Genomic DNA, 62664 nt, shown 5'->3' with positions numbered 1-62664 from the left:
TATCTATGCCCTATTAACTCTGAAAAGACCCCTGCCCCCTTTTCGCGCCCGCTTCCGGTCGGCCCCATCAGGACTCCACCTTGAGCACAATACTGAGGTCCTGTACCGGCTCCTCGTTGAGATGCAGGCGCCCTTCCCGGACTGCGGCCTCATAGTAGGCCAGGGGCTGGGCTCGGAATTCGGTGCTGAAGACGTGGAGCAAGCTGTGGCCCACCCAGCGGCCCTTGCAGTAGGTCCGGAAGTCAAAGTAATAAGGCCGTACTTTGCGCAGGCCGCCTTCGAAGTAGTAGCTCGTCTCTGCAAAATGCTCATCGCTGAAGCTCACCCCTGCCCGCCGCTTCTTCGGGGGTGGCACGACGCGCTCCCTGGTGGCGTCCCGTCGCTTCTTACGCTTGCCCGGACCCGAAGGGGCAACCGGGGCCTGCTCCTCGCTCACTGGGGTCTGCTTCCCGACCTCCTGGGGCAGCTCCACTCCCGCGTCCACAGGCTTCGGACTCCCGGAGGTCCGCTCACCCCTTGCGTCGCCACCTGCGTCTCCGTTTTGTTGAACCGGAGCCCTCAGCCCACTCGCTGCCTCAGCCCCAATTGAGAATGTTTCCGCCATCGGACCCCAACAACTACCCCAAGTCCTGGCAGAGGTGAGGCGCCCGAGGTTGAGGTACCCTTGTAGAAGAACTGGGAGCCACCGGCAGCCGCCCGGCCACATGACAAGCCGGCCCCAGGTGCTGGGTCGCGATGTGAGGATGTCACCGGGCACGAGCCAATCAGCGAGGCCCAGTGTCGAGGCGGGGACTGAAAAGAGAGGGAGGGACGGAGGGAGTTGAATGACTGGGGTTGAACGTGTTGAGTTGCCGGTTGAGAAGCAGTGAGAGTGAATATAGGAGTCAGTTCAGTGGGGAGGCTGTGAGAGTGACTCATCAAAAGTGTAGATTCCATGTAGATAACGCCCAAAGTCCTTTGGATCTGGAAAATGAAAGGAGTTTTATTCAAAACAAATCAGAATGAGGATTGCTGAACTCAATATACTAAGAAGGGCGGTGTTATATACTTTAAAGGGTGAATATTATACTGACTTATAACTCAATAAAAATGTTATATGTGTATCTAAACATGCACAGCCCAGAAGAAATGTCTTCACATATACCCTTCCTGAGAAGGATGAGAAAGCTCCCATTTGTCTTTCATATGCTCCTGTCCGGTTAAAACGGCAAGTGGATCAGAAGTATTTGTCAGCGTTCTTAAATGCAAAATACAAAACCAACTCTGGTTAACTTAATCAGAGAGGCAATTGCTGAAAGGGTATTAGTGCCTCATAAAATAAAGAGGGCTGGAGAACAGGTTCAGAAACAGCCAAATCAAGAGAAGACAGGCCTCTGTGAACCAGCTACATGACAAGAGGGTGAATTGTATGGAATGTGAATTCTATTTCAATAAAGTTTTTTTTTTTAAAAGAATGTTTTTCCTAATGTGTCTGAAGCACAGACAAGGAATGAGATATTGGAAGATATTCTAGAGAGGAAGTCCTTGTGGGATTGTATAAAGCCTTGCTCCTCAAAATGCAGTCTCTGGATTAGCAACATGGGAAACACCTGGAAACTTGCTAGAACTGCAGAATCTTGTTCCTTCTTTCCTCCTGAACTACTGAATGAGAATCTTTTTTTTTAACAATATCTTCAGATGTTTTGTCTGTATATTAACATTCGAGAAGCACTGGTACAGACCATGTAGAGTAGACATTTGTCATTTTTTGGGCATATCCAGCATCTTCTTAACACTCTTCTTTTGTGTGAGGGATTTCCCACATTATAAGATGTGGAAACCAGAAACTGGACTTCTCAGATTCCCTTACAGCTTGGGTGTTCATCACCTGGGCTCCATTGATCAGTCAGGGCCATGAGTTCAGAGGCACACAGTAGAGAAAGCAGGCACAGTGTAGAGCCCGTGTGTGACAAGATAGCATTGGAAACATCTGATTCGGAGAGCTAACAGTAGGGGAGATTCTTGTGTCCAGTGGTCAATCAGCAATGCCAGCTGCAGTATCTATGTATATACAGCAAGAACAGTGTCTAAACCTCACCAAGGGACTCAGGAAATCCCCCAATGCCTTTGAACATAGAGGGAGAGGGAGAAGCAGACTCCCTGCTGCGCAGAGAGTTGGACATGGGGCTCAATCCCAGGACCCTGAGATCATGATCTGAGCCGAAGGCAGATGCTTAATTGAATGTGCCTCCCATGCATCCAAGACACCCTCATTTTTGTTCAAGATATTTGAGAAGCTACATTTGTAATCAAGAGTTTGGTGAGCAGATTATCAGAGAAAAGGGCTTGAGTTTAAAGGTCATAGAGTAGCTTGATGAAACACCTGTAAACCTATGACAGTGACCCTTTCTATGAATCAGATGCTGCCAGATTCATGTCTCCAGTTCCAGTGTCAGTTGGAGAACTCTGGGGAATCTCTCATTCATAAACTTGTCCCCCAACTACCTACTTATTTCCTATGAATAAACCCTGAAAAAATCTTGCCTATTATTTGCTCCTTTGCTTTCTAATCTTCTTGCTTTCCACTTCTTTCTGTTTGCATATGCTAAGGATGGTGAAGGATGGTTATAAATATGAACAGCAGAGTTCCTCAGAGTTCCCTTTTATATGGTGGTAGTTACTTACCATAACTACGCTGATTGGCTTTGGATACATCTAAAGGCTATAGCCTCAATCAAGTTCTGTCTACTGATGGTTGGCTAATGCCTTTGGTCACATGTTTCCTTGGGAGAGAGTAACTGGCCTGGAAACTGGAGGTGGAGAGTAGGGGAGGAAGGGTTGCATCTTAGGGAAATGTTAAGCTCTGAAAGATAAAAAAAAGACATCTCCATCTTCTTCTATTTTTTTCCCCCCCAGCGTGGCGCCCAAAGCAGGGCTCAAACTCACAATCCTGAGATCAAGTTATATGCTTAAATGACAGGGCCACCCAGGCACCCCAAAAGTCATCTTCTTTAAAAAATCTGACATACTCCCTTACCATTCTCTCCTTTATGTACACTGGCCACACTTCTGTCATATCTTCTATAACTCTTTGCTGTTATTTGTAAAATTGCCTACCCCTATGGTGCACCTTCCTACATTTAGCTGTGAAGACTCTGGGACCCATACAAACTCTTACCGGTCTTGAATTACCGCTTAACACAAGTCTTAGAACAGGAGGTGCTCGGTGTCTATTGACTAAATGAATAAAAGAAAGCCTAAATTGGCTAATGGGACCTGGGTCTCCTGTAAGACTAAGGAAAGTAATCTCCTCCTTCCCCATTCGAGCCGCCGGAGTGCTCTAATTTGGGGAGTAAAGGGATGAAATTTTCAGAAACAAAACACCAACGCAGAGGATTCCCGAGGTGAATTTGCTCAGGTAACCAAGAAAACTCAAAGACCTGGGCAACTGGGCTTCCCTCTCCGAGAAGAGGATGGCCCGAAGGCTCGGTCTCCGGGGGTCGGAACGCTCAGGTAAGACGCTAGTGGAACCTGTCTCAGAGAAGGTGGGGGCCGAGGCATGTGACTCCACTGTATCCCCGCGACAAGTCCCGCCTACCTGTTTTTCTCACTCTGTTCCTCACTTCCTTACCCGGTCGAGCTCCTGTGAGCCAATCCACGCACAGAACATCGCCAGGTTGGGCGGTGGTTGGAGGATTCCTGGGGTCCGTCACTCGGAGACTCCGCCCCCCTATTTCTTCCTACCCTTCAGCGCCGGAACTCAGCCGAGCGTTTGTGAGCTGGTGGGCACGCGTTTGCGGTAGGTGAAGAGGGTCAAGGTGCCCAGCGTTTTAGATCCTCGGCCCCAGGCCCATCCCAGGATACCACGGAGGGACCTCGGGGTCTGACTTCTCCCCTCCAGCCAGTTTGTGAGCCCGGAATGACTGAGCCCCGGGTCTGAACGCCAGGATTCCCTGCGCTGTACTGGACTTCCTAAGGAAGAGGGGGAAAGGACCCGGGCTCCGGTGCGAGGAAAGTTTTGGTTTGGGTGGGTTCAAACGAATTCGGGGTGGGGATGGGGGTTTATCGTGGACCCTGGCACGCTGTGACTTATTTGTCCCCTCTTCTAGGCGCCTGCTTTGCCTGAACTGTCACTCCTGGAATTATTCAGACCTTCCCTCAGGCAGCCTTCCTAATCTAAAAGGTCCCTCCTGAAAAGAAGGTGTCAACCATTTTGTTAAGACTAGATAATTTTGAAAGCCCCAGGCGGTGTGGTATTGGGTAAGAACGTGGATTTTGGAGTGGCACAGGTCTGGTTTCCAGTCAAGGAATCACCATATATCAGCAAGGGACCCTTGACTAGTTACCCTTCTGATCCTCAGTTCCTTCATTGTAAACTGATGGAAATGTCTCTTCCAGTGTTTCTGCCTATTAAAATAAGAACTTATAAAATAAGAATAAGGTATATAGTCCAGCTTTTCTACATGTAATGAGCAGATGGAGTTTTGCTTATGACATTTCTTACAGTTTTCACCAAGAAGCATTTGTATTATCCTCGTGTATTTGGAACTCTGCAAGGCCTTTAGTCTGTGTCCTATTGAAAACAGAATTTAATTGGCTTAGGACAGGATGGAGATCTTTGGAAAGAAGTGCAGCATGGTTGTCTCCACTGGGAATGTCTTAGAAGAAGTGTGTGTGTGTGTGTGTGTGTGTGTGTGTGATGAAATATATAATATAAAATTGCCATTTTAGCCATTTTTAGATGTGCAGTTCAGTGACACATTTGGTTGTGCAACCATCTAGATCATCCATCTCTAGAACTTCCCAAACTAAACTCTGTACCCATGAAAAAGTAACTCCCATGCCCTCCTCTGCCAAACCCCTGGCAACCACCATTCTATTTTACAACTCTATGAATTTGACTGTAGGTACTTCATTTAAGTGGAATCATTCATTATTTGTCCTTTTGTGTCTGGCTTGTAGGCATTTCATTTTTAAAAAGAAACTTTTTTTTTTTTTAAAGATTTTATTTATTTAAAGATTTTATTTATTTATTTGACAGAGAACACAAGTAGGCAGAGAGGCAGGCAGAAAGAGAGGAGGAAGCAGGCTCCCTGCTGAGCAGAGAGCCCGATGCAGGACTCGATCCCAGGACCCTGAGATCATGACCTGAGCCGAAGGCAGCAGCTTAACCTACTGAGCCACCCAGGCGCCCAAAAAGAAACTTTTTTATGAAAACAACTTGAGTGCAGAGCCAGAAGAGGAATTCGATTACCCTTTTGTCATCTTTATATTTGCAACATAGGAATCTAATAAAAGACATTTTAAGTTTAGAGAAACTTCTTAGAAGTCTATAACCTTCTTTCGCTGGGTGAACAAATATCTGAGTACTGCATACTTATAATATATCCTTAAAGCCAGTCCTTCATGTTTTTCAGCTCAGATTCCAAATGAAAATGTTTGAGAGCATTGACTCTACAGCCACAAGATCTGGCCCTGATCTTTGGGCTGAAATCTGTTCCTGTCTACCAAATCCTGACCAAGAAGATGGTGCCAGCAATGCTTTCTCAGACTCCTTTATGGATTCTTACCCTGCGGGCACAGGCCAAAGGGACACGCCAGAGTTTGCTGTTCAGCCGGCTACAAAGCCTTGGGCTCCCTTGCAGGATTCAGAAGTGTATTTAGCAACTCTAGGTAAGTTAGATGGCTTTTTTTTTTTTTAATCAGAAGTCGGTGGTTTTAAGGAAGCATGTTGGCATGTGGAAGTTCAGTTTCATCACCTGGTTTCTATTCTTTTTAAAAAGATTTTTAGTTTATTTATTTGAGAGAGAGTGAGAGAGTACAAGACCCGCAGGTGGGTGAGGGGGAGAAGAAGGCTCCCCGCGGAGCAGAGAGCCCATGGTGGGGAACTTGGGGCTTGGCTCAGATCTCTGAGATCATGACCTGACCTTAACCTAACCATGATCTGACTCTTAACCTAACCGACTGAGCCATCCAGGCGCCCCTCTATTATTATTTTTTTTTCCTCACCACATGTATTTGTTAGATGTAATTCTAAGGGGGTGTTTTGGGTTGGCTGTTGGGAAGGAGCACCCTTTACTTTTTTTTTTTTTTAAGATTTTATTTTTTAAGTAATCTCTATACCCAACGTGGGCCTTGAACATACAACCCTGAGATCAAGAGTTGCATGCTCTACTGACTAAGCTAGTCAGGCACCCCAGGGGCACCCTTTTCCTTGTATATCCCTTTAAACAGTCTTTTTACCTCCTGCCTCTGTTTCATCTGAATTCTGCTTCATTTCTTGGCATCCTATGGAACCCTCTTGCCCATTATCGGTTGCCCATATATTCAGATAACTCAGAAGTGTCAAACATTATTCCATCCTGAAAGAAAAGGTCCCCAAAGCTGTGCATGGATTTCTGATGAAACTCTTAGATTGAAAAACTACTGTATGAAAAAACTATAATATTAAATGAATTGATTGTTGGAGTGGGAGCATGTTGACATAAAATCATTCTACCTCTTGTTAGTCATTTAATTCTTCTTTAGTCATTTAATTTTTTAAATATTTCCTCAAATAGCTGTCTTGTGTTAGTATTTAAGTGTTAGTATTTAGAGAGACTCCGAATATAGGAAAGAGAGTCAGATTGTCCCATGCGAGGGGAAAGAAATATATCAGTTTAGGGAAGTGATTGCTTTAGAATTGTGGTATCCTTTTATTATTAAAACCCATGAGGCTCATCTATGTGTCACAAAACCAAACCTGGGAATAATCATTTGAGGAAGGAAATGCAATTTAGGAAGAAGCTTTTGAGGAAGGGCAGAAAGAATCAGAATAGAGTTTTACATGATCTCTAAGAAATACCTTGGAAAAACAAAAGGAGTTCTGTTAATGATGTACTGGAGGAAAAAGATGTGGAAAAAACAAGTGGAATGATGGATAATAAGAAACATCCAGGTGTAATGAGAAATTTTTCTGGAAGCCACCAAAGTTAGGATAGTAATACTTGCAGTTGTGGCCAAGGAGGCTGACAATTCTGTTCTGTGGCAGTCAGAACATCTGCTTAATGATAATAAGGAGAAGCAGCAGCAACAGTCTAAGAAAGCTGGAGAACCAGATCCTATGGCTTGTTGGTACTCTGTGCCCAGGGGTTGTAAGAAACTTTCATGGATTTGGATTTGGTGATGATTTGATTGGTGAAGACTGGTTCGGAAGGTTAAAACTCCACAGATCTTAGGGCACCTAGGTTGCTCAGTGGGTTAAAGCCTCTGCCTTCTGCTTTGGTCATGATCCCAGGGTCCTAGGATCGAGCCCTGCATCGGGCTCTTTGCTCAGCAGGGAGCCTGCTCCCCCCCACCCCACCTGTCAAATAAATAAACATCTTTAAAACAAAAAACAAAAAAAAACCCCACAGATCTTTTCTAAAATCAGTTAAGAAGATGATTAAGGGGCAACTGGCTGCCTAATCCGTAGATCCTGGCTCTTGATCTCAGGGTTGTAAATTTGAGCTCCACATTGAGGTAGATTACTTTAAGATGTTAAAAATTTTTTTTTAAAAAAGATGATTAAAATTTCATTCTCTGGGGGCACCTGGGTGGCTCAGTCGGTTAAGCATCTACCTTCAGCTCAGGTCACGATCTGTTCCTGAGGTCCTGGGATCAAGCCCCATGTCCTCCCTCTCCCTCTGCCACTCCCACGCTTGTGCTCTCTCCCTTTCAAATAAAATCTTTAAGAAAAATTTTCATTCTAAGGGTGTCTGGGTGACTCAGTTGTTAAGCCTCTACCTTCGGCTCAGGTTATAATCCCAGAATCCTGGGATTGAGCCCTGCATCAGGCTCCCTGCTCTGCGGGAGGCCTGATTCTCCCTTTTCCACTCCCCCTGCTTGTGTTCCCTCTCCCACTGTGTCTCTGTCAAATAAATAAAATCTTAAAAAAAAAAAGTTTTCATTCTCTGAAGGATAAGAGCCATTTCTTTGCCTGTGGCAGAATCTGGGAGACAGTAGCAGGCAGGCTGGGAGTATGCAGGGGTGCCTCTTTCTGCCTGTACAATTTAGATCACACCTAATTAGGGACTGAGCACACTCAGAGAGGGGAAGACTTTTTCTTTTTTTTCTTTGACAGACAAAGATCACAAGTAGGCAGAGAAGCAGGCAGAGAGAGAGGAAGAAGCAGGCTCCCTGCTGAGTGGAGAGCCCGATTCGGGGCTTGATCCCAGGACAGAGGCTTTAACCCACTGAGCCACCCAGGCGCCCCATGGGGGGGAGAGGGGAGACTTTTTCAAGCCCCAAAGAGTACCTTCCACCTTTAGAACCAAGGCAAGACAATAAAATGATTGTTTTTATTCCCAGATAGACCTGAAACAAAAAGAATATGGGGCGCCTCAGTGGATTAGTTTGAGCATTCCACTGGTGATTTTTGTCAAGGTCATGACCCCAGGGTCATGAGATTGAGCCCCTGGTTGGGCTCTGCACCTGGCAGGGAATCTGCTTGAGGTTCTCTCTTTACCTTTCCTTCTGCTACCCACCCCCCCATGCCTATGTATGCTCTTTCTCAAGTAAATAAATCTTTAAAAAAAGAAAAAAAAAAGACTCCACTATGAGCAGCAATTAAAAACTTAGCCAGCTCAATGTAAGATCCATGTAATTCTTTTCACATCCTTAAGAAGGCAAAAACTCCAATATTTAACATTTATCAAGTACAGATTTTTTTGCATGCGTGAGCTCCTAGTGGTAACTTGCAGCAACTAAAGGTGCTTTTTGTTTTGATATGTGGGTGCTAGCTGATGTGGCTTGTTTAGCAATGAAAACAGAATTGCAAATCATAAAGTTTCAATTGGGTCTGGGCTTGATATTCCCCCTGGCCTTCCAAAAGGCCATCATTTACCCATTCATTATCATTGAAGGCAAGACTACATTAAAGGAGAAGGCAAATGGTGATCCCCTTCCTTCTATTCTTTTTTTTTTTTTTTTAAGATTTTATTTATTTATTTGACAGAGAGATCACAAGTAGGCAGAGGCAAGCAGAGAGAGAGAGAGGAGGAAGCAGGCTCCCTGCTGAGCAGAGAGCCCGATTCGGGGCTCGATCCCAGGACCCTGGGATCATGACCTGAGCTGAAGGCAGAGGCTTAACCCTCTGAGCCACCCAGGCGTCCCCCTTCTATTCTTTAATTGTTCCTAAATTACACTTAAAATGCAAAGGCGAGTAATTAAACATCTATCATCAGGAAGCCATGTAGACCACTCTCACTGGGATTACAAGATGTTTGTTTTTATTAGGTTCCAACATCCAGGCCATAAGTTGAGTAACTTTTAGAAATGTTGGGAGATTGCCTTCTTTAATCAAGAATTTAATCACTGATAGAGATCTTAAAGGTCTTTTCTTATTGAGTTCTCATCAAGTCAATTTTAGTGTGTAATGAACCATTGGATCTTTCATCATTTTCTCTAATTCTTTCTCATGAGATTTGGAAACTACTTCTTGTCATTATAAGAGAAAGAAAAACCATTAACTCCTCAGAGAGACTATTTTCAAGGAGTTGACACATGTCAAGCCAAGGAAAACAAGTAATGCCTTGGAGAGATACCTGCTGGCTTCTGCGATTTCAAAGAAAACGTGCCATTGATTTATTTATGAGAGCCTATGGCCTTTTTCCTTTCTGGGTTTAAAAATGTATTTGATACAATACAGAATTAAGACATGGTAAAGGAAAAAGAAAAATGTATATTTCCCTTTACCTATCCTTAAAAAAAAATGGGCTCTTTTGCAGGGAGTGTGGATGTACTCATTAGTGAGAGAAATTTTAAGTTGTCACCTTGCATTTTATTTTATTTTTTTAAGATTTTATTTATTCATTAGAGAGAGAGACAGAGCACAAGCAAGGGGAGAGGTAGAGGCAGAGGGAGAGGGAGAAGCAGACTCCCTGCTGAGCTGGGAGCCTGACTTGGGGCTTGTTCCCAAGACCTGGAGATCACTACCTGAGCTGAAGGCAGACACTTAACCGTCTGAACCACCCAGATGCCCCTGTCACCTTGCCTTTCAGATTTAGTTTTATTTTGTATTCACTTTCCTTGTTAAGCTGCTTCTCCTCTTCTCTTTAGAGAAGAAGCTGAAAAGAATCAAAGGTTTAAATCAGGAAGTGACTTCCAAGGACATGCTTCGAACCTTGGCCCAAGCCAAGAAGGAATGCTGGGATCGGTTCCTGCAGGAGAAGTTAGCATCAGAATTCTTTGTGGATGGACTTGATTCTGATGAGAGGTAATTGGTTCTCAGTCCAGTTCCAGGTGACAGCATTGCATTGGGGACATTTCTGTTTCTCTAAACAATTCGGGGAGAGTGACATTTGAGTCCAGATACTGGTTGATATCAATATCGGCTTTTCTAAACTCAAAATCATCCTTTTGACGGATGCTCTATTTGCTTAGTCCAGTAGCAGGTGTTGATAATTATTTTTGCAAAAGAGTAAGTACTCCACCTATATCTAGATCAGAGATTGAACAGAATTGAGGAGAAAGCACGGTCTTCATTCCTAAGTACACAGCATGCTTAAGAAAGTTGTAATGATCAACAACTGCAACTGTGTCTTACCTGACTCACCATCGACTTAGAGAGTTCCTGTCATATCGCAGGCATTCAAATTAGTGTAGACTAAATGAATTAATTTCTTTTTATTATTATTATTATTATTATTTTTTAAGATTTTATTTATTTATTTGTCAGAGAGAGAGCGAGCGAGAGCGAGCACAGGCAGACAGAGTGGAAGGCAGAGTCAGAGGGAGAAGCAGGCTCCCTACGGAGCAAGGAGCCCGATGTGGGACTCGATCCCAGGACGCTGGGATCATGACCTGAACCGAAGGCAGCTGCTTAACCAACTGAGCCACCCAGGCATCCCTTTTTTTTATTATTTTTTAAAGATTTTATTTATTTATTTGTCAGAGAGAAAGCGAGCGAGAGTGAGCACAGGCAGACAGAGTGGAAGGCAGAGTCAGAGGGAGAAGCAGGCTCCCTGTGGAGCAAGGAGCCTGACGGGGGACTCGATCCCAGGACGCTGGGATCATGACCTGAGCTGAAGGCAGCTGCTTAACCAACTGAGCCACCCAGGCGTCCCTAAATGAATTAATTTCTTAAGCATCTACTGTGTGAAGGCACTACTCATGACGTTATGGGGCTGAGGGTGCTGGGGTGGCAGGGAGATGTAAGGAAGTTTTAGTATCCCTCCCCCATTTTTTTTTTTTTTTGGTCCCCACAACCATTTGGGGAGAGACAACAAATTTTTATAAAGACATACTTAACAAAATAAGGCAGCATAAGAAAAGAGCCGGGTGAGTGGAAGTGACAGAACATGCTTTGGGAGTTGAGAGACACTTGAGCTCCCTGTGGGCTCTGGTGTTTGTGCCAGAGAAGAAGGTAGGACTTGAGGAGTATCTGCAGATGGGCTGAATGCAGAGAGGAGGAGAGGGCTTTCTGTCGCAAAGAGAGGAACGGTGCTCGACACCTGAGAAAGAGGCTCTGCCACTTCCTGGTTGTATGTTCTTGAGAAAGTAACCTGGGTGTGCCTCAGTTTCCTGCTCTGTAAAGCGGGAATAGTAGCTCTTCCCTCATGCTGTTGGGAGTGTTAAAGGAGTAACAGTGTCTCAAGTGCTTAGAACAGACCCGGGCACCTGGTAAGTACAATGTAAATGTTAGCCATGAGTGTTAGTCCTACTGGACTTTTAAAGTTCAGTAAGAAATTATTCAGAATAAAAAATTGGTGAGGGAAGTAAAAGCCTGAATGTTAACAAAAGGTCTTAGGGAAACATCACCTAAGTTTGCAGCACATCGTTAACATTGACTTAACATTAAGTCCCATGATGTCAGATAAAACAGCTGCTGAAGTGGGGGACTGTAGGTGAATAAAACTTGATAGTTACATCTTACTTTTCAACATACAGAGCATTTTCACTTACATTGTCTTAAATACTGCATCATTGTGCCCCCAGATTCTTCAGAAATTAATGTGGCATCTAAGGTCAGCCCAACTACTACCTTCTGAGGGTTCAGAAAATCATACACATTTTGCTCTTTTCTGTCTCTGAAGACTCAATCCAGTTGAGCCTTAAACTCCACCAACACAAGAGACTTGAAGATGCACACATTCCCAACCCATCGATCATTTGGTATTCTCTTCTCTCTCTCCTTGAATGTTTGCCTCCTTTCCAGTTTTGAGAAGAAAAGACAAAATTTGCTCCTGCACAATTCTCAAGTAGGAATTCTTTTGAAAGCAGATCAGCACCAAGGCTCGAGTTAATGTTTCTGTGTGTCTGTCAATACCTTACAATGATGCGAAGATGTTCCCTTTTCTGTAGAAGCAACTGAAACAATTCTGTGAAAAGCATGGGAGAGGAAGATGAAATGCTCCTGGAGTGCCCTGGGCCCCTGAGCTGTAGGCACCCTTTCCCCTGAGCCGTTGTCTGTGGGAACACTTCTTTCTATGAGTGTTAGAACAAGCGCATCAGAAACAGTAGATAGGCATTTATTTGCAGATTTCGAAGTTTCTTTTTTAAACAGAGGCCATCTTATAGTGGAACCTTGTGATTCTTCACATATGTGAAGGCCACAGGTAGGTGACTCTCCTCATGGCAATGCCTTTGAGAAATCCTCCTATCACACGATTCTGCCATTTTAGTCATCTGAAACCTGCTGGTGATGGCTTGACCTCTTGGCTTAAGACTTTGGGCTGCTGAAGAGCATAGAATAAGGTTTCCGTTATTTGTCATTTATAGTTTACTATGTTTATCTCGTAAGCATTAGAGTGGAGGGTCTTGGGTACTTAAGGAATGCGAGAGGGGACCCTTCCCCCCTCCTCACAGATCCAAACCCAAAGAGAGCCCTCTGCACAGTGGCTATTTCTCTGTGGGAGAAATTGCCACGCAGATGTTTCCATCTTGGGGACTTGCTATAGGATGAAGTAAACAAACAAAAAACCCCCACAAAAATGATGCTTTGTGCAGCTAACTGCTTTAAGTATAATGGACTCAGAGTGCCTCAGGTATGGGAGATTTCAAGATGCTCGCTAATAATTTGGCATTTATTTAAATGTTTCCTCCCTTGGACAATTCCCTCTCTGGTTTTAAGGGAAAAAAGACAGGACCGAGGCATAAGCTCCTCTCCAGCTATTCTTGCCAGGCCTTCAGAGGCTGTGCATTTGAAGGGGGCCTGGTGCTGCTTATAGCCAGTGCCCACTAGGGGGTAAATTATGCCGCTGAGCTGCCAGGATGCACAGCTGTCAGAGGGGTATCGTCATCCTCCCCCACCCCCCACCCTGCGCCGTCCCCTCTTAGCAGTGAAAAACAACTGTAGAAAGAAATTGTTGGTGGGCGGGAAGGCAGCATTTGAGTAACTGAGATAATCATTAAGTAATTAATCAGCCGGGTCTGACGCAGCCGCCCTATCCTCCTGCTCTCTCCTAGCACCTTGGAACATTTCAAGAGGTGGCTCCAGCCAGATAAAGTAGCCATCAGTACAGAGGAGGTCCAGTATCTGATTCCTCCGGAGTCCCAGGTTGAGAAGCCAGCGGCTGGGGACAAGCCAGCAGCAGCGGAACAATAAATTACACACACACACACTGAGCAGCTGTCTTGGGTCCAGAGGGAACAGCAGAGAGCTCAGTGGAGCAGCAAGGAGAAATCTAGGGAGGGGGGAAGCCCACCCTCCCACTCAACAAAGCAAACAGCTGTGGGCCCCCAAGGACTTGGGGCTGGCATGTGTGACTGTCGGATAAAGTGACCGCCCCAGTGCATGCTGGATCAACATACTGCTTTCCTCTGGGTCTCACAGCTTGCCTGAGCTCTGTCGATGCAGGTGAGAAGTCCGCTAAGACTTTAGCGAAGCAGCAAGTATGAAAGTATTTGGAGAAACCAATACCCTTGGGTTTAATATATAAGCTAAGTAAGCCATATTTTTTCTTCCCTCTTCTGGATGTTCCTGCCTGCATTCTGAGCATTCCCTTGGTTAACTGTCAGGGGTGAGTGGGGCCAAGGAGAATCAAGTCTGCCTCCTTGGGAACCACAGCCCACATGGGGCTTCTCGAAGTTTGTAATAAATACAGGGACTTGAGGAAAAGAGCCTGCGCTTTTCACTTTTCTCGGGTCTGGTTTGTTCTTTGTGGAGAAAATGGGCAAAAGTGTGAAAACTTAGGTGTTCGTGTGTACATGTCTATTTTTGATTTCATGCATGGTTTCTCCCCTAACTTCCTCTTGCACTTAAAAAGGGCCAGGCTTCAAATTAGACTTATAAATATGTTGTTGGTATTTGACACCACTCCTGAATAGTTCCAAGCTCACTTGTGGCAGTTTTCCTGACTGAGCCTGTGTTTCCCTCCTTTATAGTGGTCTTGTTTAGCCTGTGTTGTCTGTATAAAACTTTCCGCATGAGAATAGTCGTGTGTGTGGTGCTCTTCACCTGCTTCCCCCACCTAGAGAGATGCTCCCAGGCAGTGGGGAGGTAAAGACAAGTGAACGATGATGTAAGAGAGCAGATTACCTTTGCCATTCTTCTATTTTTAACATGCATCCTCCGACAAGGCAGACCTTGGTGCTCTGAGGGTGGGATTCTGTGGCCAGGATTCTGTGGCTGTGGCTCCATGGAGCTTCTTCCTGGGTGATAGGTTTCAAGTCCCTAATGACAAGCAGGGCAACCCCCAAATCTGCAGAGAACATGTGCCCATATCTAAATCAAGTATTTGCTTTGAAAGGACAGGAATCAACCAGGTAGTTTGACAAACTTGCTGAATTATATAAATTTGGGGAGATATATTCTTTTTTTTTTAATTGATTGTCTTAGTTTTATTCCTCCTTTTTATTTTTTTAAAATTTTTACTTTTTATTTATTTATTTGACACAGAGAGAGAGATCACAGGTAGGCAGAGAGGCAGACAGAGAGAAGGGGTGGGGAAGCAGGCTCCCTGCTGAGCAGAGAGCCCGATGCGGGGCTCGATCCCAGGACGCTGAGATCATGACCTGAGCTGAAGGCAGAGGCTTAACCCACTGAGCCACCCAGGTGCCCCCCTCCTGCTTTTTAATAGTAGGATTCCTTTGACATAGAGAGTGACCCTTTGTGTTCCCCAGACACTTTGAGGAAGCCAGACACTGACAGTCACCTGGCCCTGGACTTGCAGGTTGCCATCCCTGCCCGGGGTTCAGGTGCTAGACCACACTCTTCCTACAGGGCCATCTGATGGCTTTCAGGTGGATGGATAGATTTTTTTGTTTAAAGACTGAGTTTTCTTCTCCCTGCATGATAAACAAAAATCACTCTCTTCTCAGTAATTTTTTTAAGAGAAAAAGAGGTAAGGTCTCAAAACACTTTCTAAAGAGCAGCCCATCATCAGTCAGAGAATGTATCCATACCAGAAAATAGTGTTTCTGTAATTCAGGCGAGATTCTAGTTTTGCCTTTTCCCTACCTCCCATTTTCTACCTAGGAAACACATATTAGTATGAGAAGGTGGAGAATTGAGTTAGAGGAACCGAAAAGGAACTTTGGGACTGGAAGGGTTTTAGTCCCATGTGAAAACCTGGGTGGGGTATGGGACACAGTTTCCAGAGCTTCGGCTCCCTGCTCACCTATCTTTTTAGTAGAGGCAGACTGCCACAGAAGGGAGTCCAGTGAGTTGCAATTCTGATTTCTGATTGGCTTAGAAGTGACAACCTAAGTGATCACTTTTTTGGGGGATGGGGGAGCAGGCTCCATGCCGAGCTTGGGGCTTGAACCCACGGTCCTGAGATCAAGACCTGAGCTGAAATTAAGAGTCAGATGCTTAACCAGCTGAGCCACCAGGTGCCCGGTGATGGTTCTCAAAAAAAGTGAAGCACCATTTACCAAAAAAAAATTTGATATTAGCTCCCAAACTGACTTACTATAATACAGACTTAACTTAGCTATTGAAATGGTACTAAACTTGAATTCGAGTCTTGAGTGCTATCTTTACTGCCTTGTGGTTTACCGTGTGATATAAATAAGTCAAATGACCTCTTTATGTTGCATTTCCCTTTTAGAAATTCGACTAACCATAGGAAAAATAGTATTGGCCAGAAATGCTGATTCGTTTCCTTTGACCCCGGCAATTCCAAAGGAGCTCCAGTTAGCACTTTCCCAAATCAGTAAAATTTGAGTTGAGAGGGCTTTTCTTATTACCCCAAGTGAAACAGAGCAAACAGAGCAATATGTAATGCTAACCCTTAGAGCCAAGTAAGGACAATTACCAGTAGGGCAAAGCAGAAATGATTTCGTATACCCAAAGAAGTCTGGGTTAGAGCCAGGGAGATAAGCTAAGTGACGGGTGACCACCACTGTTCTCTCTTGGCACATGGTGCTCATCACCCAGGGTTTGGTAAGATCGGTGCTGGAATAGCACAGACTTGTGTCCAGTCCTGTTCCAGAAATAGGCTCTGGATGTAGGCACAGAAAGTAAACAAACAACCCACCAGCTGTTGCCAAGCTGTGTCCCTCCCAGGCAGGCCTGCCCACCAGGACTATCACTGGAGGAAACACCCTGAAGCCACTCCCTGGCCCTGCCTTGGAGTCACTCCCCAAGGTTGAGAAAAGCTGCAGCCACAGGAAGCAGACATTTTCCTGAAAATTCCAAGACACTCCAATCAGCTTTGGCCCTACTTGAGTTAGAAGATTCAAGATGGGACACTGCAATGGCAGTCTTCGGTGTGTGGGAGAGCTGTGTACTTGAACCCAGAAGTGGGTTACTGAAGGCATAGTAGATTCATTTGCCTAGGCCATATTTGTTGAGCCCCTGCACGGTGCGTCATGTTGAACAGAGCAAAACCACACCTTCCCACGTGGAATGGTGGAGGGAGTGAGATGGCCTAGCTGATTAGCACTGTAATCGCTTGGGCTGCAGAATCAAGGCATTAGCATAGCTGCTTTAGAGCATGTGCGGGGAGCTATGAGAGCCCTAGGCCAGTCAGGGTGGGAGGTGGGAGAGAGGCTGTTCTAGGGAAGCTGCGTCCAGAAAAAATGGGTAGTGGTCGGACTGTGAGAATGGAGGGAGAGGAGCATGGGGGCATAGTCAAGTCCCAGAAGAGGAAAACGGCATGTACATAGGCCTAAAGGCAGAAGAAGGAATAGAGACTGGAAAGTAGTTCGGTATAGTTGGGGTCATAAAGGACAAAGGAGGAATCATCAAAAGGTGAGGTTGGAAACTAAGAAACAAGGTCAGGTGTGAAGGGCTTTGTAAGCCATGTTAAGGAGCTTGGATTTTATTGGGCCAGAAGGAGCTATTGGGTTCATTTTTTTTTTTTTTAAGATTTTATTACTTGAGGGACGAGGGAGCAGAGGGAGAGGGACAACCAGATTCCACGCCAAGCGCAGAGCCCGATGCGGGACTTGATCCCGCGACCCCGAAATAAGGACCAGAGCCGAAATCAAGAGTGGGACGCTTAACCCACTGAGCCATCCAGGTGCCCAACTAATGGGTCATTTTAAGAGGAGCAGTAACAGGATCGGATTTGGATCTGGAAAGACGGTTAGGGCTGCCATGGACACCACATGATTAAGTTGATTAGGGAAGCACAGATTCACATTTGGCAATGGTATATCCAAATGAATAATGCAATTAGGTGGCTTGTAGTTTTCCCTTATTTATATTTTCTAGCTTAATTTCTTTGAAGTTACTGTTTCACCGTTACAGAACAAATAGAATCCTGTTTGGCAGATTGCAAAGGCTGACATGTCAATCTCATCCCATCCTTTCATCCTACAGTACAGACACTCCTCACTTGGGACACTGGGTCAGTGTTCCCTCCCACTCTGTCTACTTGTGCTGTCTCTCTGTCTACTTGTGTGTCTCTCTATCTGTGTCAAATAAATAAATAAAATCTTAAAACAAAAAACAGCATGGACGAAAGAGGTGGCTAACTACACATGAGTAAGAGGAAATCAACAAAAAATTTAACAAGTTAAAAGGCTACACGTGGGCTCACATGTCAGTTTCGAATAGCTGGAGACTATTCCAGACACGGGAGAGTTGTACTCACAGTAAGCTTTCTTCCATAGGCCTTCCTCTGAGGTTCTGAGGAAGAGTGGGAGCAGGGCAGGAAATGGGGGAGGGCTTTCCTCCTCCAAGGTGGTGGTGCCAGCACGCAGGACTTGGTAAGGCAGCTGCTGAGGGAAGGCAAAAAGCCTCAGCTGCTTCTGCAATCCTCTTATAAACCAAAGCCTTAAGCCCCTGGGGAAGGGGCAACGGAGTCTTGCTTCGGGGGAGCGATAAAAGCAAAACTCACCTGCTTCTGGGTGAGGAGTCAAAACCTTTTTGCCCTTCTTTAACTCAGCCAAATATCCATTGCTTCAGTGAGTAAGAACGGAAGCAAAATCCCTCTATCCCAACGGGAAAGCAGGAAACAATCATGGGCTGAAGATTCAAGCAAGGGTCTGGTCTCCGGGGTGGGTGGGGGAGGGCAAGAAACTTGGGCCACCCCAAACCAACCACAGATAGAAGGCAGAATTTGGCTTTCAGAGGGAGTGGGGAGAAAGCCTCACTCTTGCCCTCGGGATGTTGTCTAAGACTAAAGCAGAACCTGGATAACAGACACACACATCCTCAGCCCACCCCCACTGCGTGTCCTGCCCCTTCAGGAGCCTACCAGCACATGGCAAGCAACAGCGGTCCATTGCTGATGGAGGGGCAGGCATGTGGGGATGGCTGAGAAGCTGAGGGCAGAGCAGGAGCCCAGAAAAACCCTCTGAAACCCCAGTCCCTGCTCTAAGCAGCCCACTACCGAGGAATTCAAAGACTGACATACGGAGGTAATGGTGGGAACGACAAACCCCAAACCCTACCTGATTCCTAACTCGACTGATTGAACCCCACAGACCAACCGAAGAGGCATGCCCACTTCCAGCCATAAATACCATTTACCTCAGTCTCTGCTCTTTACACAGGATGGGTATTCAGTACAAATTTATGAAACATACATGCATGAAAAGGCAAGAAAGAAAAAAAAACCAAAACCATCGTCAAAAGATAAATCAACAGAACCAGACTCCCAGATGACAGATTTTGGAACTATTGGGTAGGGACCTTAAAATAATAATGACTAATATGTTAATGGGTCTAGTCAGAAAGGGTGGGCAACTTGCAGGAACATATGGAGAGTCTCGGCAGAGACATGGAAACTATTAAGAAAGTTAGATGGAAATGCTAGCAATAAAAAACTTGGTATTAGAGATGAATTCCTTCAACAAGATATTCCATAGGCAGGCACAGCTGAGGAAAAAAGCAATGAACTTGAGAAAGGTCAATAGAAATCATCCAAGCAGAAACACAAAGACAAAAAGGAGTAGGAGTAAGAAAAGAAAAAAGAAAACCAAGCCTCCGAGATTGGTGGGAAAATACCAAACAGTCTAATATATGTGCCATTTGAGTCCCAGAAAGTGAAGAAGGAGCTCATGGGGCAGAACTATTTGAAGAGATAATGGTTACAACATGAATAAGGATGTGGCACCGAAGGCACAGAGAGATGGATGTGGGAAGCATGAAGGGAAGAGCCACCGGAACTTGGCATCCGAGTGGAAGGAAGCGTGAGGGAATAAGAAGGGGGAGCATGGGGTGGCTGGGTGGCTCAGTGGGTTAAGCCTCTGCCTTCGGCTCAGGTCATGATCCGAGGGTCCTGGGATCGAGCCCCACATCGGGCTCTCTGCTCAGCGGGGAGGCTGCTCCCCCCCCCCATCTCTCTGTCTGCCTCTCTGCCTACTTGTGATCTCTGTCAAATAATTAAATAAAATCTTAAAAAAAAAAAAAAGAAGGGGGAGCATGGCACTTGGGTTTGGTAGTGGCAGGTGGTTAGCAAGTGGTGGTGCAGGGATGGCCAGCCTGGCTTAGCCCTCTGCAGAGCCTGTGCTCCGTGGGTGGGCAGACTGGAGCGACACTGGGTGGACCTCTGCTCCTTTATGCCCCACCCAGCCCTGGGAGGCTGTGCTAAGGCTCGGTGCACTGGCTGCCTTAAGTCAACTTGTGGCTAAGAGGTATACCCCTTTCCCCACCCACCTATCCCAAGTGCTTCATGTCACAGATTGTTCTGAGGTAAAGGTCTTCTCTTCCAAGGCGGGCTTTCCTCTCTTCATGCTGACCTGATCCACTTAAAAAAAAAAAAAAATCAGTTCTTTTGCAGAGAAGCAAGGAGGGAGGACGCAGTGGTGGGTGAGAGGGATGGGAGTGCACAGGAAAAGGAGATGGGCTCTGCAGAGTTTACGAGAATTTTATTATTACCATCCCCCCTTTTTTAGAACTAGGCTCCACACCCAACATGAGGCTTGAGCTCACAACCCCGAGATCAAGAGCTGCCGCTCTACCCACTGAGCCAATCATGCACCCTGAGTTTTGAGGCATTTTAAAGAATAGGGCCACTTTTGGCTTTCTATCCTTTGTCCTTTTTGGATGAGGTTATCCACTGGTAACTCGGCAGAAGCCAAGGTACAGTGTGATCTTCAGCAGAGTGACCAAATGAATCGTGAGGTCTGGGAGACAGGATGGAGGGTGTAGGCTGGATAAGGGCACAGTAGCGTAAATTCATGGTTGTTTAAACAACCATCTAAAAACTATGCTTGTTGATTGATAAACTCACATGATGCTGGTTTCTTCTTCTTTTTTCTCCTTCTCCTCCCCATACCCCGTCCTCTTCTCCCCCTCCTCCTCTTCTTCTTCTTCCTCTTCTTTTTTTTCTCCTCCTCCTCCTTCTTCCTTCCTCTGCTCAGCTCAACATTTCTATTTTTATTTTTTAAATATTTTACTTATTTATCTGACACAGAGAGAGAGAGAACACAAGCAGGGGGAGTGGCAGGCAGACGGAGAGGAAGAAGGAGGCTCTGTTGATCACGGAGTCCAATGCAGCTCTTGATCCCAGGACCCTGGCATCATGACCTTAGCCAAAGGCTTAATCAACTGAGCCACACAGGGGCCCCAACATTTTTTAAAAATATGTATTTATTTGAGAGAGAGAGAGAGAGAAAGTGTGAGTGCAGGGGGAGGGGCATGGAGAGGGAGAGAATTCTGAAGCAGAATTCCTGCTGAGCATGGAGCCCCAACTGGGGCTTGATCCCAGGACCCTGAGATCATGAGCCTAAATCAAAAGTTGGACACTTAACCGACTGACCCACCCAGCTAAACATTTTTATTAATGATTTGGATAAGTGCATAGAAGACATCTTTACAAAAAATGAGAGGATAGGTAATTGACTAGGCAACAGAATCAGACCCTAAAGTTTTTTTTATAGACTGCAATAATGGGACAAAGTATGAAATCTAATAGGGATAAATAGGAAGCTCTTCATTTCGGATAAAAAAAAATTTACTCCACAATTAGAAGACAACTACTATGTACTAGTTTGTTCTAGTGACATAAGCCACACTCAGTCTAGATTAAGCCCTAGAGGGATATTGATTGGGAAGGACAAAAGTAGAGCAGGCCTCAAATTCAACTGGATCCAAGGAGTTGGGTAGTGTCTTCAGTCTCCTCTTTCTTTCACTCTTAACTTTTCTCTATTTCTTCATGTGTAGGTAGCTATAGCAGGTAGAAACCTGGGAGTTCTATACATCATCTCAGTTTAGCAAATCCAGCCTTTCCTACTCCATATAATAAATCCAAGGAAAGGACTCTGATTGGCCAACCTGGGTTACATGCTCATTGAACCAAGTGCTGTGACCAGGGACAGGATATTTTCATTGGCTGAGCCTAGGTCATGGGCCCAAACCTATGGCTAGAGGCACAGAGTGCTGTGGTTGGCAATCCCACCAGAACCATTTGAGAATGGGAAGTGGGGAGAGTGCTGCTACCTGCAGAAAAGCACAAGGGATGCTGAGAAACCAAAACAACAGATGTTCAGTGTCTTTACAGTCCAGTTGAGTCAGTAGTGTTGTATATCTGCCAACATTTGTAATTCTAGGAATCGATAGTAGAAATGTACTTAGTGCTCTAACAGTGTAAGAATACACCCTGCACTGGCCACCTGACTCTGAAGCATCATCTGGGTACTAGGAAAGAGAAACACTGACAAACTCATGTTGCTGCCTGGAGGAAGGATCCAGACTAAGGAGGCTCAGAAGACCATCTCATTGAAAGAAAGGTCAAGGCAATACAATGTGGACTGGAAAGAGAAGATACAATAGACATAGTTGGCCTTCAAATATTTGGAGGAGTCTTGAGTAGAAAAATGAAACACTGACATACAACAGACAAACTGGACCATTGTGGGTAAGTTTCAGGGAGGTCAATTACCATTCCTTATAAGGTAAATTTTCAAAAAGCTGTCTAAGAATAGAAAAGGCTGCCTTGTAAAAGGTAGTAAATTCCCTGTCATTGGAAGGGTTCAGTCAGGCATCAGAGATGTTGTAAAGAGGATTCCTATATATCACAGGAAGTTGGATCAGGTGACCTCTAAGGTCCTTTCCAGTTATGAAAGTCTATGGTTGGGCACCTGGGTGGCTCAGTTGGTTAAGCAACTGCCTTCTGCTCAGGTCATGATCCTGGAGTCCAGGGATTGAGTCCCACATTGGGCTCCCTGCTTGGCGGGGAGTCTGCTTCTCCCTCTGACCTCTCCCCTCTCATGCTCGCTTTCTCTCTCTCAAATAAAGTCTTAAAAAAAAAAAAAGTCTATGGCTGTCCTTTGGAGACCTACAGGTATTTGCTGCTAGTAAGTCAGCTTTGGACTCCCCAAAATCTGGGAGGGAGAGCTGGTGAGCTCTTTTCCCTCTCTAGATGATAATGACCCCTTCCAATCAGTCAGACGCAGAGCCCTCCAACAATTCTTATCTTAGCCCAGCCCCGTGGGGCAGACTCTCCAGCAGGGAGGATCACAGAAAGGCAGTCCTTGTGCTATTTCATGTCCTCTGAACACCTATCATGAGACAAGGACTGGGATGTAGGCAGTTTATTTTAGGGAGCAGGCAGGAGTAAGGGAATAAGGAGAATGAGACAGGATAGGGTATACTGAGTGGTTCATTGTGGGTAGTTATGGCTCAGTTCTCCTGGGAATCTCTCTGGGGAGCCTTAAAGATCACAGCTCCGAAGACCCTCATTAAATGATGGGGAAATCTGGGCTCTAATTCTACTAGCATCTATCCCTCAGTGTTGAGGTTTGTCGTTTGGGAGTGTTAAGCTCCTGCTACTTTCAAGGTGCCCTGCAGAGGCTGAGAAAAGCCTCCCACAGAGGAGAGGGATGGTCTACTTGCATTCCTGGACCTAATTCCTTTTTTTTTTTTTTCTTAAAGATTTTATTTATTCAGAGAGAACGAAAGAGAGAGAGAGAGAGAGCACAGAGAGAGAAGAAGAAGCAGGCTTCCTGCTGAGCAGGGAGCCCAATGTGGGACTCCATCTCAGGACCCTGGGAATCATGACCTGAGCAGATGCTCATGAATCACCCAGGTGTGTCCCCCCCCACCACAGACCCAATTCCAAACAGGAGTGGGTGGGTGGGTGGGGTTCTCACACACCAGCAGGATGTCCAAGAATTCAACTCAATTCTATCCCTATCTACCCAGAAATTGTAGCAGATTCCACAGGGTAAGGGTTCAGTCCCCCAAGACTGTCCTCCACCCCCCACTTCAGATGCCAGTCACAAGCCCCAGGCTGTCATTTGTGCTTGTGACCAACTGCCAAAGATTGGAGTCTCCAGCCACCTCCTCCTTAGGTTCAATTAATTTGCTAGAGCAGCTCCCAGAACTAAGGGAACCACTTTATATTTTTTTAAAAATTTATTTGACAGATATCACAAGTAGGCAGAGAGGCAGGCAGGAAGAGAGAGACGGGGAAGCAGGCTCCCTGCTGAGCAAAGAGCCCAATGTGAGGCTCAATCCCAGGACCCTGGGATCACGATCCAAGCCGAAGCCAGAGGCTTTAACGCACTGAGCCACCCAGGCGCCCCACATTTATCAGTTTATTAAAGGATGTGATAAAGAACACAAACCAGTAGTCAAGATGAAGAGAAACATAAGGGAAAGTAGGGGAAAGGGCCTGAAGCTTCCATGCCCCCTCTAGACACACTACTCTCCACGGCCTCTGCGTGTTCACCATCTCAGAAGCTCCCCAACCCAGTCCTCTAGGGTTATTCTGGAGGCTTCACTGCATAGTCACGATTGAGTCCCTGGCCATTGGCTGATTCAGCCTATAGCCCCTCTCCCCTCCCAGGAGGTTCCCACCCTCTAATCATGTAGTTGTTCCCCCTGGCAACCAGCCCTTGCCTTTGGGGTGGGGTGGGAAGTCCTTCAGTAATAACAAGACATTTCTTTCACTTTTCTGACTCTGATATGTTTTCAGAGACTGTGGATGAACACCAAAGATATCTAGGAAATATACTGTTGTCATTGGAATGACCAAGTATACATGTCTTATAAATCAGTACAATACAGATGGGAAGGCGCGAGCATGCCTGGAAACTGTCCACCACAGCTGCAGCTGGACACAGAGGTAGGCTGAAGGGATGTGGGGCAGGACGCCACCAGCATTTGCCCTGGTCCCTTTCCCACCCAGCCCAGGACCTGACACGGACAGCAGAGGCACTCTGATTTTCGCGCTCTAGCCTCTGTGGCCCAGTGGGCTCTCCTGGTTGGCTAAATCGGCAGAGCCTTGTCTGATGCCCACCCATAGCTCTCTTGGGTTGTAGTCTCCCTTCTGGGCTGAGCTCCCTCACTGCACTGTCTGGGCTGAGGGCGCCAGGGCACTGGGCTCTCCAGGCTACCACCTGTTCTATTCTACACCCACATGTGAGCTTGGGACATGATGACATTAGGGACATTGGCTGCATTGTTCACTCTACGATGGTCAAGGCCAGAAGTGGTTAAAAGCTGGAGGGAATCCAAGTTTCCTCTGCTGATGGCCTATTATTTCTTAAGAAGCTAAGGCTAAGAATGACCCAGAACTCAAAGACCCTGAGAGACCTCACCCAAAGCCTTGGAGACACCTCAAAGATGGGAAATCAGTGCACTAATGTTAGAGGCAGAATTCCTGGCCAGCATGGAGGACCAATCTGGGTTGGTCTGTGACTCCAGTTACCACTCCTCCAGCCTACTTGGTCAGAGTTCTGAAACCCTTCTCTCCCGTTCCTCTCTCTCCCTTACCCCCACATTCCTGAGTCGGACTCACTGTCTGTCATGTTAGTTATCTCCCACCAGGGGGCGACATCACCTCTGATGGTCGCACCCAGCACTCCCTAATTTGGCCTCACTTCTTGCCAACCCTGCTCAGTGCTCTGATACCCATTTCACCCCCTGGGAGGTGAGAAGGGAGGCCAAGCTGTAGGTATTTATGGTGAGTTTGGGGTGAAATGGAACCAAGGGTCTCCCTATGGCAAGGAGGGGGTGGGTGTGGGTGTGTGTTGGGGCGGGGTTCGATTTTACCGTCGTTAGCTTAGGGCAAGGCAAATGGCTGGCAAATGTTATCCAGCCAGAGGAAGAGCCTGGCCAGCAAATAGACTGAAACCCACCTGTGATGTCAGAGAGATGAGACAAAACACTGGCTTCCCACCTGGCTCAGGGCAAGGCACTTTCCTGGGATGGGAGCGGGGAAGGGTGGGCTGACTCCTCTCACACCGGTCCCATCTTCCCTCTCTTCCTCCCTCAGGCCCTCTCCATTGCTCTTCAGTGAGGGCCCCTCTCCCCCTGTGCCTCTCGTTGTCTGTTTCTGTCTCAGACTCTGTTGTGCTTTGTTCATCAGCCCTCAGTTTCGTGTCGCCGAGGCTCTGAGACTCCGTCAACCATCTCACTTTTTCTTTTCTTTTTTTTTTTTTGCTTCTTCACATTCTCTGGGTCCCTAAATACGCTTTATTTCTCTGTGTCCAAGAGACAGTGCCTGCCTCTGACTCGGCCTGTTTTTCTGTCTGTCCATCTGTCCATGTTCCCAGAAGCCCTTTAACTCCCGAACGGAGTAGCTTTTCTGAGAGCGGAGCCTGGGACGGCCACCCAACATGCGGAGCAGAGGTGGCTAAGGACATTTCCAGCCCAGCAGTCGTCATGGCAACAGCCAGGGCGGGCCAGGCAGGGAACTGCCGAACCACGTGGGCTTGACCTTTCTGCGGGTGTCACGTTTGAGCGGGAGCTGGGGAAAAACAGCAACAACTGCTTCTCTCTGGCCCAGCCCTCGGCCTTCCAGGCTGCGCTGAAAGGAGAGAGGGAGAGAGGAAGAGAGTCGAACCGGGACAGCTGGCCACAGGGTGAGAGGAGAGATGTGCCAGCCAGAGCCATCTAGAGAAACCGCGGGAGAGAGGGGCGAGAGCACAGGCACGCACACACAGCTGCAGGTTGTCACCAAGACTCCCACTGTGAACTGACCTATGGAGGGCACCAGACATCATTCCTGGAGGCTCCGCTCGCCCTTCGCCAGTCTCGGCTCTGGGTAGGTGGTTGCAAAGGTCAGTTAGAGCTCCCCTCCAGACGCCTTCGGATCACATGTCACTTTTTCCATATTGCAAAGGCTTCTATTGCTCCAAGGAAAATATGCTAAAAGAAAAAAGAGCCAAATGATTCTTTCAAAAATAGAAATATTATAAATGCAAAAGTCCAAAGAAAGACACTCAAAATAAAAGGCATTCTAATCCTCCCTCTCCTTTTCCCGGCTCTGAAGGTCCCTCCACAGTTGCTTCACAGGCCTGCCAGGTGAGCAAGGAAAGAAGAGGCTGGGTCCCCAAGGGCACAAGGAGGACTGCCAGATTTTTGGTAGCCCGACTGTGATGGGAGCTTGGACTCACAACACTCCTCCCTACCCATACACACCCGTCCTGCTCCTCATCTTTTCCCTATGGGGCAGACACACAGGCTGTCCATCATAGCTGCAGCTGGACACAGGACCAGGAAGGGGTGTCCATGGTCATCCTATTAACCTACTTCAAGAGAGAGGTAGGTGAAGGGTACAGGGCAGCCTCAGGTTAGATCCAGAGAGAACACAGCTCGCCTATGGATCTCATTTCTACACTTTCAAGCTATGGCCATGCAATAAATCTCAAGCCTTCTGGAAAACACTGCTATTGAAAACAAGAACCAACAATTGAGAACGAAAAAAAAAAAAAAAAGGTCTACATGCAGGAAATATATGAAGGGGGCATTCACCAGCCAAGAGGTGTGTGATGACTTAACATACCAGCTTTCCAGCCTTCTTCTATTCATCAGTCAACCCAAAATCCCCTTGGAGAATGGCCCTTGAGCACTCAGATAAGAGAAGGGGAAGTCTTGGGATACTTGGGATACTTGGGATACTTGGCAGGAGAGGGCACGGCCGACCAAGTGGGCATAAGTTAACATGCTTCCTAAAGGCTATTTGAAATGAGTCCTGATTATGTATGGTTGAAAGTGGTCAGAATGTTACCAAAGATCCAGCAGTTGTGAGGCTAACCTCTTTTTCTCTGACTCACAGGTTTGTGTGATGGACCTCTGTTTGCAAGCTGATTGACATAACCTCCTAGTTCTGTCCCTACAGAATTATCAGTGACTCTTCCTGCCCCTTTCCTGGAGACAGAGTAGGTTCTGGGAACCTTTGGGTACCTGGGACTACAGAGCACGGCCAGAGGGCAAGAGGTGGGTGCCTGGCTGCCCCACATGAGGGCCAGGCTCCAGCCTTGCACACATGCACAGCACTATCCCTCTTCCCCTGCGGCAACTGTGTCCAGGGCCTTTTTCTTCTGCCTAAGCCCTTCCCTCTAGCTCTGCCTTTTCTCCATCAATCCCCTCAACTCACCCCTGGTCCCCCTCCTGCTCAGCACCTGTGGCTGGGACAGCGTCCCAGGGATTTCCCCCCACCCCCTTGGGCAGTCTTGGAGCATCAGCACATGAAGTGGTGTAAACTGGGGAATGTGAGTCAGACTGGCAATTGCTCCTGCCAGGCCTGACGCCCCTAGAATCCATCCCTTCTCTTTCCACTCATGCTCTGGGCCAGGCCTGCCTCAGCTTTGGGATCTGGAGGCTCACTGTGCTAAGACAGGCTATCTACTCTTTCATGCCCCCGCCTTTGCTCGCTGCACTCCCTTGGTCAAAAATTTCTTTCCTGGTGAATCCGTGTTCTGCTTCAAGACTCAGCTCTAGTGCTACCTTACATGTAGAGCTCTCCTCAGTCTACCCCAGGCTACTCTGTTTCCCTTAGAATTTGTTCTCACCACTCTCAGAGCAGTCGTACGTCTGTTTCCACATCTGCCTCCCCACGGGAGGGTGTGCTGGAATGGGCTGGATTGTACTGATCTGTGGAGCCCCAGAACTTGGCTCAGTGTTGCTCACTGAGTATTTGTGATTGCTGTTGGCCCTCCTCCAGAGTAGACCCACTGGTGTAAGGTGAGCCAGAGAAGGTCTCAGACTCCCTAGAAGCATGGCAATGAGTACTGGCTGGCATGGGTCATGCTGCCCCTTACTTGCTAGACCACAGCTCCGTCGTGACCCAGGTCTTACAGTGCCAGCCTGGTTGCAAGACAGGGTACTTCTCACCTCTGGTAAGACCACAGCTTTGGCCCACTGGCATCCCATGGGACAGAGAAGCAACACCTGGCTAGCATCTGGATCCTTGGGCAGATAAGTCCCATAGTTATTCCCTCGTCCTTTGGCTTTACTGACTCCCCTTGCTGCACTAGACAGAGCCCTGGAGAGTGGGCTCAGAGCAGGAAGAGAGGGCTGGAGGCATCCTTCCTGTCCTCCTCCCTCTCCCTCCTCCTGGCTGGCTGCAGCTGTGCTGTGTGATGGGGAACTGAGCACAGTCTTAATTACCGCTCAGCCCTGCTCATTAGTGCCTCTGGAAGGCAGAGAAGCCCCGAGTTAGGACGTCTCGATCAGAGTGGAGGCCAGGGCCCCAGCTTTCCTGGGTGGTTGCTAGTCCCATTTTTCAGGGGTTGGGTCTTTGTGACTGTGGATCCCTTTTTGGGCCTCCTGGAGCCGGAGAGAAGAGAAGGAAGGACAGGCCCCCTCAGGGGCTCTCGCTCATGTGTACGGAGCATCACAGGGACAACATATGGTGGAACATGTGAAACTCCAGTGCCATCAGAGAAAAATGAACAAATGATTAAATAAATCAAATGTGCTCAAATCCAGCACACTGATGATTTACCTGCCTTTGGAGGGACTTAAGCAAGGAGCCGGGTGCATTGTTCAATTTTTTTTTTTTTTTGGCAGTGAAATGGAATAAAGAACTGTAAAGTGCTGAACACCGAACAAAAGAGAAGCTGAGTGAAGGAGAGGAGGGGTGGGTCCTGGAAATTATAAATGAAAAGGCCCCGTACAATATCTGGGAAAAGTCCTTTACAATGCCAACTTGTAAACACCCTAGAAGATGATATGAGATAATACATATGAAAGCACTTTTTGAACTGTAAAGGGCTTTGGAAATAGAAGGTATTATTAGGTAATATTTCTGCTCAGTGCAGACTATAGAACAGATGCTGTGGGGAGGCTGGAGATTTATGATAATGACTCATCACCCACAAGGCACTCACACAGTTTAGGCTGTTTCATTTAATTAGTCGTTGCCTCTCATATACACTACTGTGGAAGGCTTCGAAAGGGCCTCCCCGCCTCCACCTTCTCGCTAGTTCCATTCATTTTATATGCCACTGCCAGGTTAATTTTCCTGATGTGGAGCTCTCATCAGATACTTGCAATGATCCTCTCGCCCACTTCACAGAGCTTGGAGACCTCGGCTTCGCAGTCAAGATCCTCCATGCTCTGGTCCCACATGGCTCTCCCAACCTGATTTCCCTCCTTCCACCCTGAAGATGTAGACCCAGGGAGATCAAGTCCCTTTGCCAACACCACACAGACACAAAGTGGCAGATCCCCAGATCAAGCCATCAAACCCCGGACACCCGACTCCAAAACCATCGCTCTTTCGAGCCCATCACCTTTTCCCTCGGAGGGATAAGATGCAATGAAGGTCTTTCCCACACAGAGCTTTTTCTCTTTGGAAAAAAATTCCCTCAGGACAAATTCCCAGGAGTGGGATTACCAGGTCAAAAGATATTACTATTTTTATGGTTGCATGAATTGACATATGCTCGGCCCAAGGGCTGAGCTCATTTATATTTTAGTCGGTGATAAATACACGCAACTTTCACCAGACCCTCCTGGCCACTGGGGGGTAACCTTTGAATAGACTGCTTCTTAAATAAGGTATTTCTTTGTTCTAGTTTGAGTTTCTTTGACTATCAAGGTGGAATATTTTCCATAACTCTATTTACTATGTGTACCTTATTATGTACAGATTATGTGTTCATATGTATGGCTCATATAATTATTAAAGTCTCCATATATCAGAAACTGCAACTCGATAAAAAGAAAAAGGAAAGGCAATCTTTAAGAGCAGGTATGGTTGGCTCTGTGAGATCAGTGCAGAGGTCCCGATCCGACAAAGTCATGTAAATAAGCTGTACCTTGAGTGAATCTGTAAAACAGAGTTGAGGTCAACTGATTTAAAATACAGTCAGCAATTAAAGGGAGCACTTTGGAGAAGGCATTTCCTGACTGAGTCAATACTTTTCCTGACCCCTGTCATGTGTCATAACACTAACACCCACTACTTAATTTCCAAGTCACTTTGGTGAATACACATTTGTCCTGAAACAGCAATGTTTTATTTTTTTATGATGCATTAAAAATTATTTCATTTTTGACAAGGTCATGTATACACACAATACAAAGGTCAAAAGATACAAAAGGATAGAGAGCGAAAACAACATCGCCTTCCTCCCCTGCCTTCTAATTGAGTTTCCCTCCCTGGGGACAGATGCTATTCCAAATTCCTTGTGTATCTTTCAGGGACATCCTATGCATATTTGAGCCTGTACATATATATTCTTAATGGAAATGATAACATCTGATATAGCATACAATATGGGCTGATCCGTACTTTTCTGTTTTGAGAACATACCCTATCAGTATACAGAAAGTTTAAGTACATTTTTAAAACTGGAATATTCAATGGATGTACCCTACTTGAAGAAAACTCATTAAACAAAAATCTACATATATGAGGCAAAGTTTCAGGAGGTATTTGTTTTGCAACGAAGCCTCTATTTGTATAGAAATAAAAAACTGAGGGGACTGGGTGGTTCAGTTGGTTGAGCAACTGCCTTTGGCTCAGGTCATGATCCTGGAGTCCCAGGATGGAGTCCCGCATCAGGCTCCCAGCTCAGCAGGGAGTTTGCTTCTCCCTGTGACCCTCCCCCTTCTTATGCTCTCTGTCTCATTCACTCTCTCTCAAATAAATAAATAAAATCTTAAAAAAAAAGAAATTTAGGGGCACGTGGGTGGTTCAGTGGGTTAAGCCTCTGCCTTTGGCTCAGGTTGTGATCCCAGGGTCCTGGGATTGAGCCCCACATCGGGCTCTCTGCTCAGCGGGGACCCTATTTCCTCCTCTTTCTCTCTGCCTATCTGTGATCTCTCTCTGTCAAATAAATAAATAAAATCTTAAAAAAAATAAGAAATTTAATATTAAGCCAACTCCATATATTTCAGTTACGATTTATTTCATCAATATTATGTTAATGTATTTATACAGAAATAGTCTATGAAAAACAAAAGCTGTTTAGCTTAGAAATTATTTACTAAATTAATAATATTAAGATATAAAAATCAGTTGGTAATTGCTTAGGGTAGAGAGTAGGGGAAACTCACTGCACACGGATCTGAGGTAACAGAAATGTTCTGTACTTTGATTGGGATGGAATTAAAAGCGTGTATATATTTGTAAGAAAAAAAAAGAGAGAATAAGTTGATTCTATGTAATTCTTGTGTTTTTAAAAAAAAATTTATTTTATTTATTTGACAGAGTGAGAGACAGCGAGAGTGGGAACACAACTGGGGGAGTGGGAGAGGGAGGAGGAGACATACCCCTGAGCAGGGAGACCAACTTGGGGCTCGATCTTAGGACCCTGGGATCATGACCTGAGCTGAAGGCAAACGCTTAATGACTGAGCCACCCAGGTGCCCCTAATTCTTGTATTTTTAAAAAAAGATTTTATTTATTTATTTGAGAGACAGAGAGAGAGCACAAATGGGGGGAGGAGCAGAGGGAGAGGGACAAGGAGACTCGTGTTGAGGATGGAGCATGACACAGGGTTCAAATCCCACAACCCTGAGATCATGACGTGAGCGGACATCAAAAGTTGGATGCTTAACCTACTGAGCCACCAGGCGCCCCTGTGTAATTCTTGTATTTAAAAAAAACAAACAGACTCACAAATGTAATCATTCCAAATGTAACAATTCCACCTGTGCAGTTTTCAATCTGTTCAACAAACATCAACAGCTCCCAGCATAAAGGAAGGGCTCTCAGTGCTAGCTGACATGAGATGTGCAGTCCAGGGTTATCAAGACTTCTTGGTAGCGTCCAGCACACCAAGGCCCTGTGTCCTAACATGGCACAAGACTAGATTTCTGCCATGGATCGCATCAAAGGGTTGGGGTATGCTCTACAAATATCCCCAACTTTTTCTAATCACTGACCCTGGCAGGGGGCATCTATGGGTTTATTAAAAATTGTCCTGTGCTTTCAGCCTATGCCATCTTTATGGGTGTGAGTCTCATGTGTTTTCTACCTACGTGTAAAGCAGCTTTTATTGTTCGTGACGACCTTACTTTGGAGCAACTGAACTGGCACTCTTTGTGGCATGAGCCATTGTTCACTTATCTGTGTTTGGTATGAGCTTTTAAACTTTGATCTTCTCTCTCCTTGGGATTTATGTTCTCAGACTTAGAGACTTAGCTCTTCTAATGTCTGCTTTCTTTCTTTCTTTTTTTTTTTAACACTATTTTATCTATTTATTCAACAGAGACACAGCGAGAGAGGAAACACAAGCAGGGAGAGTGGGAGAAGGAGAAGCAGACTACCACGGAGCAGAGAGTGCCGATGCAGGGCTCAGTCCGAAGGAGCCTAGGATCATGATTCAAGCCGAAGGCAGACACTTAACAACTGAGCCACGCAGGCGTCCCTAATGACTGCTTTCTAATTGTAGAGTTAGAATGTATCATACAAGGAAGTTGATTCCTTCATTTGTTCATTCATGTGGTTTTCACTTTCATTTCCTCCAAATCTTTGCTGGAATATTACGTCCTCAATGTGGCCTACCCCAATAACTCTAAACACTTGCTCTTCGTGTACCCGCTATTGTCATGGTCATGCTCCGTTTTCACCTATTATTTAGCACCTTTTTTTTCTTTTAAGATTTTGTTTTACTTCTTTGTCAGAGAGAACAAGTAGGGGAGCAGCAGACAGAGGCAGAAGCAGGCTCCCTACTGAGCAAGGAGCCCCATGTGGGACTTGATCCCAGGGCCCTGGTTCCTGACCTAAGCTAAAGGCAGATGCTTAACTGACTGCACCACCCAGGTGTCCCAGCTTAGCAACTTCTAACACAATATGTGCTTTTCTTATGTACTATGAATGTTCTTTTTTTTTTTTTTTAAGATTATTTATTTATTTGACAGAGAGAGAGAGGTAGGGAGAGAGAGAGAGGGAGTATAAGCAGGGGTAGAGTGAAAGGGAGAAGCAGGCTTCCCACTGAGCAGAGAGCCCTATATGGGGCTCGATCCCAGGATCCTGGGATCATGACCTGAGCTGAAGGCAGACGCTTAACCGACTGAGCCACCTACGTGCCCCCTGTATGTTCTTTATTGTACATCTCCCTCCCCGGGAATGTAAGCTCCATTTTGTTTACTGAATCACTAATGTATGCAAGAATCTAGAACAGTGCTGGGTGCATAGTAGACCCTCTATAAATATAATATTTGTTGTAAGAATAAATGACGTAAGCTTCTGCCATGTATAAAACACACAGGGGCTAAGCATGTTGGATCTCCAAAGATGAATCTGCTGTGAGTCCTACCCTCAAAGGGCCCACAGTCTAGCCTCAGATTTGGGACATGGAATTTTTTTTAAAAGATTTTATTTATTCATTTGACAGAGAGAGAAAGATCACAAGCAGGCAGAGGCAGGCAGAGAGAGGGGTAAGTAGGCTCCCTGCTGAGCAGAGAGCCTGATGCGGGGCTCGATCCCAAGACCCTTGGATCATGACCTGAGCCGAAGGCAGGGGCTTTAACCCACTGAGCCACCCAGGCACCCCAGGACATGGAATTATTAACCACAATACAAGAAAGAAACTGCAGCACAGAAAAAGAGCCATGAAGTTAGAGGAGGAGGAAGAGAAAGCTTTCAGTCATGGAAGAGCCTTGGGAAGGCATGAGCACAGCAGTTGGAGAGACTGCAATTGAATACTGAATTCTAGTGAATGAGGTCGGCTTGTTATAAGCTCCTTACCCATAAATGGGGAGTAAAAAGATTTATCTTAGTGTGATGGTGAGGGTCAAATAAGATAACCCCTGTACGGAGCCTGTGGAGGCTAGCACCTGGTGTCAAGTTCATGATGATCTAGGATCAATCCCCTGCTTCCTCTGGAGTGTCCCTCAATGGGAGAGCATAAACAATGACCTATAATGGAATTTTATAAGTCATTTAAATAATAGTGAGCAGGACTGTGTAACAGCACAGACAACAGTTGGTGACTGACACCAAGTGAAAAAAGACAGACTTCAAAACTGTCCATGATTACAACTGGGTAAAAATAATTCAAAATCTACACATAATCCATTCTTGGGCTTGGCGGGTGGGAATGAGAATTAACTTACCTAAATCTGCTCCTTTGATCTTTATAATTCCACTTTTTTGTCACCATTTAACTTTTTTTTTTTTTTTTTAGATTTTTATTTATTTGTTATAGAGAGAGAGAGAGAGAGATACAGAGCACAAGCACAGGCAGACAGAGTGGCAGGCTAGAGGCAGAGGGAGAAGCAGGCTCCCCGCCGAGCAAGGAGCCCGATGTGGGACTCGATCCCAGGATGCTGGGATCATGACCTGAGCCGAAGGTAGCCGCTTAACCAACTGAGCCACCCAGGCGTCCCACCATTTAACTTTTTAAAAAAATATTTTATTTATATAACAGAGAGAGAGAGCACACAAGCAGGGAGAGCAGCAGGCCAAGGGAGAAGCCAGCTTCCTTCTGAGCAGGGAGCCCAATGTGGGACTTGATCCCAGGACCCTGGGATCACAACCTGAGCTGAAGGCAGACACCTAGCCAACTGAGCCACCCACGTGTTCCTGTCACCATTTAATTTTGATACCATTTCAAACTTACAGAAAAGCTGCATGATATGAGGAATTTCCAAAACCTTTTGTCCTGATTCACCAATTATTTGCATTTGCATGTGTGCTTTCTCTCCCTCTGCATATATGTGTGTGTATGTGCATTTCTGAAGAATTAAGTCATTCTGGAGCACCTGGTTGGCTCAGTTGGTTAAGTATCTCATCTACCTTCAGCTCAGGTCATGATCCCAGGGTCCTGGGATCGAGCCCAAGATCAGCCTCTCTGCTCAGGGGGGAGCCAGCTTCTCCTTCTTCCTCTGCCTGCCACTCCCCCTGCTTGTGCTCTCTCTGCCAAATAAAGAAATAAAATAAAATCTAAAAAAAAAAAAAAAGAATACAGTCATTCTTTCACCTAATCACAGAATAGATTTCCTACTGTTTTTCAAATAAAAAGGCTGAGAGATGTTACCTTCCTGAGATCCTGGACCACACTCTCACTAGCTTAGGACATAAGACTCTTCTCTGAGATCTTTGGGCTTCTCACATCTGAAAACCTCAGCAAACTCTTGGGTCCATCATGCTGCCAGTGGGCAGAGCCCCCTTCCAGGCAAAGGGTGTGGTGTGTTGTGCCCCCCACTCCAGGTTGTGTGGGGGAGGGGCTGAGATGGCACCACCTAGATGGAACCTCCTGTTTGGGGACTAAAATCCTGAAGGTGTAGGGCCCCAGGATTTTGGGGATGCCGGAAGCGTGTCCACTGGAGCTGAGCTTCCCCGGAAAACAAATGGGCTCTCAAGGGAAAGACACTTAGCTGGCCTGCTGGCTCCCCACTTGGGGCCTGCTGAAAATATTTCTTCAAACCCCTGAGAACTGAGGACCAGTCTACAAGTGCTGGAGCCAGAAGTAGTTCAACAAGTCTGTCCTTGGAATTCCTAGGCTTAAAGCCATGGTAATACAAGGAGTGCTAAGGGGCTGCTTTGTTTGGCGGAATGAATTCTCTGCTGAGGGCCTGGGGCAGGGACTGGAGCAGCAGCCTCAGTGCTGGGAGGATGGAAAGGGTTTCTCATTAGCTTGTGGACAGGGTCTGCACGCCTCGGCAGTTCATAAACTCCCCTGCTGTCACCAGGCTAGCAGTCCTCTCCACTCCTCTCTGTCCTTCTGAGTTACCCGACCTGGGGGTTCCTCTCTCATGCCCAAGGGCAAGTGCAGGTGGAACAGATGGCACCATTCCAGACCTCACAACTGGTCTGGTTCTGGCCTGGAGACCCAGGTCTATACCCAAGCCCCGGGTTACCAGTGGCCTCGACCTTGCTGTTCTCTCCTTCACCGTCAGGTGTCTCTTCCTCCCTAGCTCTGTTACTTGTGACCTCTGTGATTTGGAGGAATTAGCCTCTCTAGGTGGGTCCCCTCATCTGTAAACAAGATAATGACATTGTCTTAGAGACTGTGGGTATAGAAGAACACAACTAATCGGAGCGAGTGTTAGCAATAGCTGGAGCTCACCCATGGGAACAGCTAGAACTTGAACTCTCTTTAATTTGTTCCCTAGAAGTGCCCTGTGCTGAGGGTGGTAAGCTGCTTAGTCAGTATCAATGGCCGAGGCTGATTCCTATTGAAAAATTTATTGCCCAGAGTGCCTGGGTGGCTCAGTCAGTTAGGCATCTGCTTTCTGCTCAGGTCATGATCTCAGGGTCCTGGGATCAAGCCCCATGTGGGGCTCTCTGCTCAGCGGGGGGCCGGCTTCTCCTTTTCCCTCTGCCTGCCGCTGCCTACTTGCGCTCTCTTTCTCCGTCAAACCAATAAATACAACCTTAAATTTTTTTTTTTAATAAAAGGCTATTGACCATTATCACCTATCAGTTTGATAATATGACCTACAGACCACAGGGAGCAGAGTCCTCTCACACACTAGTGGTAGGAGAAAAAATGAAAACAAACTTGTTGTCTGGGAACAATAGTGAGAAATATTCAGCACATTCTCTTTAATTAAGCAGTTCTCGTCGGAGTCCATCAGAAATATTCACAAATGTGCACAAGGTCATATGACAAAAGTACTCATTGTAACACTATTTATAATAGAGATGTATATTGATGCAATCTGAATATCTAAAATTAGGGAACTAGAAAGTGTGGAGTTATGATGCAGCTGTGCTTGGGGTACCATGCAGCTGTAAAAATAATGACAGATCCCAAAGCAATCTACAGATTCAACGCAGTCCCTGTCAAAATTTCAATGGCATTTTTCATGGAAATAAAAAAATCCTGAAATTTGTAGGAACCACAAAAGACCCCAAATAGCCAAAGAAATCTTGAGAAAGAAGAACAGAGCTGGAAGAATCACACTCCCTGATTTTAAACTACATTACAAAGTGATAGTAATCAAAACAGTCTGGTATTGACATAAAAACAGACCCATAGATTAGTGTAACGGAATAGAGAGTCCACAGATAAACCCATGCACATACAAGCAATTAGTTTATGACAAAAGGAAGCAAGAATATGTAATGGGGAAAGCACAGTCTTTTCAATAAATGGTGTTGGGAAAACTGGACAGCAACATGCAGAGGAATGAACCTGGACCACTTTCTTACACTATACACAAAAATCAACTCAAAATAGATTAAAGACTTTAACATAAGATCTAAAATCATACAACTCCTGGAAGAAAACATAGGCAGTAAGCTCTTTGACATCAGTCTTGGCGATGATTTTTTGAATATGACCCTGAATGCAAAAGCAACAACAGCAAAAATAGACAAGAGGGACTACATCAAACTAAAAGGCTTCTGCAGAGCAGAGGAAACCATCCACAAAATGAAAAGGCAACCTACAGAGTGGGAGAAAATATTTGCAAATCATATATCTGATAAGGGGTTAATACCCAAAATAAAGAAAGAAATACAACTTACTAGCAAATAATAAACAATCTGATCATAAAATCAGCAGAGGAACTGAATCAACATTTTTCCAAAACAGACATACAAATGTCCAACAGGTACATGAAAAGTGAGCCCCCAACAGGTGCTTGCTATCACTAATCATCAGGGAAATGCAAATCAAAACCACAGTAAGATATCTTACACCTGTTAGAATGGCTGTCATTCAAAAGACAAGAGATAACAAGTGTGGGAGAGGATGTAGAGCAAAGGGAACCCTCTTGCACTGTTGCGGGGAATGCAAATGGGTGCAGCCACTATGGAAAACAGGACAGAGTTTCCTCAAAAAATTAAAAATAGAACTGCCATATGACCCAACAATTCCATTTCTGGGTATTTATATATCCAGAGGAAACAGAATCACTATCTCCAAAAGTTATCTGCACCATCTATACCCCCATTTTCCTTTTTTTTTTTTTTTAAGATTTTTAAATTTGTCAGAGAGAGAGAGGAAGAGAGAGCGAGCACAGGCAGACAGAATGTCAGGCAGAGACAGAGGGAGAAGGAGCCCGATGTGGGACTCAATCCCAGGATGCTGGGATCATGACCTGAGCTGAAGGCAGCTGTTTAACCAACTGAGCCACCCAGGTATCCCCCATTTTCCTTTTTTTAAAAAAGATTTATTTAGGGGGGCCCGGGTGGCTCAGTTGTTGGGCATCTGCCTTTGTCTCAGGTCATGATCCCAAAGTCCTGGGACTGAGACCCATGTCAGGCTGCCTGCACTGAAGGGAAGCCTTCTTCTCCTCCTCCCACTCCCTCTGCTTGTATTCCCTCTCTCGCTGTCTCTCTGTCAAATAAATAAATAAATAAATCTTTTAAAAAATAAAGATTTATTTATTTATGAGAGAGAGAGAGAGAGACAGAGTGAGTGAGTGTGGCAGGGAGGGCCAGAGGGGGAGAGAGACTGAAGCAGACTCCCCTTTGAGAGCGGACCCTGACTTGGGGTTTGATCTCACGACTTGAGCCAAAATTAAGTCAAACACTTAACTGACTGAGTCACCCAAGCACCCCCACACCACCATTTTCATTGCAATGTTATTTATAATAGCCAAGACAAAGAAACAACCTAAATGTCCATCAACAGGTGAACGGATAAAAAATGGTGATATTTATCTATACAGTGGAATATTATTCAGCCACAAAAAAGAAGGAAATCTTGTCATTTGCAACAACATGAATGGACCTTGAAGATATTACGCTAAGCAAAATAAGCCAGAAAGGAAGACAAAAACTGGATCATCTCACTTATATATGGGATCTAAAATAACAAACTCACAGAAATAGAAAACAGATTGGTGGTTGCCAGAGCCAGTGGGTAGGGAGTGAGGGAAATGGAGAAAGGGGGGTCAAAAGGCACAAACATCCAGTTATAACATAAATAAGTAAGGTACAGCATGGCGACTACAGTTAACAATACTGTGTTATTTATTTGAAAGTTGTTCAGAGAAGAAATCTTTAAAAGTTCTCATCACACACATAAAAAAGTTGTAACAATGTGAAGTGATGGGTGTTAACTAAACATGGTAATCATTTCACAATATATATATCTATATCAAATCATTACACTGTATACTTTAAACATAATACCATGTTATATATCAATTCTATATCAATAAAACTGGAAAAAATAGAATTCTAATCTGGCTCCTGCTTAAAATCCCACAATGACTTTCATGACTCTTGGCATGACCCCCAATGTCCTAGGTGATCAGGGCCTATCTTCTTCAGCCCTGTCTCACCTCCCACATGTTGTCTCTCAAGCCCAACAAATTCCTTTTAGTATCAGCTATCACAAACACGTAGATCAAAAATAATTGTACCAATCTAATACTTTTTACAGATCCACCGTAGAAAGTAAAACTGAAAAATGTTTTAACCCATTGGGGAGGAAGATTCTATGACTTAAATTCATAACCCTGCTTTTGCCTACTTCCCTAGACTTAGGAAATCTGTTCATTGCATCCCACCCAATAATGGTGTTAGAAATAGTTGGAGGTACTGTGATCAATTCCATATTTATCAGAGAAGAAAATGCATTAAAGTGCTAACCGTGCTAAAGTTTTACAATGATGGAAAAAATAATGACAGATCATTATGTATTGACATGGAAAGATTTTATGCTTCTAAGCAAAAAACTACAAATTGCCGAATTATTTTTCAGTGATCTCAAAGTGCCCAGCATAGAGTAGGTCATCAAAGAATACTTACTGAATTGAAAGAATATGATCCCAGTCTGTTTAAAAGAAAAAAATATTATGACCTAACACACTCAGAAATAAGTCCTTATATTTCCATCTGCCTAAAAAACGTTGTTCTAGGGGCGCCTGGGTGGCTCAGTGGGTTAAAGCCTCTGCCGTTGGCTCAGGTCATGATCCCAGGGTGCTGGGATCGAGCCCCGCATCGGGCTCTCTGCTTAGCAGGGAGCCTCCTTCCCTTCCTCTCTCTCTGCCTGCCTCTCTGCCTACTTATGATCTCTGTCTGTCAAATAAATAAATAAAATCTTAAAAAAAAAAAAAAAGTTGTTCTAAGGACAGGGCCACTGTCAACGGTGTTTATCCCTTGGTCTGGGAAGCTTTAACTTTCCTCGGCTCTGGTCTACACAGCCCCCGTGAGGGGAGCGGAGGTCGCAGTGGCCAGCCCGGGCATACACATCACACAACTCACGGGAATCGTTGTTGCTGGAATCTTCCGTTCTGCTCTCTCGGTGGGAAAGAACAGGGAAGCCCAGCCACTCCCAACCACTGCTCAAAGTAACTTCAGGTGAAAAAAGCTCAGGACAAGACAATTATTTAGGATGCTGTTTTATTTATACCTAAGGAGAGACACCAGAGTATGAACCCCCAGGAGCCTGGGTCTTGGGTGGGCCAGACATTGTGGGTGGGTGGCTTTTAAGGTTTGGCGAACATATGCCCTAAGCAGGGGTCATGCTCCAGTAGCTGAATCTGGGTCTCAGGTCTCTATGCTCAAAGTTCAGGGAGAGACAAGGAGCAGGCAGGTCAGCCTGGATGACCATGTGAAATCCCAGTGGCACTAGGGTGAGGTCAGAGGAGCATTTGGGTGTAGGTTAGAGGTCACTAGAGAGCAGGAGGGTTGGTTACAGGGGCCTGAAAAGGCGGGGCGGGCCTTTGGTGGTGGCTTTGAAATATTCAGGAGGAATTTGTCTAAATTTGGAGACATAAGGGAGTTGAGACTTGTAGAAGAAGGGTCACAGTTCATTTCCTATCTGCCAGGATGATGTTTGTCTTAGTCTGCTCAGGCTGCTTTCACAAATTACAACAGGCTGGGCAGCTTAAACAACAGGTATCTCTCCTAGGAGGCTGGGCAGTCTAAGATCAGGTTGTCCATATGGCTGGGGTCTTGGTGAGGGTCCTAGTCCTGCCTTGTGAGTAGTTACCTTCTTGCCGTGTCCTCACCTGGTGGTGGTGGCTAGGGGAAGGTGAGCACATTCTGGTCTCTCTGTCTTCTCACAAAGACATGAATTTGACCATGAGGGTCCTCATCTTCATGACCTCATCCCAGCCCAATTGCCTGGCCAAGGCCCCACCTCCAAATACCATCCCATCATGGGATTAGGGCTTCCATACATGAATTTGAAGGGGCACACAAACAGCCAGTCCACAAGAAGGGTTGTGTGAGTGCAGGGCAGCTGTCCTGCCTGCTTACAAACTCCAGGCCAAAGCAAAAAGCATGCTGGGGCCACAGGTAAGGGTGAAGAGATAGAGGTCAACTCCAATTCCATCCGGGCACTCAGAGGCAAGGCAGAGCCTAAGGGTTTCCCTACCATGCTCCATGGGATCAAAGCCCTTCAGAAGGTGAGGCCTAGAGGTAACCATTAGCAAGGCAAGACCTTGGCAGGGGACAGCCAGAGGGACCTCTCAGGACTTTAGGTCAGGATTGTAAGGGGGCTGGAAATCTGGAAGCCTGGGGCGGGGGGTAGATCTCAGACTTAACAAGCCAAGACTTAACTTGTAAAGCCCATCAAAACTCTACTTGCGGGCACCTGGGTGGCTCAGTTGGTTAAGCAGCTGCCTTTGGCTCAGGTCATGATCCCAGCGTCCTGGGATGGAGTCCCACATGGGGCTCCTTACTCGGCAGGGAGCCTGCTTCTCCCTCTGCCTCTGCCTGCCATTCTGCCTGCCTGTGCTTGCTCTCTCTCCCTCTCTCTCTCTGATAAATAAATAAAATCTTTTAAAAAAAATTAAAGAAAAACCTCTACTTGCACATATGTTATCGCATTAGATTCTTAGAACAATACAGAGAGAGCCATTTACTAATTTATTGATTATAAATCCTTATGGTCTTTTTAAGTTTTTAATGAAAACCCATTTCTTTTTTTTTTTTTTTAAAGATTTTATTTATTTATCAGAGAGAGAGAGGGGGAGAGAGTGAGCACAGGCAGACAGAATGGCAGGCAGAGGCAGAGGGAGAAGCAGGCTCCCTGCTGAGCAAGGAGCCCGACGTGGGACTCGATCCCAGGACGCTGGGATCATGACCTGAGCCGAAGGCAGCTGCTTAACCAACTGAGCCACCCAGGCATCCCTGAAAACCCATTTCTAATATTCATTATGTATATGTGCTGCCGAAGCGAGCACATTCATTATGATAATCAGTGAAGTGCCTGAGACAGAGAAGTTACAGAGATGCCTGAAGCTCTTGTAATAGCCACCTCTTGAGTGTGGACTTATTTATTTTTTCTTTTAAAGATTTTATTTATTTATTTGACAGGCAGAGATCACAAGGAGGCAGAGAGGCAGGCAGAGGGGAGGAGGAAGCAGGCTCCCTGCTGAGCAGAGAGCCAGATGGGGGGCTCAATCCCAGGACCCTGGGATAATGATCTGAGCTAAAGGCAGAGGCTTTAACCCACTGAGCCACCAAGGCACCCCTGTTTCTTTAAATTATTAACTTATCTTTAATTTGTATTGACTGTGTTGCAATTTATTTACCTATTCTCCAGTCAACGGATATTGTGTTGTTTCTGATTTTTTTTTAAGATTCTATTTATTTATTTGACAGAGAGACAGTGAGAGAAGGAACACAAGCAGGGGGAGTGGGATAGGGAGAAGTAGGCATCCTGCTAAGTGGGAGCCTGACGTGGGGCTTGATCCCAGGACCCTGGGATCAAGACCCAAGCTGAAGGCAGATGTTTAATGACTGAGTGCCCCTGGGTTGTTTCTGATTTTTGCTTATTACAAATAAAACTGCTATAAACAACATTCAAGCACAAATCTTTCTGTGGATATATATTTTCCTTTTTCTTGGGTAAATAGCACAGAGTGGAATTTCTGTTATGTTATGTATGCTGACTTTATAAAGAACTACAGATCTGGGGAGGCTGGCTGGCTCAGTCGGAGGAACACGAGATTCTTGATCTCCAAGTTGTGAGTTCGAGCCCCCTGCTGAGTGTAGAGATTACTTAAAATCTTTAAAAAAAATTTTTTTTAACATTTTATTTACTTGAAAGAGAAAGCAAAGAGAGAGAGGGAGAGAAAGAGCACAAGCAGGGGAAAGGGGCAGAGGAAGAGGGAGAAGCAGATTCCTTGCTGACATGGGACTCGATTCCACAAGCCCAGGACCTTGACCTGAGCTGAAGGCAGACATTTAACTAACTGAGCCACCTAGGCACCCCTACTTAAAATCTTTTTAGGAAGGAAGGCAGGCAGGCAGGCTAATCTGTTTTCCAAAGCAGTTGTGCCATTTAATACTACTACCAGCAGTGAAAGAGAGTTTATTTGCTTCATATCTTCACCAGTACCTGTTATTGTCAGTCTTTGAAGTTTTAGCCATGCTGGTGGGTGTGTATCTTATCATGGTCTTTTTTTTTTTTTTTTTAAGATTTTATTTATTTATTTGACAGAGAGAGTGAGAGAGCACAAGCCAGGGGAACAGCAGAGGGAGAGGGAGAAGCAGGCTCCCCATTAAGCAGGAAGACCAATGTGGGGCTCAATCCCAGGACCCCAGGTTTACGACCTGAGCTGAAGGCAGATGCTTAACCATCTGAGCCATGCAGGTGCTCCTATCACTGTCTATCATATTAATTTGCATGTTTGCTAATGGCTAATGATATTGGGCATATCTACATTTGTTTACTAGCCATTTTTATTTATCTTCTTTTTTAAAGATTTCATTTATTTCTTTGCAAGAGAGAGCGAAAAATAGAGCTTGCATGAGCCGGGGAGGGGGGCACAAGGGAGGGGCAGAAGGAGAGGGACATGCAGATTCCCTGCTGAGTGGGGGACCCAACATGGGTGACCCTAAAAGCCTGGGATTATGACCTGAGATAAAGTCAAATGCTTAACTGATTGAGCCACCCAGGTATCCCTATATATCTTCTTTAATGAAGTATCTGTTCAAATCTTGTCTTTTTTTTTTTTAATTTTTATTTATTTATCAGAGAGAGAAGGTGCGCACACACAAGCAAGCAGAGTGGCAGGCAGAGGCAGAGAGAGAAAAAGGCTCCCCGCTGAGCAAGTAGCCTGATGTGGGACTCAATCCCAGGACCCTGGGATCAGGACCTGAGCTGAAGGCAGCGGCTTAACCCACTGAGCCACCCAGGCATCCCCTTTTGTCTATTTTTAAAAAAGATTTTATTTATTTGACAGAGATCACAAGTAGGTGGAGAGGAAGGCAGAGAGAAAGGGGGAAGCAGGCTCCCCGCTGAGGCCAGGACTCTGAGATCATGACCCAAACCGAAGGTGAGGCTTAACCCACTGAGCCACCCAGGTGGCCTCTTTTGTCTATTTGTATACTATATTTAAAAAAATTCACCCAGTAATTTTTTACTGAAGTGATTGAAGTAATCATGGCTGTTTCCTTTTTTTACAAGTAAGGAAAGTAAGTTCCGAGGAGAAGCCTTACCCAAGCTTTCTTAAAGAAGAAAACCAGCATTTGTGGTAGCAATCCCAAGTTCTTCTTCCCAACTGTTCTGCACAGGGAGGGTCTGATATCCTCAAGCTATGCCAAGTGACACCCATATACTTAGGAGGCTTTACTCAAGGTACCTAAATATTTGAAACTGATCTAGAACCAACTGATATTTTAGCTTCCTGCCTAGTAAAAATAAAATAAAAATCAGACATTCACTTAATTAATAGATGACACCCTACGTTCATGGATGAAAAGACTTAATATGGTTAAGATGCCAATGCTCCTCAAATCAATCTATAGATTCAACATAACCAACATCAAAATCCCAGCTGAATTTTTTTAATAGAGATTGAAAGGCTGATTCTGAGATTCATATGGAAATTCTGGGGTCCCAGTGTTGCCAAAACAATCTTGAAAAATAACAAAGTTGGAGGACTCATGCTTTATGATTTCAAAACCTACTATAAAATTCATAGTAATCAAGACAGAGTGGTGCTGGTATAAGGATAGACATCGAGTAATAGATAGAATTAAGAATCCAGAAGTAGGGGCACCTGGGTAGCTCAGTGGGTTAAAGCCTCTGCCTTCGGCTCAGGTCATGATCCCAGGATCTTGGGATTGAGCCCCTCATCAGGCTCTCTGCTCAGCAGGGAGCCTGCTTCCCCCCCCCCCTCTCTCTTACTGCCTCTCTGCCTACTTGTGTTCTCTGTCAAATAAATAAATAAAATCTTAAAAAAAAAAAAAAGAATCCAGAAGTAAACCTTTACATTTATAATCAGTTGATTTTCGGCAAGGGTGCCAAGACAACTCACTAAGGAAAGAACAACCTTTTCAACAAATGTCACTGGGACAACTGGGTTACAAAGGATGAAGTGGACTCCCACCTCACACCTTAAACACTATATATTTCTTGTAAGAAATACAGGAAGAAATCTCTGACCTTTTTGTGGACAAAACACAGAAGAACAGAAGAACACAGAAGATAAACTGAACTTCATCAAAATTAAAAACTTTTGCACTTTGGGATCCTGGAGTCCTGGGTTGGAGCCCTGCATCGGGCTCCCTGCTCAGTGGGGAGTCTGCTTCTCCAGCTCCTTCTATTGCTCTACTCCGTCTCTCTGTTAAATAAATAAATAAAATCTTAAAAAAAAAAAAAAAGCCTAAAACTTAAAAAAAGAAAAACAGCACTATCAGGAAAGTAAAAAGACAGTCTAGAGAATGAGATAAAATCATTGTATATCAGAAGTCTGATAAGTGGCTTGTATCTAATATATATAAAGAACTCTTACATTCCAGTATTAAAATGACAAATAATCCAACTAAAGAATAAGCTAAGGATCTGAACAGGCGTTTCACCAAAGATATGCAAATGGCCCCTAGCCATCACAGAAATGCAAATCAAACCACAATGAAATACCACTTCACCCTAGTAGAATGACTATGAACAAAAAGACAGATAACAACAAGTGCTTGGCTTAATAGCCAAAAGGTGTAAACAACCCAAATATTCATCAATTAACAGTCAAGTAAAATTTCATACTATGGAATATTATTTGGCAATAAAAAGGACTTAATTACTGGTTATGTGACTACATGGATGAATCTTTTTTTTTTTTTTTAAAGAACTTTATTTATTTATTTGACAGAGAGAGAGAGAGAGAGCACAAGTAAGGGAAGCAGCAAAGGGAGAGGGAGAAGTAGACTCCCCATTGAGTAAGGAGCCTGATGCAGGGATTGATCCCAGGACCCAGAGATCATGATCTGAGCCAAAGGCAGATACTTAACTGACTGAGCCACCAAGGTGCCCCAACATGGATGAATCTTGAAAACATAATGTCAAGTCAGTCACTAAAGAACATATGTTATATGATTCCATTTATATGAAATGTCTGGAGCAGGTAAAATTATAGAGACAGCAGATTAGCGCTTGCTGAGATCTTGGGGAGGGAATGTGGGGGAAATGGGGACTGAGTGGTAATGGAGACAGCAGTATAATGAGTGCTAAAATTGATTGTGATGGTTGCAGAACTCCGTGAAGGTACTAAAAACATTCATTTTTATACTTTAAGCCACTAGATGAATTATAAAAAAACATTGTGCAAATGTCCACTTTTATAAATTATTAGACACTTTCTTAATTGGGAAACAATTTTATAAATACAGCTACATTACTGTTTTGTAGATAAAGCACTTTTTTTTTTTAGAAGCCCACAGAGCACAACACAAAAGGATACCATTATTCAATACACTTCATATTGGTTAAGTTATTTGCTGAAATTATATCTCTATGGTGCATTGATCCTGCTTCAAAGGAAGATATAGCAAGAATTTCCAATATGATGATGAACAATGTGTGGACTGAAAAGCAGAAGAAAATACCGATAGAATTGGATATGAAGTAAATATTATGTTTTCTTCAACGTTCTATCCATATTGTTTTGAAATAAAAGAACATGTTCTAAATATTAACACACACTCACATGAACAAGAAAAGTGACACAATCCGTAAAACATGCAGAATACATCCTTAACACATTCCCGATCTCTCTCTCTCTCAATCTGGCGGCTCTGCCACATCCAGAAACAACTAGACAACTGTTTGCGGTGGAAGGCTTCTCCGCCCAGTATCCCCAAGGAAAGGAACGTTTCCCACCTGCCATCTTCAGGGCTGGCACTGTTTGCACACCTAACCTAGGTTCAGAGAGGGTAGGAGCCCCTGTATACACCAGGATGTCTTCCCCCACCCCCCAGGGAGTGCTTCTGTGTTTTCATGGTAAGAGGGGAATGGAGGTGGGGGGTGGCAGAAGACACTTTGTGGGCCCCCCTTTCCCAGGACCCCTCAGCGAGCAGCACTGCCACCTTGTGGCCGGGGACGGTACCACATCTGGTTGAGGCCCCGAGGACCCCCAGTAGGGCTCGGTCATACTAGGCAGAAGAAAACATTCCGGTAATTCAGTAACGTTCTTTCAAACATCATTTTTATTGTCCTTTCTTAATATAGAAGTAACTCATGCTCGCTCAATAAATTTTAGAAAGTTGAAATAAGAGAAAATAAAAACTGTCAGCCCAACCAGGAAAGATAACAAAGGTTGGGCACTTGGACGTATATTTTCCTAGTCTTTTTTTTTTTTTTAAACAAAAGTAGGATTAGACAGTACATACTATTTTTTCCATAAGCTAATATACTGTGCCAGTATCCTTCCACTTGTTAAACATTGTTCTGCAATTTTTTTTTTAATTAAGGAAAAATAATGGGCTCCTATACACAAGTCATCCAGCCTCAACAATTGTCAGCACCTGGTTGATCTCACAACATTTTCAATGCCCATGCCATATTCCTTTCTTTAGGTGGTTGGGCCATAGTTTATTTAACCAGCAATAAAGAGTTGCGCATTTAAATTATATGCAATTTCTTCACTAACGTATTGTTACACTGGGATGACTGAATCTGTTGCTGAATCTTTACAGAAGTGCATGGTTATTTTCTTGGATAAATACTCAAGTTAAAACTGATATGAACTTTGTAGGATGTCTCATATATTATCCAGATACTTTCCAGTTAGGCTGAATTAGGAGCCTTTTGAAATATAAAAAAAATGGAGAAACTTCTCCACATGTAACAGTGAGGAAAAACTAGTAGAGAAAACTTACAATAATAAAAAAATACTGTAAATTCAGCAACACTTCATTTTTTTTTAAGACTTATTTTGTTTTAGAGAGAAAGCATGAGCGGGGCGAGGGGCAGAGGGAGAGGGAAACAAGCAGACTCCCTACTGGGTGTGGAACCCTATGCAGTGCTCAATCCCAGAAGCCTGAGATCATGACCTGAGCCGAAATCAAGAGTCAGATGCTCAACCCAATGAGCCACCTGGGCACACCATAAATTCAGGAACAGTTTAAAGGGAGTTTTATTTTTATTAATCACAATTACAACTATATATTTTTCCTTCCAATCTTTGATTTTCAAAAATCCAATATCACAGAGAAGTTTAAAAGAATAGTACTATGAGGGTGCCTGGGTGGCTCAGTGGGTTAAAGCCTCTGCCTTCGGCTCAGGTCATGATCTCAGGGTTCTAGGATCAAGTCCCAGATCGAGTCCCACATCAAGCTCTCTGCTCAGCAGAGAGCTTGCTTCCCCCCCTCCCCCGCCCCCTTCCTGCCTCTCTGCCTACTTGTGATCTCTGTCTATCAAAATAAAAAAAATAGTACTATGAGCATCCCTACTCTCTCTCAAACTTTAACAATTTTGAACATTTTGCAACTTTGCTCTTTCTCTCTCTCTCTCTATATATATGCATGAGTTTCTGCTGAACCTTTTTTTAAGGTTTCACTTATTTATTTTAAAGATTTTATTTATTCATTTGAGGGAGAGAGACAGAGGACGAACTGTGGGTGGAGAGAAAGCATGAGCTGGGGAGAGGCAGAGGGAGAAGCAGAAGCAGAACCTCCTCCCCCTCCCACTGAGCAGGAAGACCTCTGTAAAGTTTTATCCCAGGACCAGGAGGTCACATGATCTGAGCTGAAGGCAGACACTTAACCATCTGAGCCACCCAGGTGCCCCTTTAAGTTTTATTTATTTAAGGGGCACCTGGGTGGCTCAGTTGGTTAAGCGATTGCCTTTGGCTCAGGTCATGATCCTGGAGTCCCCAGATCGAGTCCCACATCAGGCTCCCTGCTCTGCAGGGAGTCAGCTTCTCCCACTGACTTCTCTCCTCTCATGCTCTCTCTTTCTCAAATAAATAAATAAAATCGTTTAAAAAATACTTCTTTAAGTTTTATTTATTTAAGCAATCTCTACACCCAACGCGGGGTCTGAACTCACAACACTGAGATCAAGAGTTGCATGTTCTTCCAACTGAGCCATCCGGTGTCCCTTGCTGAACCTTTTGAAAGTAAACTGCAATCATCATGCCCCTTTACCCTTAAACACATTAGCATACATCTCCTAAAATAAAGGTATTCCCTTACATAACTATAAAACCAACAATAATTCCATAGTATCATCTAATATTAGTCTATATGAAGATTTCCCCAATTGTCCCTAATTACAGTATTTTTAAAAAAAAATCAGGTACGATCCAAGCTCATGAATTGTTGCATTGTTTAATCCAGATTAGTCTCTTCTTTCTTTTTCCAAGACATTGTCCTTTTGAAGATTGCGGGCCAGCTTTCTTTTTTTTTTTAAGGTTTTATTTATTTTTTTATGAGACAAAGAGAGAGAAAGAGCACAAGCAGGTGGAGCAGTAGACAGAGTGCAAGGGAGAAGGAGGCTCCCCACTGAGCAGAGAGCCCAATGTGGGACTTGATCCCACGACCCAGGGACCACGACCTAAGGAAGACACTTAACCAACTGAGCCACCCAGGCGCCCCAGGCCAGCTTTCTTACAGAATGTTCTACATTCTGGATGTAGTGATTACTTCCTCATTGTGTTGTTCAGCCTGTTCCTCTGTCCCCTGTGTTTTCAGCAAATCTGAAGTTAGGTTCAGAGACCTTCTATAAAAGAGGTGTGCCATACTTGATCATATTATTTATTGGTCCTGCTTGTAAACCATTCTTTCCTCTGAGGTACATGGCCTATATAGTACTCAAGTATTTGTTAGATAAAGAATTTGCTTGCATCCTTGTGCAGTGATTTTTAAGAGCCAGTGTATGGATCACTGTTGATTTCTTGTTTTGTTTGTTTTTAATATTTTAAAAAATTTATTTATTTGACAGAGAGAGAGAGAGACAGACAGAAAAAGAGCATAAGCAGGGGGAGCAGCAGAGGGAGAGGGAGAAGCAGGCTTTCCCCTGAGCAGGAAGCCCGACATAGGGCTTGATCCCAGGACCTGAGCTGAAGGCAGATGCTTAACTGAGCCACACAGGTGCCCCGATCACTGCCAATTTGAAGATATTTTCAACAGACATGAGCAAACGAGGAAAACAGGGACTATGGAATGAGTTTTCCAAAAAGCCAATTTTATTTCATTTCAAAGACTTGTTAATTCACCTGACAAATTACTTACCAATTCCAAAGGGAAAAATAGTAATTTAACAGTGGAGAAACACAGTCACCACCATTCTCACCAAGTGATCAAAATTAACATTTCTCAAAATAGGACAAACCAATGTCATGTGCCTCTTGATGTGATATACTGAGAAAGGACACATCACTTCTGTGGTATTCTTGGCAAAAATGCACTGCCTGAATAAGATCATGAGGAAACATCAGTCAAACTCCAACTGAGGGATATTCTACATAATAACTGGCCTGTACTTAAAATTTTAAAAAGTCAATGTCATAAAAGACAAAGAAAAACTGAGGAATTGTTCCAGATTGAAGGAGACTAAAAAGACATGACAGCTAAATGCAGAATGTGATCCTAGACAGGATCCTGGACCAGAGAAAACAATAGCTCTTAGGAGGCGGAGGAGGAGGAGAAGGAAGAAGAGAAAGAAGGGGGAGGGGGAGAGGAATGGAGAAGTAGAGAAGAGGGAAGAGGAGGAAAGGAGGGAGCAGGGGAGGAGGAGGAGGGAGCTGCTGCAGCAGGGGGAGGGGGACATTATTGGGACACCTGACAAAATCTGAAGAAGGTACATAGATTCAATAATAGTACTGTATCAAAGATATTAAATTTCCTGATTTTGACAATAGTACTGTAGTGTTTCAGGTTAAGAGAAGCCATATGTGGGCGCCTGGGTGGCTCAGTGGGTTAAAGCTTCTACTTTTGGCTTAGGTCATGATCCCAGGGTCCCGAAATGGAGCCCCACATTGGGCTCTCTGCTTAGCAGGGAGCCTGCTTCCTCCTCTCTCTGCCTGCCTCTCTGCCTACTTGTGATCTCTGTCAAAAAAAAAAAAAGAGATGCCATATGTGCAACTTACTTTTAAATAGTTTAGGTAATAAATTTATTTGTATAGAGACTACTTTCTCTCTCTCTCTCTCTCTGTGTGTGTGTGTGTGTGTGTGTAGAGAGAGAGACACAGAGAGAATAAACCAAATACGGCAAAATGTTAGTACTTTGGAAATATGAGGGAAGGGCATATAGGAGTTCATTGTACTATTCCTGCAATGTTTTTATGTTTGCAAACATTTCAAAACAAAAGCTTTTTAAAAAGCAAAATCTGTTTGTAATTTATCACTGTCATTCCCATATTATTAGAATTAAATTTCGTTTATAAATGAAATGATGTTGATAGTAGATGGTACTTACTGTCAGTGAGCTTCTTGGCAAAGTCAAAAGTTAGCCAGCCCCTGGTGGGACTCTACTCCAGTCCTTTTTCCCAGTGCAAAAAATCTGGAAATAGGAGAGGCACTGTTTTAGTGTGTTTTCCTGAAAGGATGGACTCCTGTCTTCATCCAGAGACAGGACAGTGTGTCCTTACTATTAGGCCAAGAACAGCTTTGTGGTGGCCTTATGGGGCATGAAGGACCTGCATCCCCATATCTTCTTGGGCACCCATCTATATAGCATACAACGTGAGTGCCCCTGGAAAGGGGAGTCCTCCCCTCTCTTGGCATGTGACTGGCTGAGGTGTCCTGGGGTGCACCAGAGCTGATCATAGGGACAGAGTTGACATCTCTGTCTCTTTCTGGAGATAGCAATCACAGAGTGAGAAAATCATGGCAAGTGATAAAAGTGGGCTCTTAATTAAGCCCCTGGCTACATGGGGCTTGAGTCTTGATGGCAGGGTTGGGATTTAGATAAGCCAGGGGAAAGGGTGATGATCTTCCTTTCTGGGGGTCCCTTAATACACTCAGTAGGTGCTCAGAAAGTGGCAATATTGTCATCATAAACTCCAGAAAATAGGAGCAGCCAAAACTCTGAAGATTTGACCAGCTCTTGCTTCCTATATCAGTTTTTGGTGGGAATATTTAGCTGACCAAATAGAACCCGGGGTGTGCCAGACTGAAGAATGAGGCAAGCTCCCCTCCTTCTCCGTTATCCCAGGAGAGCCTTGGAGGATGCAGGGTGCACAGAAGCAGGCGAGATTAAGAAATGGAGCTCCATCCCTTTGGGCAGAAAAAGCAGGAACTTGAATCTGCTCTGTGAACCCTAGGAGGGCTGCTGGACAGGGTGAGAAGTTTCTGCCAGGTGTCTGGATTCCACTGACAGCTCTGTGAGCACAAGTGAGGGTACAGGCTGGGGGTGGGACCCAGAGCAGGGGAGAAGCTGGAGTCTCAAGTGGGAAGAGGAGCAGGTCAGGCAAACTTCATCAGGCCGGGTCAGGAGAAGCTGCTTCTGTGCTGGACTGGGGCAGTTATTCCAGATTCAAGGCTGGGGTCCTGAGTCAGGGACCATGATGACAGTGGGGAAGGGCAGTGTTTGGAGTCCCTATTAAGGATGGACAGGGGAGACTTGGGGGAATAGGGAGCCAGAAATAGCCACAAGGTCGTGAAGACAGGGAAACAGGGATGAGATGGGGGTGGGGTTGAGCACCAGGCTTACTGCTGAAGGAGCTAAGCGAGCTTCACCTGTGGTGAGGGTCAAGCCTCAGGGGCGGGGCTGAGTAAAGGCCTGGGGGAGACTGGGTCACTGGGGAAGACAGGGTGATGGCTGGGGAGGGGGGGTGGTAGGGGAGGACAAAGACAGGAGTGCAACCCTAAGTCCCTACAGATGGGCACTCAGTAGGTGTGAGTGTCAGAGGCGGGAGAGTTCAAGTCTAGCCTCAAAACAGGTTCAGGGAACAGAGGGCCAGAGATGTGGTCGTGAGAGGTCAGGAACTCCTGACTTCCCCGGGGATGGGGGTGGGCTGCCTGCCTGGCCTTGCCTGCAGAAGGAATTGGCTCTTGTCCACTGCTGCATCACCAGCGGAGGGCACGGAGGCTGCGACGCGGTTTCACATATGCCTGTCCCAATCCAAGCGACCTCAGGAGCGCCGTCTGCGACGTAAAAAGTTCCGTCCCGACCAGGCAAAGCACAGGCCCCGGGGTGGCACATGCTCGCGGCCCGGGGCAGTTACTCTGCCCGCGGCTTCCACGCCTCCCGGCCGGCTGCCGGGGCCACGCGGGCGCCCAGTCTCCGCCTAGTCGGCGGCGGCGGCGGAACCCGCTGCGCGAGATCCGCGCTGCCGCCGTCCGCACGTTCCCGCCAGCTCAGCGCCAGGGGGCGGCGCTGCGAGCGAACCGAGCCGAGACCTTGACCCCAGCCCGGCCCTAGGGGAGTGAGCACCGGGCTCGGGAGCAGTCCCTGCGCGCTCTCTGGCTCGCTCGGTGGGAAGTCCGGCCGGCCGGCGGGCAGCAACCCAGAGTCTCCCGAGCCCAGGGCCTCAGGGAGGACAGCTCGCAGAGCACAGGGTCCCGTCACCGGCTCGGGTTGCGGGGCCCGGGGGGCCGGATCCTGGGAGGGCGGGGGCGAGAGTGGCTGCGGGGCGCGACAACTGAGAGGCCGCTAGGTGCTCACTGAGCGCCTAGTGACCCGCACGAAGCTGAAGTGGAGGGTGGGAGGGAATCATTTGCGCCCCAGAGAGGGAGGTTTTGCTGGTCCCCAGGTGAGGCAAACTAGAGCCCACCCCGGCCACGTCCCTACTCCCCGCGCCCATTGCCGGGCGCTGAGGCTCCGTTGTTGTCATAGAAACACTTGCTCTGGAGCTCGGAGCTCTGACCTCAGCCCACCGCTTTGCAACTCGGCATGCTCTTCCGCCAGCCGCGTACATACGACGTAAAATGTCTGTCATTTCTTAAGCACGTACCCTGCACTCAGGACTGTGCCCGACACCCGGATAACCCAGGTTGGGGTACTTGCAATCGACCTTCCCTCCCTGTGCCACCCCTGAAGCAGGATTTAGCAATTCCTCTCACTTCTCCAAAAAATCCACTTTTTTTAAAAAAAATTTTTATTTTTTGAAGGCTTATAGAGGAAACGAAGAAAAGAGGGGATTTTTATACATACAGCGGGGTGCAGTATTTCATTCCACTAGACATCTCTTGCCTTATTCGCCCTTTTGGGTATTTCTCATCCACGCTTTTTCCGAGAGGCCTCTGAATCTCGCCCAGTCTCAAGCACGCCCTCCCAGACTTTCCTCTGGGCTTTTGAATCTCTCCTCCTTTCCCACGCGGAGAACAGCAGCTGGGGCCTGTCTTCCCGTTACTGCTCTTGAGAAGTCATGCTCAACAAAGACCCTCTCATGAGCAGCGTTCCCCTTCCACAGAGATCAACAGTAGTTTTATTTCTGAAACACGTGGTTTCCTTCATACAATTGCCCTACAAATTCACACAGGATAGGTATTATTCCCATTTTACAGATGAGGAAACGGAGGTTTAGGGAGATTAAGTAACATCCCCAATATCACATGTGATAAGGACTGAACCAGTTTTTAAACCGAGGTGGTCAAGCTCTTTCTCCTGCCCCAAACAGCCTCACAGAGGAGGCAGTTTAAACAGCTACATCTGAAGTGATGTCTTCTGGCACATCTATGAGCATTCATCACAGAACTGTTCTGTGTGTGATGTCCCTTGCCTCATTCTGTGCTTCTTTGGTATTTGGACTCCAAGCACCATTTCTCAGATATAGAAATCATGCTAGAAAGTTAAAATGGATGACTTAGTTACCCATATTTCTGTCATTATTAGCAGATACACTTGTAGCAGAGGTACATAGTCTTGCTTAATCCTCACAACTCACTAAGAGATTAGGGCCTCGGTAAAGCAATTCCTTCTCACCCAATGTGAACTCCTCTATGGAAAATTCTGACATATGGTATTTTAAAATATAAGTCCCTGTGTTGGGATGCCTGGGTGGCTCAGTGGGTTAAGCTGCTGCCTTTGGTTTGGGTCATGATCTCGGGGTCCTAGGATCGACTCCCGCATTGGGCTCTCTGCTCAGCAGGGAACCTCTTGCCCCACTCTCTCTGCCTGCCTCTCTGCCTACTTGTGATCTCTCTCTATGTCAAATAAAATATATAAATAAATAAAATCTTTAAAATATATATATAAGTCCTGGTGTCACAGATTTCAGATTAATTATAAATACTACAGAAAACTGCTTTATGAATACTACATGTTCATACTATAAATACAACATAAATACTTACATGATAAGATCTAATGTGTCAGGTGCTGCCCTAAACACTTTACATAGTCACTCATTTGGTTATTACTAACAATCTTATAAGGTACTATTATTTTTTCAATTGTCGTTTCTTTCAAAGATATTTTAAAATTGAAGTTTCATTTATAGAAAATAAAACAAAATTTTAAGTACAATTCGTTGAGTTTTGACAAATGAAGATACTCACATAACCTTGACTTCAATCAAGATACAGACACTTTGGGGTCCCTGGGTGGCTCAGTGGGTTAAACTGCTGCTTCAGCTCAGGTCATGATCTCGGGGTCCTGGGATTGAGCCCCGCATCGGGCTCTCTGCTCAGCGGGGAGCCTGCTTCCTTCTCTCTTTCTCTGCCTGCCTCTCTGCCTGCTTGTGATCTCTCTCTGTCAAACAAATAAATAAAATCTTTAAAAAAAAAAAAGATACAGACATTTCCATCACTCCAGAAAGTTCCCTCTGCCCTTCTCAGTCCATACCATCCAAAGAAACCATGGTTCTGATTTCTTATACCATAGGCTAGCTTGTTTTTTCCAGACTTTCATATAAATGGAATAGTCTAGCTTTTTTTTTTTTTTTTAAGATTTTATGTATTTATTTGGCAGAGAGAGACACAGTGAGAGGGAACACAAGTAGGGGCAGTGGGACAGGGAGAAGTAGGCTTCCCACTGAGCAGGGAACCTGACCCGGGTCTCAAACCTAGGACCCTGGAATCCTGACCTGAACCCAAGGCAGACGCTTAAGGACTGAGTCGCTCAGGCACCCCCACAGTCTGGCTTATTTAACATAATCTTTTTGAGATCTATTTAAGTTCATGCTTAAGCACATATGTAACATTAGTAGTTTGTTCCTTTTATTGCCCAGTAGTATTCTATTGTAGGAATACATCACAGTGTGTTTTCAGTTTACTTGTTGATGGACATTTGAGTTGTTTCTAGTCTTTGGCTATTACGAATTAAGCTGCTTATAAACATTTGTAGGCAAGTGTTTCAGTGAACAAAGATTTTAGTTTCTCTTGGGGAAATACATACACTGAGTAGTGTATATTTAACTGTATAGGACACTACCAAATAGTTTTCTAAAGGTAGTAGTATATTAAAGTAGTATACAAAAGAGGAAACTGAGGCCCAGCCAGGTTCATTTATTGCCCCCAAATAACTTGTGCAAGCATGTGTGTTCTGGAGTCTTCTCTCTCCTTGGATAGAGAGAGGTGGGAAGAAAGAGGGTGTGAAACCCACAGGGAGCTAGCCTTGAGCAGCGCTCTGTGTCCTGGAGGAGGGGCCATGTGCAGTCAGGGCCAGGCCCCTGGGCTCCAGCCTTTGGTGTAGCAGACCACACCCCCTGGCCCGCCACTGTTCCCTCAGACGACCCCAGCAGAAAGCAGCGGGTGGGCTGGGCGGTAAACTGTCCTTTCTACCCGGGCTCTGGTGAAACTCGCGGTAGAGTAGAGCGCTTGGCCCAGGATGATTCTCTGCGGACAGGTTTCCACCTCTTGGAGGGGATCCGGGAGCCCCCTCCGGGCTTAGCGGGAGTCTTTCAGACTTGGCTGCCCCAGATGCCGGCCGGCCCGCCGCCTGCCGAAGCAAGCAGCAAGCACAGCACGCGCTGGGCTCTTGCGTCTTTTTGTCTCTTCTCCACTAAGTGATATTTCAGGAGGCGGCTCACAAGGAGAAGTGAGATCACATTTGTATCATAAAATCAAGCATCTCGGTTGAATTATCCTTTGGCTGGAAAGACACTAACTCACGGATTCTAACAATAGAGTTGTTGACATTGAAACAGGAGTGGAGGAAATAGATTTTTTATAGAGAGGAAATCGATTTTTAAATGCTGGCATTTGATACAGACAGCCATTTGAACCAGATAATACCATCCAACATACAATAGGTAATTGACTAAATAGAAAGCAAACACATTTTCATCAATGAGAGGGCAACTGTCTTTTTATTTAAAATCTGAAGATACACTCTCAGGAGGCCCAATTTACCTGGCAGCTTTCTATCTTCCTTGTCCTTTCACACTAATATTTTGATTTCTTTGAAAGGAAGAAGCAAAAGCACATAGGAAGTGCTCTTGATGAGAAGAGATTAAAGTCTAAGAGGCATAATCAATCTACAAGTTGTGCTTAGACCCCTACTGGGTACTCAGGTTAGACAATGGGGAGGCTCCAGAAGAGGTGAGGACTGGTCATTTTGCTGGGGAGCCAAGACTTGGGCAGAAGAAGCACTTTTTTTCTTCTTTCTGATGCCTGGGTGGCTCAGTCAGTTAAGTGTCTGCCTTTGACTCAGGTCATGATCCCAGGGTCCTGGGATGAGTCCCTCATTGAGTTTCCTGCTCAGTGGGGAGTCTACATCTCCCTCTGCCTTTCCCCGCACTGGAGCTCTCTGTCTTTCTCAATCTCTGGTAAAAATAAATAAATAAATAATCTTAAATTAAAAAATAAAAAAATGTTTTTCTCACAGTGTGATAGTGTTTCACTGTATGAACGAGCCATAAATTAATTATCCATTCTTCTTATCTATGGACATTTAGGTTGTTTCCTGTATTTTTGCTATCACAAACAATAATGCAATGAATGACCTGGTGTATGTGTCACTTTGCCCCTAAGTTATATCCTTGAGATGAATTCCTTGAAGTGGGATCGCCGGGGGCAAAGGTAAGTGCATTTTTGGTTTTGAGAGATATTGTCAAATTGCTTTCTGCAGAAATTGTCCCACGTTACCCTCTGTGTTTCCCCACACCTTCACCTCCACAGTGTCCTAGCAAAGGTTTAGAGTATTGCCAAACTCTTACCGAAAAATGTTCTCAGTGCCATTTTAACTTATACTTATGAACAAGGTTGAGCATCTTTTCATATAGAAGGACTTTTGCATTCCTTTTCTATGTATGGTCTTTTTTATCCTTTGCTTATTTTTCTACTGGATTATGAGTGGGTTTTGTTTCTTGTTTTTGTTTCCTTTCTTTTTAAAAAAAATTTTTTTTAAGATTTTATTTATTTACTGAGATCACAAGTAGGCAGAGAGGCAGGCAGAGAGAAAAGGGAAAGCAGGCTCCCCGCCGAGCAGAGAGCTCCATGCGGGGCTCCATCCCAGGATCCTGAGGTCATGACCTGAGCCAAAGGCAGAGGCTTAACCACTGAGCCACCCGTCACCCCTAGTTTTTGTTTTATTTTTAAAAGCCCTTGGTGTAACAGGGATATTACATCCTGTTTAGTTATTCAAGTTGCAAATATTTCCACACCTTTTGACTTTGCTTATAGTATTTTTGCTGTGCAGGAGTGTTTTCTTTCTAACCTGGCTAAATATATCAGTGTGTGTGTGTGTGTGTGTGTGTGTGTATGCTGGTATGAAATGATCTTCCCACTTGAAGGGAGGAGCTTGTTAAAACAGCAGGACCCATTATATATATTTTTATAGGACTATTTTTCAAGTTTATTTATTTAAATAATCACCACACCTAACATGGGGCTTGAACTCATGACTCTGTGATCAAGAGTTGTATGCTCCACCCACTGAACCAGCCAGGTGTCCTTTTATAAGACTGTATGCAAGCATTTATTGCATAATGCTAATCCCCTCCCTTGCTCCACATAGAACATAAGATAAATAAGCCTAATATGATCAAAAGTGACTGCCCCTTTCAACAGAAAGCTGTCCATAGCCAGCTATTTTTAGATATTTTTACTTACTATGTACTAATCACATAAAGAGCAGAGATTTAATTCCTTGACCAGATTCAGAAATGAAGACATGGGAAAATCTCAATTTAGGGTATCTTTTTATAGACTGTACCCTTTCATATCAAAGGAAGAAGTATCCATGAAGGGAACTGATGCTCTAATATATATAAGATTATTAAAATGAATATTTTAGGTTTTTTTAAAAGATTTTTATTTATTTATTTGACAGACAGAGATCGCAAGCAGGCAAAGAGCCAGGCAGAAAGTGGGGGGGGGGAGCAGGCTCCTTGCTTAGCAGAGAGCCCGATGCGGGGCTCAATCCCAGGACCCCGAGATCATGACCTGGGCTGAAGGCAGAGGCTTAACACACTGAGCCACCCAGGCACCCCAGAATATTTTAGTTTTTTAAAAGATTTTATTTATTTATTTGACAGAGATCACAATAGGCAGAGAGGCAGGCAGAGAGAGGGGGAAGCAGGCTCCCTGCTGAGCAGAGAGCCCGATGCAGGGCTTGATCCAGGACCCTGGGATCATGACCTGAGCAGAAGGCAGAGGCTTTAACCCACTGAGCCACCCAGGCACCCCTAAATGAATATTTTAGAACAGAATACTCAGGTAAGCCACAATCATAGCAAACTCTGGGTCCACCTCCATCCATCAAAAATCAATACATATGGGTACTTGGGTGGCTCAGTGGGTTAAGCCGCTGCCTTCGGCTCAGGTCATGATCTCAGAGACCTGGGATCGAGTCCCGCATCGGGCTCTCTGCTCAGCAGGGAGCCTGCTTCCCTCTCTCTCTCTCTGCCTGCCTCTCTGTCTACTTGTGATCTCTCTCTGTCAAATAAATAAATAAAATCTTTATAAAGAAATCAATACATATTTCGCAGGTGCCTGTTGTGGCAAGGCACTGCCAAGCACCATGGGGAATATAAAGAAATTGAAGGGTCATTGTTCATATTTACCCTTTGTTATTCTATGTAATTTTGCACATAATTATATGACAATTTAGGTATTAAGTCATCTTTCCAAGGTGTCTGTCTGGCAAGTCATCCAGAAACTTTGCCCAGGAGAGAACAAATATGAGTAACTCTGTGATTTTTGTTACTAAAATTAAAAAAGGGAAACAGTTGATACTTCACTTCTCTTTCACTGGTTTCAAGGGTGATAAGGAGGCCAGATGGCAGCCTCCCTCAAACTGATGTAACTTAAATTCTCTCTGCATTGGCCCCCTTCATGGAGCGAGTAGAGGTGTATGGCGTTCGTCTTACCCCTCCCTCCTTCATCCTCCCAAGCTGAATTCATTACATCTTGAGGGTATAGTTTTATGACCATTGCCTTTGGGGCAATAGTGTAGTGTCCCTATAAACCAGGAGTAATTAAACAATCTTTTTGTTATTCCTCTTGTTTTATGCATTTGAAGTGGTTAGTTAATGCGTTTAGGGGCAGCGATGACGGGTAATATTGAATGGGGAAGTCTCAAAATACATTGATATTTTTGCATTCATCCTTATGGAAATAATTTTCATGTATGAGGTTGTAGAGATGGAGAAGTCTCTACCACCCTTCATGCTCATTTTCCGTAGTACAATGGACTTCTAGAAAGGGCTTCCCATTTGGGAACTGTATTTCTAGCCCCCCTTATATCTGGGAGGGACCATGTGCTAAACTCGCATTGGTGGAATATAACAGAAGTCAACCGTGCACCACTTTCAAGCCAGGTTTAAGAAATGTAGGTGCCAGGCAACCCTCTCAGGCCCCCTCTCTCTTCGGGAGCTTTGTACTATCACTTTGCTATCATTCAATAAACCTTGCTTTGCTGCCCACCAGGAAAAAAAAGAAAAAGAAAAAGAAAAAAGAAATGTAGGTGCTTTCTCTAAGTGCTCTCTTTGCTGACCGGCTACAGAGGATAACAAAGTCCTAGGAGATGGTGGGGCAGTGCAATGGGGATGGAAGGAATGCCCTGGGCCTGAGTCACCAGAGGAAGAATAAGATACTCACCGAGCAGAAACACCAGCATTGGACTCTTATGAGGGAGAAATGAACTTCCGTGGTGGTAAACTTCTGAAATGTTGATGTTTGGGCATTACAGCAGCTAGCATTACCCTAAAACATAAATCCTTTCATTATAGGGGGCTTCTTTCCTGGAATATTACTTTGATGTGGGATGTAGACCAGTTGTTGATCTGGGCTACGTACCTTTGTCTCCTCTGTCCTTATGAAGGTTATAACTACGCTCATTCTTCTGTCTTCAGCCGTGTTCTCAGTTAGTGACCTGAATGAACAATGGAAGGTCTAAAATGAAATTTGCAGGGCACCTGGGTGGCTCAGTGGCTTAGCCTCTGCCTCCAACTCGGGTCATGATCTCAGGGTCCTGGGATCGAGTCCCGCATCCGGCTCTCTGCTCGGCAGAGAGCCTGTTTCCTCCTCTCTCTCTCTCTCTCTGCCTGCCTCTCTGCCTACTTGTGATCTCTCTCTGTCAAATAAATAAATAAAATCTTTAAAAATAAAATAAAATAAAATGAAATTTGCAGACAAACACAAAACTGAAAGGGATTGCATGATGATGCTGAGTGAGAGAAGCAGGAGTCAAAATTATCTAGACTGGAATGATGGGTTAAAAGGAACAGGACGAAACTTACGCACTTATGGAAAGGATAAGCTTTCATAGTCAGTGGTTTGAAACAACTGCAGTGATTTCTACATTATGATGAATTGGGCTTAGGCAATGTTTGATAAGCAGGGAAAGAAAAAAAAGGGATCATTTTTACCAGGTGTCAGGGAAAAGTGATTTTTGTGCTCCATGAGATGTGGTTTATTCTCCAGCTACCCGAATAAAGAATCTGGGTCAGAATGTTTTGAATTGTCATCCATACCCACTTTGAGGGGGTTCACTTCCCTCCACCTGGAAGACCTTGTTTATTTGAAAAACAAGACACGAATCAGAAAGGCTAGATTCAGAAAGATTAAAACCTACAGCTTGTTTTTTTTAAGTGCCAGCTATATGCCAAGAAAATAAATAAATATCTAAAACCTACAGCGTTTAAAATTCATTAAAACTCACATTTAGAGAAAAATGGGGACTCATCGTGTGTCAGACTGTCTGGGTGCTGACCTCCGCAGTGAAATGGAA

General features: G+C 45.1%; 2 protein-coding genes and 1 long non-coding RNA gene across 10 annotated transcripts in view; 1 reads left to right on the top strand and 2 right to left on the bottom strand.

The window, feature by feature from the left end:
- The window catches only part of RPUSD2 (RNA pseudouridine synthase domain containing 2), a 4922-nt gene extending 3986 nt beyond the window's left edge, over positions 1-936 (bottom strand). The window contains exon 1 of one of the 2 annotated variants that reach the window (XM_045067818.1): positions 107-936. In XM_045067818.1, the coding sequence (XP_044923753.1) occupies positions 107-706 (600 nt within the window). In that variant the 5' untranslated portion in view covers positions 707-936. Of the gene's footprint in view, positions 1-79 lie in introns of both variants that reach the window. The other variant, XM_013055419.2, reaches the window with a different exon arrangement.
- A 2763-nt stretch (positions 937-3699) lies between these two features.
- CCDC32 (coiled-coil domain containing 32) lies at positions 3700-14058 on the top strand. Of its 7 annotated transcripts, none has more exons than XM_004751106.1 (4): positions 3700-3778; positions 5397-5652; positions 10057-10213; positions 13405-14058. In XM_004751106.1, exons 2-4 carry the CDS (start codon positions 5409-5411, stop codon positions 13541-13543), a joined length of 540 nt encoding a protein of 179 aa, XP_004751163.1. In that variant the 5' UTR covers positions 3700-3778; positions 5397-5408; the 3' UTR covers positions 13544-14058. The 7 variants fall into 7 exon arrangements, with proteins under 7 accessions (XP_004751163.1, XP_004751166.1, XP_044923696.1 ...); XM_004751109.2 differs by having other exon boundaries at positions 3706-3778; positions 5402-5652; XM_045067761.1 differs by having other exon boundaries at positions 3749-3887.
- LOC106005626 lies at positions 11025-52103 on the bottom strand. Its single transcript, XR_006602850.1, has 5 exons — positions 52024-52103; positions 26264-26431; positions 17982-18105; positions 14477-14589; positions 11025-12674 (listed from the first exon to the last, which is right to left on the bottom strand). It is a non-coding gene; the product is annotated as an uncharacterized LOC106005626 (long non-coding RNA).
- Positions 52104-62664: the final 10561 nt, after the last annotated feature.

Source organism: Mustela putorius, unplaced genomic scaffold (genome assembly GCF_011764305.1).
Source record: "Mustela putorius furo isolate JIRA1106 unplaced genomic scaffold, ASM1176430v1.1 tig00003898_pilon_pilon_pilon, whole genome shotgun sequence".
NCBI classification, from domain to species: Eukaryota; Metazoa; Chordata; class Mammalia; order Carnivora; family Mustelidae; genus Mustela; species Mustela putorius.
The sequence above is the reverse complement of the archived record's forward strand: the minus strand, read 5'-3'. Positions and strand labels throughout refer to the sequence as shown.

Bases quoted from the DNA above. Each gene is read 5' to 3' on its own strand.
- CCDC32 (XM_004751106.1), top strand. From the start codon at position 5,409: ATGAAAATGTTTGAGAGCATTGACTCTACAGCCACAAGATCTGGCCCT. The intron at 5,653-10,056 runs GTAAGTTAGATG...TCTTCTCTTTAG, and splicing joins AGTGTATTTAGCAACTCTAG to AGAAGAAGCTGAAAAGAATC. The intron at 10,214-13,404 runs GTAATTGGTTCT...GCTCTCTCCTAG, and splicing joins GGACTTGATTCTGATGAGAG to CACCTTGGAACATTTCAAGA.